A 71,904-nucleotide genomic window follows, 5' to 3' on the forward strand; every position below is an offset into this window, starting at 1 on the left:
GACCCATCATCGTGAATTGAAAGAGCTTTGCTTGCTCAATATCAAGCTGAATTTCTAATTGACATAGATGTTGCATACATATTTTCGTGGTATTTAAAAATCCAGCCAGAATTATAATCACTTCTATATGGTTTGTTAAAAAAGCACGCTGGATTTAAAATAATTCAGTGAGTTAAAAGTATTTTAATCAGTTGAGTCCCCCGAGGCAAGATGGCCGTCATTTACTTACGCCGCCAACCCCGGCTTTCCATACTTAGCCGACTGACTATATTTAATATGAACGGGGAAACTACCAACGTCGTATGACAAGTCAAGTGTTACGAGTGGAGGTAAAGGTTCTATTTGCTGTCACATGCTTACTAAAATGCCCAATTATTCGTTTTTTCTCGAAGTTAACCACTTGCTACGTATTACCTTCTTTCCTAAGCATAGCATTGGACCATTCATTTTCTGAACTGGCAATTTATAGTGTACAAGCAGAAGGGCAAGGCTTCGCCAGTCCTACCTGCTTGGGCGGGGTTGTTATTGCGTGGGTTTTGGTCATCTATTTGGGTAAGGATAGTGACGGGTGGCCCGGTGGGGCGAGTGGTTAGCGCGTCGGCCTCACAGCTCTAGGGTCCGGGGTTCAAATCCAGGTCACGTCCATCTGTGTGGAGTTTGCATGTTCTCCCTGGGCCTGCGTGGGTTTCCTCCCACATTCCAGAAACATGCATGGTAGGCTGATTGACACTCTAAATTCTCCCTAAGTGTGTGTGTGAGTGTGCATGGTTGTCCGTCTCCTTGTGCCCTGCGATTGGCTGGCCACCAATTCAGGGTGTCCCCCTCCTCTGGCCCGGAGTCAGCTGGGATTTGCTCCAACACCCCCCGCAACCCTAATGAGGATAAAGCAGTTCAGAAGATGAGATGAAATGAGAGGCACTGTGGCTATTCCACACCCGGGCAGATCGCAATAAAGGATGAAAGTGGAAAAGTCACAACAACAAAAAAGTGTTTCGGGAGCACCTGGAAACTCGCTGCCGGAAATTCTTCCAAAAATTACGTTTGTAAATGACGTGGGAAGGCGTCCAGCACGGCCAGCACCATCGTGTCTCGCCGAGTCTTCCCGTCGCGACAGACAAAAAGTGTTTCAGGGAGCACCTGGAAACTTGCTGCCGGAAATTCTTCAAAAAACAATGTTTGTAAATGACGTGGGAAGGCGTCCAGCACGGCCAGCACCATCGTGTCTCGCTGAGTCTTCCCGTCACGACAGAAAAAGTGTTCCGGGGAGCACCTGGAAACTCGCTGGCGGAAATTCTTCCGAAAATGACATTTGTAAATGACGTGGAAAGGCGTCCTGCCTTCTGTCCAATCTGCCACGCGGTGCGTTTAGGCACATCATGTAAAAACAACGATTTATGTATTAACTCTGCTTTCGGATTTAACAAATAAAAGATGGAGTTTACACACATAGAGAAGTTGAAGAAACTCAATCACTCGTCTATTAGGATCCGACAGCTGTTTCTGGCCACCATAGAAAATTTCAACTCTACGATGCACGGTTTGGACAAACGTAGCGGGAGAATCTTAACATAACCACACACACACACACCCACACACCCATGAATCACGCTTTATAAGGATTATTATAGACTACCAGTGTACTCAGACAATCAAGCTGTCAGCATATAACAGCGACATCTACAGAATCTTGAAGTTAGTGCAAGGTTTATTTTCGCTTAATAAGGGGAATTGCAATCATTAATAAAGGGGACAATTGGCTGTGGTTGAGAGGTAATGTTTGGCTAATTATATAGTTTCATATTTTTCAAGTAGAGCTGTCAGTGAGCTCTGATGAGGGTGTTGGTGACTGGAGGCTCTGGCTTGGTGGGATTGGCCATACAGCAAGTGGTCAAAGAAGAAATTACTGGCTACGAAGGCGAGGACTGGATCTTTCTCTCCTCCAAAGACGCTAACCTCACGTAGGCATGGATTCAATCAACTCCTATTTGTATTGTTCCCAGAAAGAAACACAACAGCTAGGTTCCTAAAAAATATAATCAATCGTAACACATTTTTTCTTTCAATCTTTTAGGAGCTTGAAAGAGACACAGGATGTGTTTCGGAAACACCAGCCTACTCATGTTATTCACCTGGCTGCCATGGTGGGGGGGCTATTCAAGAATTTGAAGTGTAACCTGGACTTTTGGGTATATACGTATAATAAAAACCGTAATTTCATAGTAAATAGTTTCTGTTTCTCTCACCAATTTGCCCTGCCACCCTGAATAAAAATGTATTGTCTGTGTATTCTTTACAGAGAAACAATATCCACATCAATGACAATGTACTGCAAGCTGCACATGAAGTCGGTGTTGTTAAGGTTGTTTCCTGTCTATCCACCTGCATATTTCCTGACAAAACAACCTATCCCATAAATGAGACTATGGTAAGTTGTGCTTTGTTGTTGTTAAAACTAGATCGGTTACATACAATGGAATGTTTGCATACACTATGCAAAAACACTTAATTTTTTGTCTCACTGTTTGAAATTGAATTGAATTGAATGATTTTATTGTCATTATAATGAGATTTCATAACTTTCACATAGTGCACAAATAACAGCAGACGGACAAATAAATCAATAAATAAGTAGTCCACGTGAGGTCAGCAAAGAGAAGCGCGCTTGTTCCGTCTGAAGTTCAGGATGAGTTCCATGGTTGGTTTTGGAGACAGCTTCAAATCGCATCACTCGCTGAGTCTATGAACGCAACAACAAACAAGCAGACACGATCAATATATAGTATGGAACAAATAATCATTGAATAATTAATAAATAAGAAATGTGCAGTCCAAGTGAGGGCTAGTCAGGGCTAAAGAGGGCTAGAGTGAGCTAGTGAGATAGACAGACGCTCCCCTACTTACGAACGAGTTAGGTTCCGAGCGATTGTTCATAAGTTGAATTAGTTTGTAAGTTGCTCAGTGCTATATTTTGTATTATAATTTATGTTTAAGGCCTATATAAGTATATTGAAGCCTATATAAGTATATTGAAGGTTTATTTAAGTGCATTTGTATGTTTAAGGCTTGTATAAGTAACACGCATTGGTTTGTACTGAAAAAAACATTAATAAAATGGAGAGAATACATACAGTACTGTATACATACATTAGAGAGAGAGAGAGATTTACTAGAAACTGGCCGAAAGAAGGTATCTAATGACGATTGCATTTTTTTTTCATCATAAATGATGCGGTAGCACTGTATGGCATCATTCAATTGATTTGCAAACTTTCTGCAACGTTCAATATTTGGGTCCTGCTGCTCGATCTTTATGTTTATGAATGGTACTGACGGTCGAATGATTCAAGTTGTATTCCCGTGCAACGCGCATCAAGCTTCGTTATTATTGCCACTCATTTCAAATGAAATGGCTTGCCTCTTCCTTGCACCTCCCTCAATAGGCCTTTTGCTTTTCACCAACCATATTGAATAATGGATGCACGAGATATTTAATGATAAAAATGAAAAAGGTTCTTTGCGCACTGGAGATATGTTCACGCACTTCCGCACTGCAACGAAGTGGGCAGAAGAGGGTAGTTGCTGGGTGAGCTGAGCTGTCACAGCTCCAGGCGTCAGTATTAGCGGCGAAAAGAAGCACTACTCGGAAAAAGGCGCGCAATACAAAATCGAACTTACGAACATTTTTCGACATAAACGCAATTTGCAGACATGTTCGTATGTACCGTTGTTCGTAACTCGAATGTTCGTAAGTAGGGGAGCGTCTGTATACACACACACAGTGGTACCTCGAGATACGATCTCAATTCATTCCGGGACAGAGCTCGTATGTCGATTTACTTGTAACTCAAATGAACGTTTCCCATAGGAATGAATTAAAAACAAATTAATTCGATCCAACCATCTGAATAAAACACCAAAAACGGGATATTGGATTGGATAAACATTTTTATTTATCTAGTATCAAATAACTAGTGGTTTAATACTACTAAAATGTGTTTAATATTATTAAAATTAGACGGATTTCGCATAGGAGAGAGAGAGACGGACAGAGGGGGGTGCTTTTTCCACGGCAACACGCTCGTAACATAACAAACAAATTTAAATGAACTTGGATTACAATGCAGACACACTCAAAAATAAGTTTAATCTAACCTTACACTAAACTTAATTCTAATTTTGTTTTAAATTTTGATACTTTTCTTCTCTCGGGTTGGCTCTATTTGCCCCGCTTCCACCCTGACTTTCAGATGCAACCTATCGATTGTTTGCTTTTGTATTCCCTTCAAAATATTCCCAAAACGATGCACACAAATGTCTTCACAAAAGGATAACGCACGACCACTTGCCAAAGAGAAGTAGTATAAGGGTTTATTTATTATTAGCGATCGCTCCGCCATTCGCACAAACTAACGGGGGGAAAAACACTGAAAAAAATGCAACGCTCCGCCCAGTGCTCGTAGATTCATTACACAAGGGAGTTGCGACCAGAGACATTACACGAGGGAGTTGCGACCAGAGACATTTTGCGGGGAGAGAGACAGTGCCCATGATGTTCTTATGAGCAGCCTCTCGCGTCCGCTGTATGCTCGTATATCAGAATTTGTCTCGTATCTCAAGATAAATATTTGCCAGAAATTTTACTCGTATCTCAAACTGCTCGTATGTCGGGGCACTCGTGTGTCGAGGTACCACTGTATATATATTATATCAGCTGGGATAGGCTTCAGCACCCACGATGACCCTAATGAGCATAAAGCGGCTCAGAAAATGAATGGATGGATGAATGAATGATCAAACATTTCTTTTACTTGACTCATGCAGTGTTAATTTAACCTGAATGATTTTGCCTTCACAGATCCATAATGGCCCACCTCATGAATCCAACTTTGGGTACGCTTACGCAAAGAGAATGTTAGATGTTCAGAACAGGTAAAGCCAATCAGCCATATTCATCTATGACATTTCTTGTCATCGGTTTTGGGGGTCGCTGCTCAAAAAAGTGATATATTACACATTACAGTGGTACCTTGATATACGAGCTTAATGCGTTCCGGGACTGAGCTCGTGTGTCAATTTACTCTCAAATGAACGTTTCCCATTAGAAATGAACTAAAAATAAATAAATTCGTTCCAACCCTCTAAAAATAGGATGTTGAAATGCAAAAACATTTTCATTTGTTTTAATTCGCCATCTATTAACAGAATAACAAATAACTAGTGGTTATGTTGTTTAATAGTACTGAAATTAGACGGATTTCGCAAAGGGGAGACAGGGACAGAGAGAGGGGGGGGAAGACTTTTTGCACGGCAACGCGCTCGTCTCATCTCATCTCACTTTCTGAACTGCTTGATCCTCATTAGGGTTGCGGGGGGTGATGGAGCCAATCCCAACTGTCTCCGGGCCAGAGGCAGGGGACACCCTGAATTGGTGGCCAGCCGATCACAGGGCACAAGGAGATGGACAACCATGGACACTCTCACCCATACCTATGGGAAATTTAGAGTGTCCAATCAGCCTACCATGCATGTTATGGAATGTGGGAGGAAACCGGAGTACCCGGAGGAAACCCATGCAGGCCCGGAGAACATACGCGCTCGTAACATAACATAAACTCATTTAAATGAACTTGTATTACAATACACACACTCAAAAATAAATTTAATCTAACCTTACACTAAACTTAATTCAAATTTTGTTTTAAATTTTTATACCTTTTTTACTCCCGGGTTGGCTCTATTTGCCCCGTCTCCACCCTGACTTTCAACTGCAGTTTTTAAAAGGAACCTATCGAGGGTTGTTTGCTTTTGTCTTCCCTTCAAAATATTCCAAAAATGATGCACACAAATGTCCTCACAATAGGATAACGAACGACCACTTGCCAACGGGAAGTAGTATACTCCTCTCGTATTGGCGAGCAAGCTCCGCCCCGCGTACACCATTCTGCACTGACTAACAGTGCTCGTAGAGACATTTACAAGAGGTAGTTGCGGGAAAAAGACAGCAGCCTCTCGCATTGGCTGTATGCTTGTATATCAAAATTTGTCTCGTATCTCAAGGTAAATATTTGCTCGAAATTTTACTCGTATCTCATATTGCTCGTATGTTGGGGCACTCATATGTCAAAGTATTACTGTCTTCTCAAAAATTTTATTGTTTTACCTTAAATTATTTTTCCCCTGCAGAAAGTACAGCAATTGGTTATACAGTAATCTCTTGAGATAAGAGCTTAATGCGTTCTGGGAGCAAGCTCATATGTCAATTTACTTGCATTTCAAATCTAATTTGCCCATAGAAATGAACTAAATACAAATTACCGTAATTACTCGAATATAACGCGCACTCGAAAATAACACGCAGGTAATTTTGGGCCAAAAAAATCTGGAAAAACGCAGTACTCGAATATAGTGCGCACCTAAAATTTCCCGCTGACGAAAATCAGAAATCTTACCTTTTTTTCTTCGTTTCACGATTGTTTTGTTCAAAATCGGATAGAGAAATCTTCAGGTACGAGCGTGTCGAGTGTCGTGCAGTTGGGAGTTATGCGTTTGAATTTTAGGGCAATAGATGATACACAGAGTGGACAAACATATCATGTAGACATGTTATGTTGCAATACCTTTTAGACTTCCTTGAACATTGACTACATTTCAATTGACAATACCATGTTTTAATTCAAATATCTATTGTCATTCTCAAACAAGAAAAGGAACATACAAATTGAATAAATAAATGATTTGAAGATGTGCACAATGGAAAAGACTATCACATGTAACAAGGGAATGTACTGCCCCCCGCTGGACATATTTTTAAATACAAGTACGTACTACACTACAATGTAGTATTCTACTTTCCAGCTTATTAATGCAGGATTGTGATGTTTGTGAGGCTTGACGATCTTTAATATGCGTGTATTTTGAATTCAAAGTTGGAAATTGCACAATGTCCGTGCGTCAAAGTGAGTTTGACAATGCTTTTTTCGATCGAAAATTTGTAATTTATTTTAGTTATTGATTATAACACGCACCCCCAACTATTGGAATTAATTATATAGCAAAAATATGCGTGTTATATTCGAGTAATTACGGTAATTTGTTCCCTCCCTCTGAAAAAATGCCTAAAACAGGATATTGCAATGGAAAAACATCTTTTTATTGGTTCTACTTCACCACTTACTCACAAAGTAACAAGTACCTGTCTAGTGGTTATGATCTTCAATACAAAAATGTGACATTACTCAGTCCAGACAGATGGTAATGGAGAGGGAGAGAGGAAGAAGGGGATGCAGGAGGGGGAGAGAGTGGGACTTGACGGACGCGTTTGCAACATAACAAACTTACAATTTAACTTAAATTACTAAACACACAAACACTTAAAATACATTTTAATCTTAAATTACACCTAATTTAAACCTTGTGCAACAACTGAAGCAAAGCTGTTAATGTATTCCACCGTGGATTTTGAGTAGGAACTAGCTGCTCCCCCATGCCTCACAACCTAGTGTATCTCAAATTTCTCGTATTTTGGGGCACCTGTATGTCAAAGTATTACTGTATTTGTAAAAATTTTTCTAACTTTAAAATAGCCTGAGATTCCCAAGCAATCTTACTGTTAATCAGGTATCTTTGTTCAGATGAGTGTTGTTCAGGCAGTTCGTTACACCAAAAGTAATATCGCACACCCAGTACTGCATTGCAGTTACAATGTTCATTTAGTTCAGTAGCCATATAGCTCGTGTAACGTAGTAAGTGCCAGTTTACACATCATGGAGCCTTCACGCAGCGTTTAGCAGTTGCCTGCTGGCCCTTTTGTACCCCTCAACAACCAACCCTGGGCCGTGTGGCTGCCTGTGAGTCACTGCCTGGCATGCCCGCATCCCAGGCGAGCCCTAGTCAGCCTTAGCAAACATTCCCACAGCCTTGCCACGCAGATAGACTGGTTGCTATTTGCCAGCACAAGACTTTAACTCAACACGTAGGATCCACCACCAACACATTTATGGTAGTAGCATTAAAAGTTTTACTTACGTTTTGTTTTAACCACTATCTGACTCCAAGAAAGCTATGATAATCTATTATTTAACTGATTCGTTTAAACGAATCAGTTAAAACATAGTTAACAATTAGACGAAATGAACCTAATACAGTCGTACCTCGTGATACGACAGCTTGTCATACAACATGCTCGTGGTACGACGAAAATTTCGATCGAATAATTCGCTCGCGATACAATTAAAATTTTCGAGATACGACCAAGCAAGGTGGCCATGACATGAGAGGCTCTTTATCATTATAGCGCACTGTCTTTTTTGCCGCATCTCTTTCGTGTATAACAATATCTACGAGCACCGAACGATTTTCGACCAGGAAACGCACAACGCGCATGCGCGGGAAAAAGGAGGGCTTTCTGGGTAATGGAGTATACTCGTGCACACAACGCCGATAGGCAATGGCACTCTTTCTCAGAATAAAACTTCATTACCCACAATCAATACGTGGGTAAGCTCAGCTGTTGCATTTCCTGTTGTTATTATTATCTAATACGAGGAGTATTATATTACTTCTCGTTCGCTGCTCATAAGAACATCAGCGGCACTGGCTCGCAATTCCCTCTTTGTAATATTTCTGGTCGCAACCAACTCTCATAGGCGCCGTTAAAAGCGGTTGCGACCAGAGATATTACAAAGGGGGAGTTGTGAGCCACTGATGTTCTTATGAGCAGCGGAGCGATCGCTATTATTACAAGACTACTTCTCGTTGGCAAGTGGTCATGCGTTATCCTATTGTGAGGACATTTGTGTGCATTCGGAATATTTTGAAGGGAATACGTAGTACAACAGCAAACAGCCCAATCGATAGCGAACGTGAGGGTGGAGGCGTGGCAAACAACTAACCCGGCCAGAACGAAGGTTAAAAAAATATTAAAACAAAATTAGAATTAAGTTTTGTGTAAAGTTACATTAAACGTATGTTTGAGTGTCTGTATATATTAATCCAAATTAATTTAAATTTGTTTGTTCCGTTTAAGAGTGCGTTGTTGTGGAATTAAAAAACATCCATTAGACGGTACTGCGCTAAAGGTAAGTCTACAAAACAGTCAGATAGGTCAGCCAAACTTTATTAATAGATTACAATTCAGCTTTCTGACAACTCCATTCACTCCCAACATGAATAAACAACAGTTTTATTATTTTCTCCGAGGTAAAGTATTAGTATTTTCGTGACACAGGAATAGCATAATAACTCACGTTGACCAGCTGGGCGAATGCGACATCCAACACGTCCACACTCCATCTCATCACAGTTGTCATTTATTGAGTCAGCAATTCCTGCCTGTCACCCACTCCTCCCACGCAGTTCGCAGTCTAGCTTTTGAATGCTCTGTTGGCGCCAAGTTCTTCTGTCAATCCACCCAGATGGACGGCAAGCACATAATTAGTGTGCTATATCAAGCTCAACAGAAATTAAACCCCGTTTTATATATCCCAGCATGCACCGCGCACTACTACTTCTACCTGGGAAATGGAGTTGGCGGCTGCTTGCCGTAGTTGCGAGACCTGTTGCGGCTCAATATTGATCCATATAAAATATATACAGAGCTGCCAACTACTCCGGAATTTCAGGAGTTTACCAGGAAATTCAACACAAAGTCCACGACTCCGGACAACCTCCCTAAACTTCGGAAATCCCCAAAAAATGTCAATTTTTTTTTTAAGCAAACAGTACCAAATTTCCAATTTAAATGGCTCGAAATTCACACCGTCGCTATGGCTTATGCCATCTCGATTCAACTGCACTGTAAAGCGGAGGAATTCGCTAACAAGAGTGCATTCTGAATCATCCGAGTTCCAAGTTCTGACGAATGACTCGTCTTGTGCGACTTCAGCGCATATCGATTTTGTGTGACTCGCATTCACTTCGGATAAACTCCTGAAATGGGGTCGACGGAGGTTGGCAGCTCTGTATATATGTATATACCGTATTTACTCGCATATAAGTCGCTTTTGTCGGACAAAAGAATGATGACTGAATCGAGGGTATGGCTTATGCGCATAAAACACGACATGCACGAAACTGCAAGTTGACGACGCATGACACGATGACGTCATGACGTAATGGCACAGTGACGTCATGACGTAATGGCACAGTGACGTCATGACGTAAGACAATGTGGCCGATACGGTCATTCATTTCAAAATAGAGAAAAGATAAACAGATAAAACGCTAAACAACATTAATTTTGATGTCTATGAATGAAATTCAAGAAAAATGCACGTATCTTGCATAAAACGTGATAAAACTCATGTTCCCGTCACTGCTCGCTCGGGGCACAGCCATCTTATCTAGGTTGGGGCGCGGCCATCTTACCTAGCGTGCTGCCGTCTAAACCTAGTTAAACGTGCTTGAATGGCCAGACGCGAGTAGCGTTGATTTTGAAATAAAACAAAATTCCTCTTTGATTTTTTTCGTTTTTCTTGTTCGAAAGTGACTACTACTGGAGTAATATGAACCGTCGACAGAATTGAGATATTTTGACATTAGAAGCAAAATGGCTGCCACAAAATCTTAAACTTCTGGTGAGAAAATTGTAATTTCTGTAATTAGAAAGCATCAGGTTCTCATCAAGATAGACCTATTTCTTTTTTCAAATTGAATAATTTGATATTTTGCATTTACAAAGACACGCATATTAACGTCCGTATGATATTGACCCTAATACAGTAATCCCTCGAATATTGTGGCTTCAACTTTCGCGTTTTTTTTGTCGTTGTTTTTCAAATAGGGGTGACCCTACTTCACGGTTTTTCGTTTATCGTGGCCATGTCTGGTCTACATTAACCGCGATAATCGAGGGATCACTGCAATATGCTTTTGATTCATACAGTATCTCAGAAACACCACGTGTGATTTTCCCTTCAAGGTAACATATTTGTACTCCCTATTAAAACCATGAATATGGAGGTGTAAATTGGGAATCAGGGGGGCGACTTATTCGTGAGAAATTGTAAAATTCAACAATTTTAAGGCAATTTTAAGGGTGCGGCTTATACGCGCTGGCGGTTTATATGCGAGTAAATATGGTAGTTTGCAGTCTAGCTTTGAATGCTCTGTTGACGCCAACATCTAGCGGCTCGCCGTCATTCCGGGTGGATTGACAAAAGAACTATATATCCCAGCATGCACTGCGCACTACTTCCTCTACGGGGGAAATGGAGTCGGGGCCTGCTTACCGTAGTTGCGGCTCAATATTGATCCAAATATAAGACGCATCGGATTATAAGGCGCATGGTCGGCCTTTGAAAAAATTGAAGGCGCCTGAAAAATTGAGGTGCGCCTTATAGTGCGAAAAATACGGCACTTTCTGTCAGTGTCATATAGAAGTGGGTGCGACTGGCTGTCTGGGCGCGACGTCATCTTGGAGTGTTATGTTCCGAGAGTTCTATGGTCCTGCTGTTCTTTCAAGTTTGAGCATACTGTGATCCTTCACTTCGCAGCTTCAGCTTTTTTTCTAAGGGATATTTTAACAAGTTGATAAAAATGTCTGAATCTACGCTGAAACTCGCAACTGGAAGACATGAAAAATAGCGGTGAAAAATGGCAGAAGTCAGAGGAGTGCTTCATCTCAGAAGGTATCTACGATAAAGGGAGAAAGGCCGCGCCGGGACCGAGCTTGTATGTTTATTTACTAATATCTCAAATCAACTTTTCCCATAGAAATGAACTAAATACAAATTAATTCGTTCCCACCCTCTGGAAAAACACAAAAAAACGGGATATTACAATGGAAAAAAACATTTTATTGGTTCAAATTCACCATCTACTAACAGAGTAACAAATAACTATCTAGTAGTTATGATATTCAATACTGGTGGTGGGAACAGATTAATTTCTATTTAGTTATTTTCTATGGGAAAAATTGATTTGAGATACGAGTAAATTGACATATGAGCTCGGTCCCGGAACGCATTAAGCTTGTATCTCAAGGTATTACTGTACATCAGATCTGGGCAATTAATTCCACAAAGGGTCGCATTGGCTGCAGGTTTTTGTTCCAACCCATGAGAGGTAAACCTTTCCACCAATTGGTGGATTGCAGTCAGGTGCTTCTTGTTTCAGCAGAAATCTAATTATTAAAATGTCTGTGCTGGTTCGGTTGGAACAAAAACCTGCACCCACAGCGGCCCTCGAGCACCGGATTGCCCAGGTCTGCTGTACATCGTTCTGTGATCCGAGCCGGCTCGTGGTGTAGAGGTTCACTCGGCTGATTTCGGTGCGGGCAGGTGCAGGCTCGTTCCCGCTGGTGGTGTTAGGATTGTGAGTGCGTTTGGTCGTTTGTCTCTGTGTGCCATACGGCTGACTGGCGACCAGTCTAGAGTGTAGTCTGCTTTTCACCCGAAATCAGATGAATTAGGCTCCAGCAAGCCCCGCATCCCTGATCAAGGATGTGCGGTATGGTAGTACTGTGATCCTTGACCACTTTGTGTCTTCAGTATATCATGATTATTTATATTAAGTATTAAAAAAAAGTTCATAAAAATGCTGAAACTCCCAAGCGGAAGACAAAGGATAAAAAAATAGCGGAAGTCAGGGCTCTGCTTTTTCTTCGGTGGCATTGACATTGACCAAGAAACATTGACGTTGCTATGATGGAGGGCGTAGCAGGCCATGGCGGCATAAATTAATCTACCGTGCGTTTTACCAAGAAGCAAGCATTTGGAACATGGCCACAATCAATGTTCCCTCTAATTTTTTGTTTGTCTGGGCAGAAAGACATTCTCCCTGAGCACACTGAGTACTGGTGTGAGCAACATCATCATTGCTCGCTATGGGCACACACCAGTATCACACCTGCCATAAGCAGGTGCATGTCTACTACACAAATGATTTAGTAATAATAAAATGTAATGATTAATATCTATGAATGGGCGGCCCGGCGGATGAGTGGTTCGCGCTTCGGCCTCACAGCTAAAAAAAAAAAAAAATTGGGATTTTATTTTGTGCACTCCATATGATTTGCTGTACGCAGAGAAGACGAGAGTAGTGCGCAAGTGCGCGCGCGCGCAGCTTAGAGGGAACATTGGCCACAATATCCTTTTCCAAGGACACTCAGCGAGTGGTAACCAAAATTATTTTAAAAAAAAACTGCATTATAAGGGATTTATGCTGGAGATATGTCCGTCAAGCATGACAAGACAGCTGCAGGAGAGGTTTTCGGCGCACAAGGAACATGATCCAATGCATCTCGAATCTGACGAAGAGGACTTGGCCTCAAGTTCCCAATAACCTTTTTTTTTTATATATATATATTTTTTTAATCGGAGAGGAACTATTTTCACTGCGAGTACGGTACTTAAAGTATTCACTTTTTTTAATTTATAGATTATATTTAGATGTTAATACATTACCGTCTTTTCATATGCATATAACTGTAATATTTAATAAATACACTTGATAATTGTACTAGTGTACTTGGCTGTATGTAGTATGGTATGTAGTAATAGGGTTGATCCGACTTCGCAGTTTTTCGATCATCGTGGCCATCTCTGGTCTACATTATCCGTGATATTCCAGGGATTACTGTACTTATACTATGGTACTTAATTCAACCACTGGCACAGAATTTAAGTTTATGCTTTGGAAAAAACAGGGCTAAGGGCAATAGTTTCGCGTAGCGTCTAGCTATGACGACACTATTAGCTAATGCTACTGTAGAAAAGTGATTGTGACTGTTCACTATGCCAGGGTGAGTAGGCAGTTCTGTATGAAATCTACGAGGACGCATCTTTAACACATTAGAGCAGTGACATTTTAGCTGTGACAGTCAATTAATTTTGAAAAAAACAGCTATTTAATCCTAAATAGTTTTCAAACTATAGTTTGAAGTTGTTTAGATGTGTGTTTATGTGCACATGCACGTGTGCTTTGTCTGTTGCCTAACAATACACTCCTCACAATTTTTTTTACGCCTGCACGAATAGAAAATGTTTTGTATGCTTGCTCATTTGAATACATTAAATCATTTTCTCTTATTTTTCAGTTTTTCATCTTTCATACAAAATTGTAATGCTTTGAACATTTTTAAAGGGTTTAGTTGGTAGTTTTTTTTAGGACCGTGGAACAAAATAAAGAATTTACATATAAAATACTGCTATATTTACGAAAAATACAAATTACGAGACACGTTCTGAAATCAATGAATTTACTAAGTAGACGTACCACTGTATTTATTGTCCTGCATTGTTGGTGCACAGGGCATATTTCCAGCAGCATGGACATTGCTACACGGCTGTGATCCCCACTAATGTGTTTGGACCACATGACAACTTCAGCATTGAAGATGGACATGTACTTCCAGGCCTAATTCACAAAACATACATTGCTCAAAGTAAGTTACATCCTTAAAAGTAGGCATTACACATTTCATAGGTTAAAAATTTAGTTAAGCTTTTATTGATTGCTTTGTATACCCGGTAAGACAAAAGCCTTCAGAAAACTTATTGTTTTAAAATCAGATTCAAACTGTGATCGTTCACCACTTCGCAGCTTCAGTGCATCGCATTTTTTTAGATTAAGTAGAAAAAAAAATCAAAAATGTCAAAATTCACACTGACACTCGCAAGCGGAAGACGGTATGAAAAAATGGCGGAAATCTTAGCTCCCCTTCTTCTTCGAAGCTGAATGAGATTGCACGGAGCGCTGAAGAAGCGATATTTCACCGTAGAAGAATGACGCGCTGAATATGATAAAAGACAGAGAAGAACTATATATTATCATTTCCTGGTTTCTTCGGATTACATTTCAAATCACGCACATTACCTGTGGAGAAATACTACACAGAGGCTATTCCAGCTTTGTTTGGATTTCAAATCATCCTTTAAAATGCCTCCTAAGCGCCAATGAGCCCAAGAAAGAACGGGACATGATGACAGTGCCCGAAAGCGTTTTACCAAGAAAGAATTGAACATTCGGAAAACGGCCACAATATCCTTTTCCAAGGACACTAAGCGAGTGGTAACCACTATGAATAAAAAAATGAACCAGCATTGAGTGATTTACACCGTCGATACGGCCTTGAAGCTGGCATTAGAAAACATCTGCAGGAGATCTTCAATATGGCTGGCAGTGTGCAACAACGGCTCCATTAGGTTGCTGACAACACGCTCGGAGCTATTGAATTTTGCAATTGTCTTGACAGTGTCATGTCCTTGTACAAAAGCAGATTTGTACAAAAAAGAAACGGCGGCCGCCATGTCCCTCGTGCGCCGAAAACCTCGCAAAAGCTGATCCTGCTGCCCCTACGGCCCCTCCTGAAGATTCTATCGATGATGCAATGCCTCTCAAATCTGACAAACAGCTTTTGGACTGAAACTGCCAATAACCTTTTTTTTAATGAAGCGGAGAGAAAATATTTTCACTACAAGTACAGTACTCAAAGTATTGACATTTTTTATTTATAGATTATATTTAGATATAAATACATTAGTCTAACTATGCCTATAACTAATATTTAATAAATACACTTGATAATTGTACTTGTATCCTGTGATCCTTATTCACTTTGTGGCTTCAACTTTCACGGAGTGACATTTTTAAAAAGTTCATAATGTCTAAATATACGCTGAAACTTACTACACGAAAAATGGTGGTGAAAAATGGCGGAGGTCAGGGCCGCGCTTCATCACTTAGCGCCGAAGAAGGTGTCTACAGTAATTCCTCGATTATCGCGGCTTCACTACATTGCGTTTTTTATCTGGGGGAAACAAATTTTGTAAGTTCATAAAAATGTGAAAATCCACGCTGAAATTTGCAAGCGGAAGCCATTCCCCTGTCCTCCGCTTCTTTCTAGAATTAGCACTGAAGTTATAAAAAAGTTTTTATTTTATTTTTTTTAAATAGGGGTGATCCTACTTCGCGGTTTTTCGTTTATCGCGGACATGTCTGGTCTACATTGACCGCGATAATTGAGGGATTACAGTACAAAAGAGGGAGAATGAGCACGCCAAAAATATATAGAGTGCCTAGATTGCGTTTTGCCATTTCCTCTTTTGTTGCAAGGGAATTTAGCATTTTTTTGTCACCGTTGAAAATGCCTCCTAAATATTCACGTTCTTTGATGAATGATTTTACATTGTGGCGTTTTTTTGGTACATAATTCGTGTTGTGGTGATCCGTATGCTGCAAATAAATGAAATCAAATTCTCATGAGGCTGCCTCGTGGTGTAGAGGTTCACTCGCCTGACTTGGGTGCGGGCAAGCACGGGCTCCATTCCCGCTGGTGGCGGTATGATTGGGAGTGTGGATGGCCATTTGTCTCTCTGTGTTTCCAACGACTGACTGGCGACCAGTCTAGGGTGTAATCTGCCTTTCGCCTGAAGACAGCTGGGTTCGATTCTAGCAATCCCCGCAACCATTTCGAGGATGGGCGATATGGAAGATGAATGATGATGAAATTATCGTGAGGTAAAGAGGACCGATGTGTAGCGGCTGGTCTCTCGGCCCAGGTTGCCGTGCTGCACATTGCAGCAACCATTCTCGTTGAAGCGCCGCCGCTTTTTTTGGCCACTGGCGAGCATGTGCTGTTGTTCACCACCCAAAGCTCGCATCTTCGAGGTGCAAAACTGGAAATTCCCCTGTGGACAAAAATACCCGGACGCCAAGAATAAAAAAAATGAACCAGCATTATGATGGATTTACACAGTAGATACGGCCATGAAGCTGGCATGATGATAAGACGTCAACACACTGCATGGAGACACTCGGAAGGAGACTGATGACAGCAATGTTTGTTCAAGAAAAATGCCTCTCGAATCTGACAGAGAGGACTTGAACTAAAGCTCCAATAACCTGTTATTTATTATTTAAATCAAGTGGAGAAAACTTTTTACTGAGTACAGTACTCAGGAGTTGCATTTTTTTTAGATTATTTTTAGATATTAATGCATTATAGTCTTTTCATATGCTCCTGTTCCAGAGAGGAGGAAAGTCCCGCTTTATTGCAAAGCTAGGCATCTTATATAGCCTGAGCACAGTACAGTGGAAACATGAATAACATCTGGCCTCTTTCGTTATCGTTTTGGCCAAAACACATCGTCGTCCGATATATTTCTTGTTCGGTCAGCCCGACCTCTGCTCATAAAAACAGTTGCTCTCTGCAACTAACGGGTGCCACAATATTCCACAATAATGCTTGTAACTGTGATATTTAATAAAGACATAATTGTACTGGCGTACTTGTATTTTCGTATGGGCGCAAACACGTAGTAATAATAGGTGCGATCCTACCTCGCGGTTTTTCGATTGTCGCGGCCATGTCTGATCTACATTATCCGCAATATTCGAGGGATTACTGTACATGCAATCATTTTCCATGCCCCTTGAACCGCAAATGAAAACACACGGCAGTGTGAAATATTTGGGATATGAAAACCTTTAAAGAGAAACCTCTTTCCCAAGATTAAAAAAAAACAGTCCAAGTTACGAAACATAAAACAAAATAAATACACCTCCAATCTTTTTTTAATGCAGTGGTAGGGTTGCTTTCCTATCTCCCAACACCTCGCTGGTCTCTCATTCTTTGACAGGAATCTGCATCTCCATGATGCCGAACCGAGGTTAGCGCGCTGGAGGTGTGCGAGAGCTAACTTGTGCAGGGTTTGCGGCTACCAGGTCTGACAGGGAGCAGCCCGACACAAAAACGGGCGCCCTCCAGGCAATGTTCCCTCTAATTTTTCATATGTCTGGGCATACACACAACCTCTCGTATCACACTGAGGACCAGTGTGAACAACATCATAAATGCTCACTATGGCCATACACCAGTATCATCACACCTGCCATAAGCAGGTGCATGTCTACTATCCATAAATGATCTAGTCATAATAAAATTTAGTGATAAATATCCATTAATATAACATCTTAATAAATGACACTAGAATAAGCACAAATCTGATTTAATTTTACCTTCTTTTTCACATCTGTCATCTCATTCTCATTCAAATGACTAGTCCTCATAAAATTTAGTGATAAATATCCATTAATATAACATCTTAATAATTGACACTAGAATAAGCACAAATCTGATTTAATTTTACCTTATTTTTCACGTCTGTCCTCACATCTCATTCTCATTCAAATGACTTTTCTGCTGAATGTGTCACTTGAGATAGTCAAGTCATAGTCATTTATATGCAATATTTTTCGGAAAACTCTTACAACTTTAGATTCGCTCCATGTTTTGCAGAGGAGACCTTTCTCACCCGATTTCACCGCTTCTTTTATTTGCACATACTCCTACAGCCATTCAATCTTAAAAGAATCACTTTTTTTAAACTTTAGCTTGTTGAGTGGCTCTGCCACAGCCTGGTTGTTTTGCCATGATAAAGGCTTGGCAGCAGCTCCACCGAACCCTTACCTAAATGCTAACCTACAGAAGACAGGCACCTACGCATAACGCATAACTAACGCAGCCAATCGATGTTGTCAATATTTATTAACTCATGCCGCGGCAGTAAACACTCGTGACGTAAACCGCATCATTTCATTGGCTGGAAACAGAGTTAGTCATAGTTTCATCCACAATTAGCATTTGTTATTAGTGACAGGCTGCCACTGTGAGTTACGTTTGCAAAACAGCACAAAATATTGTAATGTTTATTTTATTTTTTTTACAATTCAGGTTGGATTTTATTTTGTGCACTTCATATGTTTGCTGTGGACGGAGAACACGAGTATTGCGCAATTGCGCACACACTCAGGGCAAGACACTTAATAGATTTTGTTTGTAAAACTTGTTTTAAGGCAGCTATGCACACGGTTGAAACAAAATATGGTAAAACATCTCATAGACTGGCTCCGACAGGATAAGACGGAATCTGCATCATGCACATTCCGGCGCAAATAATTTAGTTTAACAAATTAAAAATCACAGAATTACATTTTTTTGTCCAACCATAGTGGAGAAAACATGTAAATAAGAGCTTCATCTTCACAGAAAATCTTTTTTTTTTAATTGCAGTCCTATTTGAATCCAATCAAATGCAAGGTCACTAAAAACATTTTATTCCATGCATGGGTTTACTGAATCAACACTTTTTGTGCCAACCCTTCAATACACGCCTTATACATATTTTGCTTCAAAGAGAAGGAAAATGTACTATACCACAAAAGGGGAATGTATACCACAATAATAAAAAAATACCATTTAATTTGATTCATTTAATTTTGATGGTCATTACACCCTTATTAAATTGTTCTTAAATGCAGTGCTTGGTGGAAGTAGTTTAGTTGTATTAGACAAATTAATTAAAATAAACTAATCCAGGTAAAAAGCTTATTTTGGAATCTGCACTTCTCAGAAGAAAGGAAGCCTTTGGTCGTCTGGGGATCTGGCGCCCCCAAAAGGCAATTTATTTACTCTTTGGATTTGGCTCGTCTCTTCCTCTGGGTTTTGAGGGAATATCCAGAGGTTGAACCCATCATTCTTTCAGGTAAGTCTGTATGCACGTGCTGTACCGTTGAAGAAGTGAACTCAGAATAGTTGAACTAAAATGGTTTCATCTGTCAACTTAAGTCGGTGAGGAAGATGAAGTATCAATCAAAGAAGCAGCAGAGGCAGTTGTGGAAGCACTGGACTTTGAAGGCAAAGTGGTTGTATCCTTGAATACATGCTAATGTATTACAATTTCATGTCATAATAGCATTTTTTTAAAACTTGCAAACATTCTTCTTTACATCATTCTTCCAAAGTCATTCTTATTCGCATAACTGATAGTGGTGTGAATTTTATATTAACTTTTTTTTGACTCATCTGGATTCAGTTTACGGTTTCATTCGAGGATGATTAATAATGAATTGTAAACAGTTAGCGGATTTTATCCGATTCTGTTCAACACAAATCTGCAATTTATTCCCAAATTCCTTATTTTTTCACAAAAATTAGACTTGACATGCACGAAATGCCATATTGCAAGACAATGCGGCCAATACAGTCAGAAAAAATAAACAAAATATATTTTGATGTCTGAATGAAATTCAAGAAAAACAAACCGTATCTTGCATAAAACGTGAAAAACCTTGTGCCTGCCATTGCTTGCTCAGGGCGCCGTCATCTTACCGTAGTTTAACGTGCTCGGATTGGGCAGACACGAGTAGTCTTGATACATGTGTCTGGAGTGTTTACCATGTCAGCACATCCCAATAATTGTTAAGGCTGATCAGTCGATCATTAATTTATCAGACCTTATACCTGCGTAATATTATCACATGCTATTATTGCACCCAGAGAGTTGAACACTAGACGGCTACAGACATATTTCCTGGTTGTACTGCTCACGTGATTTCCTTTTTAATGCAGGCAACACCCTTTTGAAACATAGAAAGAAAACGATTGTACATTTGTGATTATGAAATAAAACAAAATTCTGCTTTGATATTTTTTCTTTTTCTTGTTCAAAAGTGACAACTATTGCAGTCATATGGACCATTGAAAGAATCGAGATATTTCGACAAAGGAAAACTGACGGTCAATTTCAAAAGAAAGGCTGACAAATTTTACCTATTTAAGCAATGTTTGGGTGTTCCCATCAGTTTTCCTTACTTTTTCCTAAAAGGCATACTCCTGCTTCTGTATATATTCCTTTTTTGGATTGGATTGGATTGCATACTTTACATACGTTTGCACCGTCACTTTTCACCAATTATGCCAAAAAAGAGGAGTTCTCATTTCGTATCGAGTTGAGAAAGGCGTAAACAATTGAAGCGCACCAGGATGGTAGCATTCCAAAGTGGTGACGAGGCTTCGACCTCGGAGGTCATCTATAACCCTTATGAAGCGTGATTTATGGATGTGTGCCATCCATATGTCATGCTTTATAAGGATTATAGAATAGATAAAGCATTATCTATGGATGGGTTGATGTTTTATAACTCCCGTCACGACAGAAAAAAAAAAGTTCCGGGGAGCACCTAGACACTCGTTGGTGGACAAATCAGCCACGCGGTGCGTTTAGGGCACATCATGTAAAAACAATGATTCATACATCAACTCTGCTTTCGGCTTCAAGTCTGTGGGTGTAATAATAGCATGAGATACACATTACGCGGGTATCAAGGCTGACATTTTAACGATCGACCGCAAGTCCTTCGATCAGCCTTAACAACTATTGGGATGTGGTGACATGGTAAACGCTAAGAACACATCTGTCAAGGCTAATCGCATCTGGCCAGTCAGAGCATGTTTAACTACAGTAACATGACGACGCCCTGAGCAAGCAGAGACGGGCATAAGCGAGTTTTTCTCACATTTTATGCAAGATTCACTTTTTTTCTTGAATTTCATTCATAGATGTCAGAATGCATTTTGTTTAGCATTCTGCTTTTCTGTATTTTGAAATAAATTACCATAATCGGCCGCATTGTCTTGCGTTATGGCGTTTCGACTTTGTCACCTTGCAGTTTCGTGCATGTCAAGTCTAATTTATCCGCATATAAGCCAAGCCTTGGATTCAGTCATCATTTTTTTGAGCGAAAAATATGGTTTATATGCGAGAAAATATGCCAATCAACACAGTTCTGACAATATTTTATATCTTGCGTCTTTGGTTACCATTACCGTACCATATATGGGATATATGCATCCTTCTTTATTACACTAACTTACATTCTTCAGAACCTTCTCCAACTTCCATATTCTAATTTCATTGACCATCACACCAAAGTATGATACCAATAAATCAGATGGTCAATTCAAGAAGACAGCCTGTAATGCAAAACTGTGCAGCTACCGACCAGATTTCCACTTCACACCTTTCAAACAAGGTAGAATCATGTATGATAGACTGCTATATATAGTCTTTTTTTAACCCAATCTTTTATGCTCTTACAGCTCTCAAGGAGACCTGTGATTGGTTTGTTACAAACTACGACGCAGCTCGCAAGTGAAAAAGGGGATCAAGTGGACACATTTTCCAGGGATGCAGACCGGGGGGTTGGGGAATCTGCCCAACTACAGACAACACTAGAATGTACCAAATTAACCTGCATTGTGCAAACAGTTTTAGCAATTCACAATTACATTTATACATTGCAGCCAAACAAAATGAACATTTATTTTTAAGTACCATGGTGTGATTTTATTAAAAGCTCATTTAGGCTGTAACATAACAAAAACTATCTTGCTAGTTTTAAAAACCAACGCATCTTGCTTGGCAACCACTTTCAAGGTTGTAAGTACGAAATGGGGCTGCTTTCGTGGAATCTGCAATACTCTTTCCCAAACCGCACACTCTTCTTGCATGCCTTTCCAGTTTTGGTAATTGCGTTGCAGAACTGACGCCTTGATAGAGAGCTGAAATAAAGAGTAATTGTGTTTGCAAACGTTGAATAATCTAGCCAATGTATGTGTGGAAAAACAGCCTGACCTGTTGCAACTTGATTGGGGAGTTCTTGCAGTTCTTGAATCCACCACTAAGTCATTTGATTCATTTAAAGTTTCAAAAACACCTCTAGGGTTTTGAGAAATGTCACCACTCACAGCCTTAAAAAAGGGAAATACACAGGTTATTACTATTATATCAACATATTTCCATAATGTCCTTACTTGTGAAAGAACAGGCTGAGCTAGAGTGCAGTGATGAAGTATACCCCCTGATGCAGATTTTTTATCATCTGGAGATACCATAGACATACCAAGATAACCTGTAGGGGGAGCAGAAACATGACTAAATGCAAATTGAAGTAGACTGTGTCGAAGCCTATCCAAACCTGATAGAGCATCTTCATTCATCAGTTTTGTTTCAAAGCAGCTGATATCTTCCCTGAGGTCACACCAAAACACAATGACAATAAAATGTGAACAAATATTTTTTCCTGCAGTCTGATAAAATTGTATTCTATAAAAAATTACTTCTGAGGTGTTGAGGATTGTGGATATGAGTTGCATGACTTCTGCTGCCCCACTAATTCACATGGCGAAAATGGAAATGCAGTTAACTGCTTGCCTCTGCTTGGAAATTTAAACCACATCTGACCAAAAAAACAGTGTCCTGAAGAATTGGGGTTGGGGGATTAAAACACGCACACAAAAACTTTAATTTGCACACACAGCTTTGAGCTTGTACCTAAAGAGAGCACAACTATTAACAAGCTGAGACTTGCGAGATCCAGCGCTGGCTGCTGGTTGATCTCTGCCAATGCATTCAGGGAAACTGTGAGCAGCAGCATGATGCGAGAGAATACTGCACAACGCAGGAATGACTGAAGGATTGCAAGCAGCACAAAATAGCTTGTGTGTACAATACAGGTCCACATAGCAGTGATGCTTAAATCTGAAACCACAAAAAAAATAAACGAATAAAACCATCATGTAAGTAGCTGAGTATGACTGCACAAGTCACCTGCCCAACCAAGATAACCCTGAATCAGATCAAATCTCTCCTGTATTCGTCCCTCAATTTCATCAAGGTAATGTAGCATTAATCCCAGACTGCTGTTCATGCGGTCCAGTTTGCTCATGAGATCAGTGTAGTAGTTCAATGTCTGGCCATGGTACTGAAGAAACTCTGTTATGCCATCATCTGAAGAAGTCACATGTTGATACATGGAAAAGCAAAATCAGGCAACACGAATATCTGCAATTGTTAGTTCACTTTCATACCTATTTTTTTATGGATACCATTAGCTTCCTGCCTGACATTGGCAAGGTCTTGAATGATTGCCTTGTGGCTGTCTTCCACCTCTGAGCCTTGATTTTGCATATTCTCACTAACAATTGCTTGAAAAGAACAGCGTCAAAATGATACATTATAAAGTGCAAATATACAGTGTATGTTAAGCAATAACATATTTAAATATCACAGAAATGACTGTCCAGATCAAGGCACATAAGGCCATAGTGGAGCTCATGTCTAAAATAAGACTCACCCATTTTATCTGTAATTCCCTGGATGAGCTGGGCAACTAATTCCTGTCCAGAGGCGATGAGGGCTTTCTCCTGATGCAGACGCTCCAAGTTGATTATCAAAGAGTCTTCCATTTGACCTTGGGCCTCATGTATCTTGACCTGCTGAGTGTGCAGGGTACTGTGGCCCTTCAGGAGCTTTTCCAGGGACGCTGCAGTCAGTTCTCTCAGCTCGAATTGCCCATCCTGTTACAATATAAATCAGGGTCATTGTATTTTTTTTGTTTTAACTAAACATGCATGATCTTAGATAGCTAAATTTCAGCCAGAATTAAATCCATTTTGTCCAATGCTTTTAAATGGTTTACAACAACGGTCCCCAAGAGACGACATCTGAAAACAGAAGCGGGGACAGCAACATGACAGCAAAAGAATCAAAGTCCCAAGCACAATTGCATTTATTATTATTATAATGACTTTTTTTCATTTCATGTAGGAGGGAGAGATTAAAAATGCTGCACTAGTTTTGACAAAAACATTTTATGAGAGCCACTTTTCAATATATGGACTGGGGCGACCGACATATATATTGAATAGTTTTCAATTCAGACCTGGAGGAAGACCAGCTGAGTGAGTAGGAAGTAGCAACACGTCAAAATCTGTAAATGCGGCATACTAAGTGCACTGCCAGTTTTACGTGGGAGATGATTGGTTTTTCTTGGCTTTACATAAAACCCCTTTGTGTACTTGACAAGTTTAAATATACTTTTGTGGTCTATCAATATCATCTGCCACATTGCAATTGAAGTTATCGTTTGGAGACTGATTTCCAAGGTGATCTGGAATGCACCTTGTGTGAAATAAAAGACCAAATTAAAAGAAGTCTCATCAGAAAAAGTTTGGGTGCACCTCATCTAAAAGAAAAAAATTGGAATCCTAACAAAAACAACTCGGCTGTCCTTTTGTTATTTTGAGTTTCAGCACTTGTCCGATGAAAAGCACTGATTGTGCGAAATTCCTGCCGAACTGAGTGGGTTGTATTTACAGTGTAAAGTCTTTGTGATCCAGGAACCCTGGGGTGCAGTGCTCATAATCTCCATATTTGAGCGTTGACAGTCCCTCGTTTGCAAGAGATTTAAAACGGAATCGGGCTTTTTTCCACGACAACGCACTCGTAAACGGAACAAACAAATTTAAATTAACTTGGATTAAAATATACAGACACTCAAACATACGTTTAATGTAACTTTACACAAAACTGAATTCTAATTTTGGTTTAATTTTTTTTTTTTTTACCTTCGTTCTGGCCGGGTTAGTTTTTTGCCACGCCTCCACCCTCAGGTTCGCTATTGATGGGCTGTTTGCTGTTGTACTACGTATTCCCTTCAAAATATTCCGAAAATGATGCACACAAATGTCCTCACAATAGGATAACGCACGACCACTTGCCAACGAGTAGTAGTCTTGTAGTATTAGCGATCGCTCCGCTGCTCATAAGAACATCCGGGGCACTAGCTCGCAACTCCCTCGTTGTAATATCTCTGGTCGCAACCGCTTTGAACGGAGCCTATGAGAGAGAGTTGCGACCAGAAATATTACAAAGAGGGAGTTGCGAGCCAGTGCCCCTGATGTTCTTATGAGCAGCGAACGAGAAGTAATATAATACTCCTCGTATTAGATAATAATAACAGGAAATCTGACTAAACTCGGAAAGTTAGCCAAGCCCACGCGATTAGCTGATTTAGCCTTATCTGCACGTCCATTAGCTGAGCCTACACGCCCCAGGCTTACAACTCTTCAAGATGAACCTTGGTTGGTGAGTCTCAGAGAGATTTATGCAGGACGACATGTCCGTTAGCCGGACTTTCAACTCCTCACTCTGAACGAGCGGTGGCAAAGTCCCAGAACAATTTCTGTTAAGAAACATTGTATTTAAGAAACAAAGATCTGGTCAGAAGTTTCATACTGATCCAAATTTTATGATTCAGGTGTGTTGGTGGAGGGAGACATGGAAAACAGAGTGGATAGGGGATAGAGGACCAGAGTTGGCCACCCCGGCACGAGACTAACTCCTTCCGAAACATGCATAGATCTGAACCGTTCCAATAAGTGTGAGAGGATCCATAAGACCTTCAATATGATGACATGTCTATCAGACCAAAACCTCATCCTGTTCTCAAGAAAGCTTCCTAAAAATAGATACTTATGCGCTCAGAAAACCTTAGAGCAGATGAGTACCAAAAAAGGGAGATCCCAGATTTGTACACAGGCCCTAAACAATTTCAATTGGCATGATTATCTCTACCATAATTATGCTAATGACAGCTGCAATATTTTGCACGAAACGTCCGGGGACGAAGTGTCCGTCGACAAAATGTCCGGGTACCAGAAAAAGCACTGGCATGACCCAAAGTGGGAATGTCCATAGTGAGTGTTGCCAGCAGACGTAAAAATCGCCGAGAGGGGGGATGTGGAGCCTTTTGTCACACTGTAAGAAGGTTATCTCAGTTGAAACATTTGAGACAAGTAAGAAAAAAATTCTGGACGAGATAACCACTCCAATATTAATTAGAAAGATTATTGCTCTGCGAACCATGGATTTCTTTTATTGGATTTATTGTCTCCATATAAAAAAAGGTGAAAGTGTTTCAATTGAGACTCAACCTTCTTACGAAGAGTGAAAACGAACGACCAGACAAGTAAAACAGGGAAAAAATACAATCGGATATAACACCTACTGAACAACATTTCCAAACGTGAATGAGACGAGATCCCAAGGAGAATGAACACCCAAACAATGATTTGCCTCCCACATAAGACTACATCAATCACAATTCGTTGGGAAAAGGGTTAAAAAACAAAATAAATAAATAACCTTGTGTCCTGCTAGTAAAAAAAGAAAAAAAGGAAAAAAAAGAAACGGTGTCTATCCTGTTATGAATGCAGTGAATGACAAGCCAATTTTTTCTACTGATAATGCATTACAGGGTATGGTCTGAACCTGGGGCGATAAATGAGACGTGGTGTACCCACGTTCAAAGACAGACTGCACCACTGATTCCACGTTCTGACCTATGGTGGTGGTCGGGTGGAAATAAATTATATAACTCCAGTCAAAAAGAAACAGGACTATGTGCTTTGGTTTCACTACTCTTACCAGTATCTGTTTTTCCATCTACAGTCAAGGAGATACAATTGGCGGCTCAGAATTTCTGTGAATTCTAAATTTGAGTTGAGAGAATTAAATTGTGTCTCTTAGATAAAAGGGTAACTTGAGTGATCAATTAGATTTAATTGGGTATTTAAAAAAGGTCAGTAATGGACTTTTTGTGGACATTGCAACAGTATGAATTTCAAAATTTGACACAACTCCAAATTGATTAAGAAAAATTGATACGCCAAGCCTGATGGGACATTGGACTTTATATTTCAAAATTAGTCAATTGTAACTATCTTTCTGATGTGTGATTTAAAAAGAAAGTTTCTGAATTTGTGAAAAGGGAAAACCATATTGTGAGTGCAAAAATTACAAATCTCAAATGGGAATGGACAAAAATTTGGATTTTTTTAATCTGTTTGAGTTCATTTACAGATGCAAATGTATCCAACATTGAGTAGAAAATCCATTTTATCTTCCAGGTGATTGTGTTGGGATAGACAACCAATACAACCAAAAGTCTCCACTTGAAGAGTAAAACATTGGGAAAATTTTAAGAGGAATTGTTCACTTCATGCTGCTAAATTTATTGAATTTATTTTAACATATTTTGGACATGTTGAGGAATGGTAAATTGGATTCCATTATCCACTCCATGTTACATCCTGTTTAGAATTGATCAGCCATTTTGGCTGACGTTAGGGCAGCTATTTGAGTTTCAGTGCTATCTGTGCAAATGATCTTTACATTGTCATGTAACTTGAATAAATGGCACTTGCCAAAGGGGCAGTCCAAAGTTACTTGCCACGGGGAATGGCGGAGAAGTCTCTCCAAAAAGACCATGCTTCTCCTGTGTGTTTCACTACAGTTCGACAATATTAGTATAAATAAACCTGACTTCTACTCTAACATGACAAAATGCTTTGATATGCAAATTACTGTTCAAAGTAGAGCTGGGCGATAAAACGATAACGATAATTAATGTGAAACAATTTTGATCAACAATAATAAAAACTTTGGATGAATATTCGATAATTTTAAACTGCAATTACACCACCCAACCACCACAGAGAGCAGGGGCGCTCTTGCAAGATGAACGCTGGTTCCAGACCAACGCTCAGGAGAAGAAGAGAAAACATGTTTTTAGCATGTTAGCAATAGAGACCAACACGAGGCATGAACGTAAAGGACAAAAATACGGCCAAAATGAGCGATTACGAGATGCAGGACAACACAGATCTGAGCCACTAAAAGATCCAAGTGAATTCTCCCTGGCATTTTCTTCATATTTTTTCTTTATATGCCTCGTAAATACCTGTGCAAAGACCAGCCTTACTGGAAATGTCCTTAACCCACTGTAAGTAATGTTTTTCTTACTTGATATCAAGGTGTTTGCCCATTCTATGTAAATGAAAATGTTGTCAAATTTCTGCATGTGTTATTTAATTTTAATAGTGTAAGGAAGATGGCTTATTTTTATTGCACAACAGAACAAAAATACTAAACTCATCATATTTTATATTCTCTTGTCTTATAAAGTATGGGTGTGTGTATGCATGTCATCATTTACCTTCAACCTACACAAGGAACTAAAGATGGAAATTAGCCCTCGGTTACAAACTTACATAATTACAAATATATGACATTAATATGAATATGTTCATTAATATATGTACTCCCTGATTAAATAAGTCAAACTCGTACTTTCATGATTGAATAAGGATAAAAGTTATTTATCAACTTATTTAAATTGGAGTTTCAAATTTGAGAGAAAAAAGATGTGATAGTTATCGTGATAATTATCGATCGACTGATAGTTGTTGTTTTTTTGTTTTTTTTTTTAAATCGTGATGAAAAATTTTGTCATATCGCCCAGCTCTACATACAGTAATCCCTCGAATATCGCGGATAATGTAGACAAGACATGGCCGCGATGAACGAAAAACTGCGAAGTAAGATCACCCCTTTATAACTACCACAATACATGTTTTCGCGCCTATACAGAAATACACAGGTACACAACAACAATTATCAAAAAGTGTATATTTATTAAATATTACAGCTGTAAGCATGTCAAAAGACTGTAATGTATTAATATCTAAATATAACGTATATATAAAAATGTAAATACAGTGGTACCTCGACATACGTGCCCCGACATACAACCAATTTGATACAAGTAAAATTTCGAGCAAATATTTATCTTGAGATACGAGACAAATTTTGATATACGAACATGCAGCAGACGCAAGAGGCTGCTCATAAGAACATCATGGGCACTGTCTCTCTCCCCGCAACTCCCTCGTGTAATGTCTCTACGCGCACTGGGTGGAGCGTTGCATTTTTTCCCCCCATTAGTCAGTGAAGAATGGCGGAGCGATCGCTAATACGAGAGGAGTAAACCCCTTCTAGTTGGCAAGTAGCCGTGCATTATCCTATTGAGAGGACATTTGTGTACATCATTTTCGGAATATTTTGAAAAGACAAAAGCAAACAACCTTCGATAAATTCCTTTTAGCTGCAGCTGAAAGTCAGGGTGGAGGCAGGGAAAATAGAGCCAACGCAAGAAGAAAGGCATAAAAATGTAAAACTAAATTAGAATTAATATTAGTGTAAGGTTAGATTAAACTTCTGTGTCTGTATCATACTCAAAGTTCATTTAAATTTGTTTATGTTATGAGCGCGTTGCCATTGCAAAAAGTCTTTCCCTCCCCTCCTCTCTCTGTCCCTCTCTCTCTTTCCCCTCCGCGAAATCCGTCAAATTTTAGTACTATTAAACATCATAACCACTAGTTATTTGTCACTTTGTTAATAGATGGCGAATTAGAACAAATAAAATGTTTTTCCAATCCAATATCCTGTTTTGGGTGTTTTTTTAGAGGATTGGAACGAATTAATTTGTTTTTAGTTCATTTCTATGGGAAACGTTCATTTGAGATAAGAGTAAATCGACATACGAGCTCAGCCCCGGAACGCATTAAGCTCGTATCTCGAGGTACCACTGTACACATTAATGACCTATTGATGAAATCGGAGCAACTTCCTGCAAGGTTCCAGTAGTTGAACGTTTTTAGTGAAACATGACTGCCACTACTTTGAGTCGCATGTAAAAACATTTTTTTTTAAGGAATAAAAAATGTGCGACTGATTAAGTGCTATAAAAGGACTGGGACACACACAACCAATGTCTTTCTTTGCACTGTTTTTTTTTTCTCAAAATGCATAATTTTTAAAATGTGTGTGGGATTATAAATCAACATGGGCATGCCATGACCAATGAATATGCTGATTTTCTTTTGCTTTCTTCCATTTCGAAGGGGTATTTTTATTAAACTGCTTACCCGTTATCACAAAATCAGGACAAATGACAGAGATATTTTTGGTGACCCTTTGCTTGAAATTGATAAATGCAAAATATTGTTCATATATAAATTTTAACTGCATAAAACAATCTAAAAATAACAATTTATTGACTTCCCCAGATAACAAAGATACTCCTTTATCGAAAAAGTTGCCATGCTCAGCTTGTCAAAAGGCAAAGTTTGAGAAGGGAAGAAATTTAAAAAAAAAAAAAAACTTTTTTTTTTTTTTAAATCACTTATGACTTTCCCTTGTATATTGTAGAGGTGTCCGGCGGCATACAGTAATCCCTCAAATATTGCGGATTGTTTAGAACAGACATGGCCACGATCTTCGAAAAACCACTTCTTAGGATCACCCCAATTATTTCTACCATACTATGCGTTTTGGCGCCTATACAAAAATACAAGTATACAAGTACAATAATTATGAAGTATATTTATCAAATACTACAGTAATAAGCATATGAAAAGACGAATGTATTAAATATAAATAGTCAATATATTAAGAATTTTAAATACTGTACTCACAGCGAAAATAGTTCCTCTCCGCTTGATATAAATAAATAAAAACAGGTTAATGGGAGTTTTAGTCCAAGTCCTCCTGCACAGTCTAGAACAGGTGTCTCAAACCGATTCCGCAAAGGGCCGCAGTGGGTCCTGGTTTTTGTTTCAACCGATCCAGTGTCGACATTTTAACCAATCAGGGTCTTCTAAAATAAGTAGCACCTGGCTGCAATCAACCGATTACACTTGGAAAAGATGTCCGCTTGTTGGGTTGGAATGAAAACCTGCACCCACTGCGGCCCTTTGAGGACCGGTTTGAGACCCCTGGTCTAGAACTTGAAGGGCAGCTCCCTTTCAGCAAGGAACAACTTCACATTCAAGACGAAACCGCTTATGTATCAGTCCTTTCGTGATCCAGGCTTTCCAGTAGACACACAGCAAGGCTCTGTTCTTGTTTTTTAAAGCGTGAGGACAGTCAAACTAGTAGATTAAAGATGGCTTTACAATGAAGCCAGCAGCATTCCCAGAGATGATCTGCACATTCAGTTCATCTTTGAAAAAGAATGTCCAGGAAGGCATCCTCTTCCAGAAAAGGCCAGTCTCATCCATGTTAAAACTTGCTCTGGAAGATAAACAACCACTCTTGAATTTATGTGAGGGAACTCTTTGAGGTTCATCTTCATTGTCTATCTCAGGAGATAAGCTATCATAAAAGGTCTTGGCTTTGGTTCTAATCATGTTGGTAATCAGAGCAATTATCTTCTCCCTACACAGAGATCCAGGCCAATAGGGCATTCTCCATCTTAGCAATGATATTATTCCTCATGTTTACCAAATGTTTGCTTCTTCCTTCTGATGTAACACACGGTAGATTCATCTATGATGAATTAGATGACGCAAGATGCATTTTCAACACCTATACAAAAGCCATACAATTCTGTAAGCGGCTCGGCCTAGTGTCTGTGCGCAATGCAAAAGGTAAGGCACAACATCCTTCTTCCAATGTGAAATTTCACTTCTGCGGTGAGTCACACCCATTTCACCACCGAAAAAGAAGCGGTCACTTGACTTCTGCCATTTTCCATCTCCAGTCTTCTGCTTGAGTTTCAGCCTGGATTCTGACAATTATGAACTTTTTTTTAATATAAATACTTAAGGTAAACACACGATGTACTGAAGCCACGAAATGGTAAAGGATCAAAGTATCACTTTTGCAAACAGAGCATACCAACTCTTCGAATAAGTGAGGAAATTTTAGTAAAATGTTAAATCACTGCATAAAGAGCGTAGGTCAGGGATTATACCCCTTTGTTAACGTAACAGTTGGTATATACAAAAATTGAAATGGTTAAATAGGTTTCCATTTGTGTGGCTCTTAGGGAATTGTTTATTCCTCCTTCCTTTTTCAGTAGTATAAATAAAATTGTGCAATTTAAATGCATTGTGGTATTAGCTCTTGGTAAATTGGAAAACCGACTCATATAGTGGCAAGGATGGTCTAGAAAGCAGTGACAACACTCAGTTAAGGCATCCTGATGGCAACAATGCACGTTTTAAACACCTAAAACAAAAACTTTCACAATGAGACCAAAGGAGTTACTGCCTAAAACCCTGAAATTCACAAAAAAAGACTGGAATGGGAGTAGTTCTACTAGTAAGGGTAAGGTGGAATGGGGTTTACTTTTTGACTTGGGCCCAGAATTGGGATGAATGGGGAATTTTTCTCTGGGAGGACTAAAGGACTAAAAATCCACTCTCAAGTCAGGGTCTACTCTACTGTACACGGCTGAAACATTTAGACAAAGTTGATAAAAGCCATGGTACAATTACACATTTGGCACTTCGGCAGCGAGGCACAGACCCCTAAAAAAAGAAGATACCTTTAGGTCTTCCATTACAGACAATTGACTGGAAGCTGCAGAAATAAGCGTGTTCACTGTATGCTCTGCCCTGCGACGGAAGAGCTGCTGGCGAGTTGAATAGCACACAGCGCGGGCCCTGTGGCTTAATATATGATAGGCATTCCATGTGTCAGAGTCCATGTTTTCTGTACATTCTTTTATACTCTGAAATAAAAACAAATTATTTCAGGGCTTTATACTTGAATATATGATTTATTCATAGTACTGTGTAACCTGAAATTTTACCATCTGTTCTGTACATTGATAAGCCCTGCGACCCTCAATTTGTGCCTGGCAGTTGAACAATGCTACACCAAGCTTTGCCAGCCCCTCCTCTGACAGACTTTCACAGCTTGCCTTCAACTGAGCGACCACCTAAAGAGAACAGTGTTAAAATACAAATGCTAATGTGAACATCCACTGTTATACGAATGACCACAACACTGGGAACATTGAGAACTATTGTTTCTAGATATAACCTGTTTAAAAAAATAAATACATAAATAAATAAGGTCTTTGTTGGAGTGTTGCCCCCCACTAAAGGTCCATTTACCCTATGGTGACAGCTGTCTAAAGGACTTAGATCCATTCGCTTGGCCTCATCAAGGAACTTCTCATCAGTTGCTGATATCTCAAATTGGACATCCTTCACCAGAATTACTGGGGCCAAATCTCTGGTTGGAGCAGGTAACCATGTTGTTGGAGGAAGCTCACTCTGCCTCAGCCATTCAAAGAGCCCACAGACTTCTCGAAACAAGCTTGCAAGGATGCAGAGAAGCAGGAGATAATAGCAAGAGTGAACCATATCTAGAAGAGAAAAAAAAATTGTAACTTCAACAGTTAATTTACAACACTTCTCATTTATATCATGCGATACATTATCTATATTGTTATTGAAAAAAAACATTCAATTTCTGATTGCATTAGAAGTAGAAATACCGTATTTTCCACACAATAAGGCGCAACTAAAACCCTTTTTTTTTTTCAAAAACTGACTGTGAGCCTTAGAATCCAGATATGGATCAATATTGATACGCAACAGGTCTCATAACTACGGTAAGCAGCTGGTGACTCCATTTTCCCCCGTGCGCGGTGCATGCTGGGATATGTAGTTATTGTCAATCCACCCGGAATAACAGCGAGCACTCTAATTCAGTGCTCGCTGTCCTTCCGTGTGGATTGACAAAAGAACTTCAGCCGCTAGATTGCAGTCAACAGATCATTCAAAGCTAAACTGCAAATTCGGCTCTGTTTTGTATTGTATGTTCATAAATGTTGAAATCAAAATAAAAAATAAGCAGTATGGAGGACAAAAATGAATGAAAAGCAGCATAAGGTACCCCTAAACAAATGGACCTAATAATTTAAATTTGGACCTTTATTACTGCACAAAATGTTCTGCTTGGTATATTAAAAGGTGAACTATCACATGCCAGGATACTTCACTGAATTTGATAGATGGGACTTTGCTGAGCCACAACTCAGTGCGTTTCATTATTTTATTATTATTATTTTTTTTTTAAGTGTTTTAATCCCATTTTGTTGTTTTGAAAAATATTGCAGTACAGTGGACCACACGAGTCACGCCATCAACAAGAATTTCTCTTGCGAGGCCAAAAGGTTTCAAAATTCAAACGTGGCTGTTGGTATGTATGACTGTGCCACACTCATTCAATGCTATTGGGCGGCAAAGATAGTGCAAGCCCAGTCATTAAGTCACATTAATGACGAGTACGTGTACAAGTGTCCTCCAGTCTAGACTGTGTGGAACGTAGTTCGTGCGAGACTTCCAAGTATCTCAATAACTGCCACTTGCTCGTTCTTTGAATTAATAAGCTCAGGGAGGGGAAATAGTTAAAAAAACAAGCAAGCAGCAGTTCGGGATACTTAGAAGTCTTGGGCAAAATGTGTTACACAAATTCTAGACTGGAGAACACTTTTACGCTTCCTCGTGTACGACTTCTCAGTTGCACGGCATGTGGGCTCAATATTTTCAACAGGACCCTGGTCGTCTGCTGACGTAACCAGCCTGAATGCTTTTAAAATGCATCATCTTGTATGTATGGACGATGCTCTTCAACTCTTCTTGTGCAAACAATGCAACATCTAGCACAGGGGTGGCGAAGTCAGGTCCTCGAAAGCCCCTATCCAGTCTGTTTTCCATATCTCCCTGCTCTACCATACCTGAATCAAATGATCAACTCATCAGCAAGATGTCCAGAAGCTTCTTACCAATCCCGATTATTTTATCAAGGTGTGTTGGTGGAGGGAGACATGGAAAACAGACTGGGTAGGGGCTCTTGAGGACCGGACTTGGCCACCCCTGATCTAGCAGATATGAATGAGCTTTTCTCATGAAGATACGCAAATGTGCAAGTTGTCTGCGTAAGGTCGACAAACTATAATAATCCAATTAATGTGATTTAATGACTGGGCTTTCTCCCACTATCTTTGTCCCATATCTAAATAAAACTTGAAGACTGAATGGAAGCAAGTGTTTATGTGAGGAGGGGTCCTCCCATCTAGAATCACACAATTCTTCTATCTCGATAACTGCCACTTGCTTTTTTTTAATGCTCTTTAAATGATTAATCTTTTTCCCGGTGGCGGCCAGCCTCAGGAAAAAAATAATTTAAAAAAGAAAAATAAATTATTTTGAAAAACGAAGAAATAAAATGAATTAAAAAAACAACCCCAGAAAATAAATTAATTTGAAAAACTGAGTTTTCAAAAATATTTTTTAAATTAACTCAAAAATAAATAATTTGAAAAACTGAGTTTTCAAAAATATTTTTTTAAATAAACTCAAAAATAAATAATTTGAAAAACACCAATTTTTTTAAGGGGAATGCAATAAGCTTCCATATTACAGATAGCATGTTTCAGTTATTTTTACCCCTTTAGTTTTAAAGTACATTGGTGGTTTTTGCTTTTCCATTTGGTTGTAAAATTTAAAAATGCACTTAATTCAGTTTTTTTTTAGTTTTAAAAAAGAACTAAAGGGTGATGCTTATTTGGCTGGCCGGCTCTACCAATGTGTGTCCTTTTTTTCCAATGAATTAGCCACCCTGTGATCAACAATCTTTCGTTTAAAGTTCATTTACGGGAGATAAGCTCTTTCCCGATTTTACTTTAATAGAGGCTTTTCAAACATCGCTGATATCCTTTATTGACCAAAACATTTTTTTTCTGGATTGGGCTTAATTACTGTATACGTTTAAAAAGAGACCAAGTTTCCAGGATTTTGAAATAGTTTCATGCATGCTCAAAATGAGAATGTGCCCTCGCTGCGGCGTTTAATCTGTGTGGCCTCAAAGAGGCCCAAACATGTTCGCAGCACGCAGACAACACAAGTTTGGAAAATAAGAATAATTAGTGGGAAAACTACTTACTTGGTTTCAAATGTTACGGGAAACGTCGGATAAAACACTGAGTGCAGTGGCACTCTCGGGAAGGTGACAGATACGAAAGTTATTTGTTTGGACCACCAAAGCACTGCTCTTTATAATAAGCATTGAACCAATGGCATGGCCGGTACCATAGATATCACACATCACATACATATGAAACTAGATGCATAATGCTTACTCTGAGCCAATCTGAACCGCCGTTATCCCTGGTCGTCCATTTTGCATTCGATGTATACATTACATTAGAATGCCTCATCTCGTCTCATTTTCTGAACCGCTTTATCCTCATTAGGGTCGCGGGACATTAGAAAGTAATGTATCTAATGATAAGATAGTGAATGGAGCGTGTACTTTCAAGTAGCTATAAATACTCGGTTTGGTTTATCAGAAATGTCCAGGGAGGCAGTGGATTCACCAAATACTTTTAATATATTAATATACAGTGGTGGACCGTCAGGGCCTCCAAGGCCTTCTCTGCTGGCCTAAAAAAAGATCTGAATCACAGACTGATGTTAATTATGTTTTGTCCATGAATACTTATTAAATAATTCCAAATTGTCTGTCAGCTTCCTTTCATTGCTTTCCCCTGGTTGTGCTGGTTCCAGATATGTGTTTTCACGTTTAAGCATCTAACCAATCACATTTCAAACATTATTTGTTGCCAGGGTCAGAAATCTACATGGAGGCCTTTACAAACAGTTCTGCAGGCCCTGCAGCATAAAATAAGCGTCGATAAAACTGTTGCTTTAACAAATCAGATTTCGAGTTGGCAACACCAAGGCCTTCTCACAGGTGTAGGGATACGTCATCGCCTTCACAAACTATGATTGGCAACTGATAGAGTGGACGAGCTAGAGCTACCAAACAGTATCTGGAGCGAGCTGCACAAGCAAATATATTGTTGTGTTGATTTAATAGCGGTTTTGTCGACCCGCAATGGCTGAAGGAGGAGAAGAAATTGATTTCTTTGCAGATTTACTGTCAAAGCCATTTTCAAGACGGACTTTTCAAGAAAAGCTGGACATTATTAAGAAAGGGCAGACAACTCGGAAGCTAGCAAGCCTGCCACAACCGGGAACGGACATTTTCAGCACCAAATCGAATGAAAACGTATGCGAGAAATACGACAGGACAGGCTCGACTTTCAGCATTAGCTTTGATGTAGAAAAGAAGGAGGAAAGAATGGAGGATGTATTTTGTGTACAAATAAAAAGGAATTTTGGTGAGTAAAATATGGCTATATTCCTAAATAACAGTGGTGTGCCGTCAGGGCCTTCAAGGCCTTCTCTGGTGGCCTAAGAAATATCTGAATCACAGACTGATGTTAATTAGTAATTAGAGCTAGCAAACTGTATATGTAGCGAGCTGCACAAGCAAAGATATTGTTGTGTTGATTTAATAGCGGTTTTGTCAACCCGCAATGGCTGAAAGAGGAGGAGAAATGGATTTGTTTGCAGATTTACTGTCAAAGCCATTTACAAGACGGACTTTTCAAGAAACAAAAGCTGGACATCATTAAGAAGGGTTGGACAACTCCAAAGGAAGCAAGTCGGAACGAACATTTTCAGCACTAAATCGAATAAAAACGTATGCCAGAAATACGACAGGACAGGCTCGACTTTCAGCATTAGCTTCGATGGCGATAGAAAAGAAGGAAGAAAGAAAGGAAGATGGATATTTTGTACAGTTAAAAAGGATTTTTGGTGAGTAAAATATGGCTATATTCCTAAATAATATTTTAATTGTATGAAATTCCCGGGGAAAGTCGTCCTCCGGGCCCGGTTCTGATATCTGAAAAGCTCCAGTGTTTGACAGCAAGAAGTATTATAAAAAAGAAGTCACTTTCAAAGTACTCACTTGAACATAAATAGAAAGGGTGGCCGTTGCACAAGAAAATGGGCACCGGGGCTGGGGATCCCGACGTCAGTTGTCGTGGCCGATGGAGGTTCCTGCTACCGGATTAGATTCTTAGCTGGGAATGGGATCAGTTCAAGAGCTTTGCTTCCAAGTCACTGAGTGGCTTTGGTCTTCTTTCTTTTGCTCTTTTTGTCTTTCTTCTTCAAGCCGTCGATGTGTGCTCGCAGGAGGTTGGAGTAAGCCATTTGAAACTTGATGACTTCTTTGGTGGTGATCACTGTGCTTATTTTTCAAGGGATAATCAATAAATTCTGCTAGGAAGTCAGTGGCGGGCCGTCAGGGCCTTCTCTGCTGGCCTTAGAAATATCTGAATCATATATTATATTTTGTCCATCAATATTTTGACTACTTACTTACCAAATTGTCTGTTAGCTTCCTTTCCCCCTGGTTGCACTGCTTCCAGATGTATGTTTTCATATTGAAGCATTGGCTAGTGATTAGCCATAGCTACCAAACTGTATTTGGAGCGAACTGCCCACGCAAATATATTGTTGTGTTGATTTAAAGCAATTTTCAAGATGGACTATAATAGAAATACGACAGGACAGGCTCGACTTTCAGCATTAGCTTCGATGGCGATATAAAAGAAGGAAGAAAGAAAGGAGGATCGATATTGTGTACAGTTAAAAATGACTTTTGGTGAGTAAAATATGGCTATATTCCTAAACTGTTAGACGTATAGTTTTAGCACCTAACCATAATTCCTTAAGTCAGTCTAATCCCGTCTAACAATTTGTGCGTGTTCAGCATCGAAGGAAGAGAACAGGGTATGCGCGTTACTCCACAGATGATTTATTCCAGATATTGATCCTTACAGAGCTCCGGGTCCCTTTCCCAAATATAAAACCAGCTGAGCGTCGCCCTGCTTCAGTGGAGGATGAAAGAGACTAAAGTCCAAACCCGCGTTTGCCCAATTATAGTATAACACAGATGAATATTCATTCGCTGAGTTTAATGATATGTGGACTGTCCCACGACGTTCTGCGGGGGTGTCCTCTCCTAGAATCTGCTTGTCCTTGAATCCACATCTGGCATGGTCGCCCTCTCCGTAGGAATTCCTTTGTGTCTGGTATCATCTGGACCATCGCCCTCTCCGCGGGGATCCCTTTGTCCCTGATTTCATCTGGACCACTCATCACCTGGGACCACTTATCACCTGGACCACACCTTAAAGCAGAAACTCAAACAAAATACCTTTTGTTCATTGTGATTGAGTTGAGAACAATAGTTTTAATCCTACTGTGTTACTATATCAAAATGAAACAGCTACCATAAAATGAAGGAGTAAAATATGTCATATTCTTCATTCCCTCTCTTGGTCTCCCAAAAGAGACCATACCGACAAACAACACACAAGTTAGTAAGAAGCAAAACTAAGAAGCACTACATTAGTATAAGAAAAGAAACAAAGAAGCATCACATTAGTGTATCCATGAACACATGCTCGGCGGTGGTTGCAGAGGGATCAGTTTAGAGCAATTGAGTATACTGACCTTTCGGATCTGGTCACACTGCCCTATCGATCAAACGAACAACCAGAGTACGAGCCATGGGGATGAGGCAACATCCACAAAGACTAAGTAAAGTCGTGAAAACAACAACAGATATGAAGACATTTCCCATCAAACCTTTCCAGGTACCGAACTGATCCATCCATCGGTCCCAGATTGAGTCGCCCACACCTGAATGGTCCGCCATCTTATTAGTCAGGGTTCGGAGGCCTTCCAATGCCAAATTAGAAGACCTTCGAATCCTGCTGAGACCCATCCAGGTGGGTGATGCTCTCTTATTGCGATGCAAAATATCCTTCAGGTTTGAAGGTAATTGTACTCCAGCTGTGAGATTCACTGGGGAAACAGAAACCGGAAGCAACAAAGACACCAAAGAGCACACACCAGAAGCATTTGTGGGTAATCTATCATACAATTTATCGCTTCCACACCATAACCAGAAGTTCCGCTCAGGATAAGGAGTGTGGTACCGGAAAAGACATATTTAATACACACCAATCAGACTGAATGCTTCCCAATGATTTTCCAGTCCCCTTTAATTTGAGACAGGTAAAATTTTGTCGTGCTACTGCTTTATCAAAAATTGGTTTCTCTTTATCCTCTTGGGCAAGTGGGAATATCGAATCGTACTTAGAACAATTGAATTTCGGGTTATTGTTTTTTTAGAAGGTCCACAATACATTCATTTTCGACTGGGGCCGAAACAATACGGAGTACGGGTCGAGCACCCATACACGAGGCAATCATCTTGGGTTTTGCTGGCAGCTTGCTCTGCCATTAACAGCCAATTGTTAGATCCTGCCATAATACCTGTAATCATTCTAAACCAATTTAGGGGACACGATTGACGGAGTCACCTTGCCAGTTTTCGCCTGAGTAGACTAGGTTTACACATCCCCACTGGCCACCATGGATCGGTATCCGAGGATCACACACAGGGTTAGGAAGCTAGTGGTGTCTCATCTGTTGGAGATTGCGGTGTCATTGGAGCCACATCCGTCTGATTGGAGATCGCCAAACAGGAGTATGAAATACACGTGGAGCGCTCCTTCAAAAAATAACGAGAGAAAAATTAAAACAATAATAAGCCAAAACATCCTGTACACCACTTCCCTCTCTTGGACTGGGATAAGCCCAGTCCAGAACAGGAACTATGTCCAGGAACTATGTGTCATGTTTAGATGTATGTGACCTGTCCCCGGGAGAATCAAAGGCCGCCTTTGGAGGATCCTGTGGTGAAGTGTGTGGTTATGGGTTACATGGATCAACGGCTCCAATTTGGGAATAATTAAACCACTTCTGTCCCTTATGTTCAAGTTGAACCGCCTTTGATGTACGAGCAGACACTTTGAAAGTACACCTGTCCACCTGGGCTCCGACCACTTCCTGGATAGAACCTTGAGAAAAATGTGGGTTGAGACTGTGGGTGATCACGTGCAGCTGCAGCCGCCTCCTTTGTCTGTGAAGAAATACTAGATACCAGAGAATGCAATTGAGACCAATATGCTGCATGTGAGAGATCGGGTAATGGAACCTCTTCATATGGGGTGATGGAGGAACTAGGACCGGGCATCAGCCGGCCCGTAAGTAATTCAAATGGGGCAAAATTTGTGGTTTTGTTTATGGTTTGACGAATCGAGAGTAGAGCCAATGGGAGGGTTGAACCCACGACCTTTTGGTGCCGTACATTATTTTGCCAATTTCTCTTTCCTGTAATTACACCAATTAACTAATCATACTAAAAATAGGAAAAATGCAAAAAGCAAACCAGGCTGCCTTCTCCTCAGGAAAACAGCTTTCCCGTTCTCTGCAATAGCCACACTCACATCCTGGGTTGTTCTCCATGTTTCCTGTTGAAAAGCACAATCTCCCTCTGCCAACCCAAATTTAATGCGTTTCTTTAAAGTTTTTTCTTTTAAGCAGATCGCCAGATTAGCCTTATCATCCAGCTCCAATCGTGTAGTGAATAATGGCGTTTGGTACATTCCACTAAATTGGATTTCCATATTTTGTTGTCCTGTTGACCTCGTTATGTAGGCGCAATGATTTCATAACGAAATATGGAAACTTTTGTCAATTCAGTCAATTATTCTGTTAACAAAATTTGGATGCCATTATCACTATAATACTTTGGAATTTCATATCATGCACTGTCTTTAATTTTTTCCAGTGCTCCTAAATTTCGCATAGCAGATTTGTTTCTCCACTTCAAATTTCACATTTGGAGTACTGCTGCTTTTTCTAAATCCTTTTCCACCTTGATATCTAACCAATTAATTATATCTCGGTGTTCGGCCAATCAAAAACACAAAAAGACAAACAAACAAACAACCATTCACGCTCACACTCATTTTCAGATATCAGTGGTCTGCAATTTTTCACTAGTGGAGCGCGCCATCCCCACTCTGGGGCTCATTGGCAGCTAACCACATTTTGCTGTAATCTGTGATATTCTAATTGTCATTAATATGACTTACGCTAAAGCATATCTCATCTGCTGATGGGCAAAACAAGATACATGTCCTGTGCACTTGAACATGTACTGTTTATTCCATCACAGAGAAATCATGCCTATCCTAAATTAATTATTTTATCTAGACTTGTCGGGTACAATTTACCTAATAATTTGGATCCATGCCATCTCTGCATTGTTTTCTCCATGTTTGACATCATTAATAATTTGGATAATACTTAAGTCTAAATCGCAAATCACTCTCATATTGCTAAAACCAATAGCTAAAGCTCTGGCTGAATTCCTATCCGCTCTAAGAAGGCGGTTTTATTTAAAATAAGAGCCATTTTCTGTGCTCACTGTTACCTCAATTAAAATTTAGGGAAAATAACCTTTCACTATGCATTTCCTAATATAAATTTCAGTGTTTAATAGAGGACCCATAATTTGTCACTAATATATCCCAATTGGGCGACCCCCCTCTTTTTGTTTGTCGGGTGAGGGGTGTGCGCATCTGTGAAGGGGTGCTGGCGATGACCATCGGACCAAGTCGGCGAGCCTCATGACCAGGAGACAGAGCCAAAGCCTTTCAACTGCCAGGGTGCTCCAAGAACCTTCTTTAGTCTTAATAGACTAAATCATCCTCCATGTCACAAAACAACGTACAATGAAAATCATCCATGGGTGGATGGTAGGGCCGGAGCCAGTCAATGAATGATTTCCACCGGTGATCTACAGACAACAGTCCCCCAGTGGCCGGAGTTTCAGGCTCAAGACGTGACCTATAGATTGTCCACCACTGTCCACATGTTCATATTGGTTGTGAACACGGAATCTTTGCACCATTTGGTAAAGTCACTGTGAGGCCATTCAGTCCAAATAAGATGGTAGCTCCAATAGACATCAACAAGTCTCTTCCCATCAAATTCATAGGAGCCTCTCGGGCACCTCTATTCGGAGTGTGAATTTCAGTGTTTAATAGAGGACCCATAATTTGTCACTAATATATCCCAATTGGGCGACCCCCCTCTTTTTGTTTGTCGGGTGAGGGGTGTGCGCATCTGTGAACATGTTCATATTGGTTGTGAACACGGAATCTTTGCACCATTTGGTAAAGTCACTGTGAGGCCATTCAGTCCAAATAAGATGGTAGCTCCAATAGACATCAACAAGTCTCTTCCCATCAAATTCATAGGAGCCTCTCGGGCACCTCTATTCGGAGTGTGAATTTCAGTGTTTAATAGAGGACCCATAATTTGTCACTAATATATCCCAATTGGGCGACCCCCCTCTTTTTGTTTGTCGGGTGAGGGGTGTGCGCATCTGTGAAGGGGTGCTGGCGATGACCATCGGACCAAGTCGGCGAGCCTCATGACCAGGAGACAGAGCCAAAGCCTTTCAACTGCCAGGGTGCTCCAAGAACCTTCTTTAGTCTTAATAGACTAAATCATCCTCCATGTCACAAAACAACGTACAATGAAAATCATCCATGGGTGGATGGTAGGGCCGGAGCCAGTCAATGAATGATTTCCACCGGTGATCTACAGACAACAGTCCCCCAGTGGCCGGAGTTTCAGGCTCAAGACGTGACCTATAGATTGTCCACCACTGTCCACATGTTCATATTGGTTGTGAACACGGAATCTTTGCACCATTTGGTAAAGTCACTGTGAGGCCATTCAGTCCAAATAAGATGGTAGCTCCAATAGACATCAACAAGTCTCTTCCCATCAAATTCATAGGAGCCTCTCGGGCACCTCTATTCGGAGTGTGAAGGATCCCCTGGTCCGTAAGAATCATCTTCGCCGTGGTAATATTGTCCAGGTGACTGGGCCGGCTGCTGCGGCCGCCATGGTCTGCCAGTGCCTCGTCCTCCCCCACGCGTAGGCCGCTGTTGCTGTAGTGGGCCATACTGCTGTGCTTGGGGTTGCCATGGGAACAGTTGTTGCGGTTGCCATTGTTGACTGGGGCAATCACATCTCCAGTGTCCAATACAAAAAAAGTTGCCTTGTTGGCCCTGTCCCGAGTACCTTCTTCCCCGGCCACCAGAGAAACCACGCCAGCGACCACCGTATCGACCATGTAACTGACCATCTCGGGCCCCACCACATTCCTGGCAATTTGGAAAGTTGGAGTTTCAACACAGTAGAGATCAAAGGTTCTGGAACACCCTCGACAATAGCCGCTATATGGCCCGTCTCATGTCAAGCGCACAACTCTGTCCACCTCATCAACGCCAGGAGCCTCCTCCGCCATGAACTTCCTCCCCTCACCAGAGGGGGGGGGTTATTTAGTGCAATATCTCTAAGAACCATATATCACGCCTCCTCCTAATCACCTCCCTCCGCTTTTTATTTTTATTTTTTTATTTTTTTTTTAGTTCTGCCTTAGCTGTGACGTCATGCTCCTTTTTTCAACGCTACGGACAAACGCTTTTGACCTGTACAATGTAAATTTCCTTTCAACGTACAAAATTATTTCTCCAACTCACATTTAATTTAGCTTGTCTTTGAAAACCTGTGCCTCTACATTTCCATACAAACTCATCAATTCATTCCATTCCATTCTCATTCAGCATCTTTCTCCCCATTCCTCTCAAAACGCACACACACGCACACGCACGCACGCACGCACACACACACACACACACACACACACACACACACACTCCATTCTATCCCAAGCCCTCTCAACATTCCTTCTAACACACACATTTTCAACCTCTCCTCGCATTTTTACCAACGCAGTCATCACAAATCACCGGTTAAATTTAGAATTTGAGTATATTCAATTCTAGGAATCAAGAAATTTAGAATTTTATTAGGATCGATCTAAGAATAAAACCTCTGTGGACCCAGTCGTTTCCCTGCCGAAGACTTATTTTAATACGACCGTTTAGGAATCCCCGATTCCTTTATTTCAATCACAGTAATGTTCCCTGAACAAATACTTTAAATATCACGCCCCCGGCGCGCTTCGAAGTCCTGGACTTCGGCGGGGTGTCCCTGATGACCCCTAAAAAATGTTCCCTGAACAAATACCTTAAGAATCCCAGATTCTTTACCTACTACAGGTATCCTGAAATCCCTGATTTCAATATAATCACGACAATGTTCCTCGAACAAATACTCGGACTATATAAGTGAAATTTCTACTGCGACTTCTCAGTAATTTAAACAATCCAATAGCAGAATTTTGACATTATAGAAACAGGAATTCTGCTCACCTTTAGTTGATTTCAGGCCTGCTTTAAGAAGTCGCCGAAGAAGTCTCCGGACAGTCCCGGACTGCCCACCTGTGTAGTCTCAAGTTCGCCGATTTGACCAATAATCCCGTCCCAGACGTTATAAACCATTTAACACGTCCCAGACGTGAGTCGTATTTCTGTCGGACCCCTATTTGTCTACGCAGCCTCTCTCCCCCCCGACTCGCGGAGGGGGGGAGCCAAAACTGTTAGACGTATAGTTTTAGCACCTAACCATAATTCCTTAAGTCAGTCTAATCCCGTCTAACAATTTGTGCGTGTTCAGCATCGAAGGAAGAGAACAGGGTATGCGCGTTACTCCACAGATGATTTATTCCAGATATTGATCCTTACAGAGCTCCGGGTCCCTTTCCCAAATATAAAACCAGCTGAGCGTCGCCCTGCTTCAGTGGAGGATGAAAGAGACTAAAGTCCAAACCCGCGTTTGCCCAATTATAGTATAACACAGATGAATATTCATTCGCTGAGTTTAATGATATGTGGACTGTCCCACGACGTTCTGCGGGGGTGTCCTCTCCTAGAATCTGCTTGTCCTTGAATCCACATCTGGCATGGTCGCCCTCTCCGTAGGAATTCCTTTGTGTCTGGTATCATCTGGACCATCGCCCTCTCCGCGGGGATCCCTCTGTCCCTGATTTCATCTGGACCACTCATCACCTGGGACCACTTATCACCTGGACCACACCTTAAAGCAGAAACTCAAACAAAAGACCTTTTGTTCATTGTGATTGAGTTGAGAACAATAGTTTTAATCCTACTGTGTTACTATATCAAAATGAAACAGCTACCATAAAATGAAGGAGTAAAATATGTCATATTCTTCAATTCCTAAATAATATTTCAATTGTGGGCCAAGTTCTGATATCTGAAAAGCTCCAGTGTTTTTTATTTAAGCTCCAGTGTTTGTATTTAATCACTAAATGCTGCTAGGAAGTGGATTTTACCCCATTTTAGTGCAATTTTTGCCGTTTCGCCATTGACGTCCATCGCTGTCTTTTCCCGGGGAAATCACCCCCCTGGCTTGTAATGTCTCAAAAGCTCCAGTATTTGTATTCAATCAATAAATGATGCTAGGAAGTGGATTTTACCAAATTTTAGTGCATTTTTTGTCATATCACGTATGGACGTATCGACGTTCATCGCTGTCTTTTTACCGGGGAAATGATACTCCGGGCCCGGTTCTGATGTCTAAAAAGCTCCAATATTTGTATTTAATCAATAAATGCTGTTTTCGGCTGGATTTTACCCCATTTTCGGAAAATGTTTGCCGGTACGCCATTGACGTTCATCGCTGTCTTTTCCCGGGAAAATCACCCCCGGCCCGGTTGTAATGTCTGAAAAGCTAAAAGCTCCAGTATTTGTATTTATATATATATATATATATATATATATATATATATATATATATATATATATATATATATATATATATATATATATATATATATATATATATATGTATATGTATATATATATATATATATATATATATATATATATATATATATATGTGTATGTGTATGTGTATATGTATATATGTATATATGTATGTGTATATATATATATGCATATGTATATATGTGTGTATATATATATATATATATATATATATATATATATATATATATGTATATGTATATATGTATATGTATATATGTATGTGTATATATATATATATATATATATATATATATATATATATGTATGTGTATACATATATATAGTATATATATATGTATATATATATAGTATATATGTATATACATATACATATAACATACATATACATATAAGCAACTTTAATTCCAATTTTCTCAAAATTGTATCCGTGGAATTGCATAATTTTGAGTATATGAGTAGTGAGAGAGGTCTACTAATGTCACGTTTTGTTGGCGTTTTGGTAGGTGTATCCATGTTCTCCATGGGTGTGCTGTCTGGGTGATGTGTACGTCTCACCTCGTATCCCTCCTGGCTTCCCGTTCCTCCCATAACCACCTGTTCTTGTTTATAAATAGCTCGTGTGACGTGTATTTAAAGGGAGTGTTTGTGACGTCATCGTGGGAATATTACCGTTTACCTTGTCTTGAGTACCTTGTTTACCTTGTGTTCCCCCAGTATACTCATAAATCATGTTTTGCCTCTTTGTCAGTGTGCGTCTTCCCTTGTTTATTTAGTCACTTTTTGCATTGAACCTTTGTCATTAAAAACATAAGTTGTGAAGCAGCACTTTCGCCACCTTTTTCTCTGCCTCGCATCCAGGTTTTTTTTTGCCACGCACACGAGGAAATCATGCAGACTACTAGGATTGACCCACGTTGCCTGGGAACTATGAAAAAACTCGATTTACAGTACTGTGATAACCTTGCACTTTATATAACTGTTAATATAACCATAACAGCAATAGACGGCGGAGGCCGGGTTCACACATGTGTAGCTCTTTATTGCAACACTCAGAACGGACACAGACCGGACACACAACACCACTCCATCCGGGTCACGCTGTACTACACAACGGTCACCAGGTGGCGTGGTTAAACACACTTGTATAACCTGAGGCAATTATCATTTCTAGTATCAATATATTACACTCCTCCCCCTTTAACTATGAAGTTCCTATTAAGACTTAACACTCAACTTCAAAAATTATCTTTGCCTCATTAACTTTTTATAACTTTACTTCTCAATTTGTAACTAAATTATTACTGCTAACACAACCATTAGACTCAATATATGTCCTGTATCCACAATAGCAGAATGCCAATTACAAGTCCGTACTAGATTTAGGTCTTTTGCCGAGTAAACGTAGCTTATGGAGAAGCACCATCAATTTCGTCACACGCAGTTTCTGCGTGTGATGACAAGTAGGCTTTTTGTGTTGTGATAACTACAACAGGGGCCTATGTCCGATTATTATTATTATTAATATTCCAGTCTTTAACATTCCAATCTCAGGAACTATTTTTCACATTTTTGTATGAACAGGAACTCTTTTATTTTAGGAATGACGTTCCTCACAACTGACCGATCACAAATTCAGTCGCTTCGGAGGTGCTCTATCTCTCACTGGGTACCTGCGCCCAAACACCTCTGGGGAACTGACTGCTCGGTTGTCAGGTGTAACTGTCTTGTCACAGTCCACTGAGCCTGGCGAAGCTGTTACATGTGTCTCTTCACGTGAGTATGGGCTACCACCTACTGCTCCAGGTGTGACTTTCCCCCCACATCTGCGTGAACCACCACAGGGTAGTTGTTTGTGATGTCCAGCTGCTCATCCGGAAACTCCAATGTCTCTGGTCTGGACGGTTGGTTATACAGCAGATGATCAATGTGGATCGAGCGTCGGCTCACACCATTCCACACCAGTTAGGTGACAGATGTCTCAGCTTGGAGGCGGTTTTATCATGATAGTGTTTCTGCTTCCGTTGTTTTGCTTCCACTGTTGGATCTAATCGATAAACATTCAATAACTTCGAATTCGAGGAAGTACACAGAGTCGGCCATGATGAGTTTTATTTAGCTTCAGCTGAAGGAGGGAGTCAGAGCAGCCAGCGCCAGGAGCGCGTCTGACCTCCAGCCTGACCAGTTTGAACTCCCTTCATCCCCCCAACAGGTCGACCAGTTTTATTGACAAAGGTCATGTGACATAGGTACAAACTTTAGGCGGGAAAATGTGAACAAAGAAATGGGTGTGTCATGGTAGATGACGCGCCCCTAACTCATAGGTGTCACGGACGGAAATTTCCGCTAGGTCATGCAAAATTCTATTCTAATGACTACACTAAATAAACCTATTGACTAACAAAAAGCATAAGAATACATTCCGTACTCCACATCCACCACTCGAGCGAGATCTGGTTTCAGTAAGCTGAGCCTGGTCCTGATTTGACGTTTTAAAAACATTTCAACTGGTGTACATCGTGTAACACTGTGCGGTGTACTCCTGTATGCCATCAGGAAGTTAGCTAGCCTGTGCTGCATAGTTATTGTGACCTTTTGTTTCTTCTCCTCGAGTACTTGTTTCAGCAGTGATGCTTTCACTGTCTGAACTGCTCGCTCTGCAGCTCCATTGGAAGCGGGATGGTAAGCTGGTATCAAAGTTTGTTTTATTCCGTTGCTCAGCAGGAATGTCTTGTACTCCTGCGAAGTGAATTGAGGTCCGTTGTCAGAAACGATCTCCTCAGGAAGCCCGTAGGAAGAAAAAATGTTCCGCAACACCTCAATCATTTTGGCTGTTGTGGTTGTTGCCATGGCGATGACCTCAAGCCATTTTGTATGACTGTCCACTAGTACTAAAAAGTGGTGTTGGTCTTTCTCTGCAAAGTCAATATGTATTCGCTGCCAAACTCTAGTCGGCCATTTCCAGAAGTGTAGAGGTGCGGCTGCAGGTAGTTTCCTCACACTCTGACAGGCTTCACATTGTTGTACTGTATGTTCTATTTCACTGTCCAACTGCGGCCACCACAAGTAGCTCCTGGCCAAGGCCTTCATCCTGCAACCTCCAGGGTGTCCTTGGTGAAGATTATGCAGTAGTCGCTCTCGGTGTGCTGGTGGAATGATAACTCGAATTCCCCACAATATGCAACCTTGTTCCACAGACAGTTCATTTTTCCTGAAAAAGTATGGATTCAGTCTCTCGTCCTTGTTTTGACTTGGCCATCCAGACCGAGTCATCTCCAGTACTTTGCATAGGACTGGGTCCTTGAGAGTGCTCTGTGCGATCTCTGTAGCTTGCACGGGAAGCTCATCCACTACTGAGAAATAGAAGATGCTGTTTTCCTCCGCGGTGTTATCCTTTTCTTTCCCCGGCAGTCTAGATAACGCATCTGCGTTGGCATTTTCTGCTGACGTTCTGTACTCTATACTGTAGTCATAAGCCATCAGTCTCAGCGCTGCATTCGCAGAGCAGCTAAAGTGGGAATTTCAGACTTGGGTCCCAAAATAGCAAGAAGGGGCTTGTGGTCAGTTCTTAAACTGAACTTGCGGCCATATAAATATTTATGAAATTTGGTCACGCCAAAAATTATGGCCAAAGCCTCTTTCTCTATCTGACTGTATTTGCTTTCTGCCTCTGTCAATGTACGCGATGCAAATGCGATCGGTTTCTCATCTCCATTTTCCATTATGTGAGAAATGACAGCCCCGATTCCATAAGGGGATGCGTCTGAAGCTAATCTCAGGGGTTTCTTGGTGTCATAGTGCACTACTACTGAGCTTTTTACTAACTGTTCTTTTGCATCTTTGAATGCTGCTGCACATTTAGTAGTCCATTTCCAATCAACTTCCTTCTTCAGTAGTTGATGTAGCGGCTGCAGCACCGTCGACAGGTCTTTCATAAACCGACCATAATAGTTTAATAGTCCTAGAAAAGACCGTAGCTCTGTGACGTTTGTAGGCTGGGGTGCATTAACGATGGCTGCAACTTTTGTCTCGGTGGGGTGCAGTCCCTCCTTATCTATCAAATGCCCCAGGTATTCTACTTTCTCCTGCATGAAGTCACATTTTGCTCTTTTCACTCTTACCCCGTACCTCTCCAGGCGGCTCAGTACCTCCTCCAGATTCCTCAGGTGTTCAGCTCTTGTTTTTCCTGTGACCAAAATGTCGTCTAAAAAACAGGTCACGTGCTCCAAGCCTTGGAGGATCTGGTCCATCACATTCTGAAACATAGGAGCACTGGACACTCCGTATGAAAGTCTATGATACACATACAGTCCTTTGATGATTTATTGTCAAATACTTTTCTGAGTCTTTTTCTAATTCCAGCTGTTGGTAAACATGTGACAAGTATAACTTGCTGAAAAGAGTGCCTCTAGCTAGGGTGGCAAAAAGGTCTTCAACGTTTGGTAGTGGATAGGTCTCTTCCACACTTTGATTTACTGTGACCTTATAGTCTCCGCAGATACGAATTGACTTGTCTGCTTTGGGTACCACTAGTATGGGCGCGGCCCACTGACTATGTTCTATCTTTGAGATAATGCCAGCTTTTTCTAGGCGATTTAACTCAGTCTCAACTGCATTCTTTAATGCATACGGCACTGGTCTGGCCTTCCTGAAGATCGGTTTGGTATTTGGCTTTACTGTAATGTTGGCCTTAAAATCCTGAATTGTGCCTAACTCTTCAGCAAACACTGCTTTGTGTCTCTGCAACACTGTATCCACATCTGCGTTGTTACCGCCCCTTGCTGGTATAACTGAGAAGATGCTTGCCCAGTCCAGTTTGAAGTTTTTGAGCCAGTTACGGCCAAGTAGGGCTGGTCTGTCACCTTTTACGATCACTAGTGGTAGATCACCACTCTGGTTTCCATATTTTACCTTGGCCGTCACTTGTACCATCAAAGGAATGTTCTCTCCGGAAAAAGTTGACAGCTCCACTTTACTTACTTTCAATGGCAGATGAGAGAGATGCTTCTTATACACTATTTCCGAAACAAGTGTTACAGCAGCTCCTGTGTCGAGTTGCATCTCTAGAGGAGTTCCTTCTAATATGACCTGTACTGTCATTTCCTTCTTCCAATTTCCGACAGCATTTGTGGGATACACGGCATTCAAGTGATATAACTCACACAGTTCATCATCAACATTTCCTGTTGTCTCATTTTTATTTTCATTTACATACTGTGTGTCCTTGCCAATTTTTAGTTTTACACATCCTTGCTATGTGTCCTACTTTTGAACACTTGTGACATGTCTCTACTTTATACCTGCATTCATGAGCGGCGTGGTTGCTAAGTCCACATCTGTAACAGGGTTGATGATTTTCTCTTCTCTGTGGTCTGAAATTTCCACTTGTGGTTTTACTTTTCCAATCGCTGGTGGCTGGTTGGTATTTCCACGCACTTTTGCTTGTCTTCTTCTGTGTTTACTGTGGCAGGTTCTTTCATTTTGCTGGCGAACTCCAACGTATTCTTTGATGCCATTTCCATGGATAACGACAGTTCGCATGTTTTTTTTAAATGTTAGATCTTGCTGCGTGAGTAATCTTCTCTGAATAGCTTCCACTCTCAATCCACAAACAAATCTGTCTCTCATTGCTTCGTCGAAATGGAGACCAATTTCGCAGTGGCTGGATAGCTGCTTTAACACCACAATATAATCTGACACAGACTCGTTTCCTTTCTGATTCCTTTTTTGAAATTTGAATCGCTCTGCGATCACCAGCGGTTTGGGTTGTAATGAGATGATAATCTTTCGCTTAGCACATCATACGAGAGGCTACTTGGCTTATCTGGTAAGCAGAGGTTTTTTAACAGTCCGTAAGCTTCTGCACCGATTATAGACAGAAACACGTTGGCTTTTTTACCTTCCTCCACTTCGTTTATGATCATCCATTGCTCAAATATTTCCAAGTAAGACGCAAAATCTTCTTGAACTTCCTTGTATTCGCCGAGATTTCCAAGTTCTGAAACTTTTAATCCCTACCGTCTTGAAAGGGATCCCATCCTCGTCGCCACTGTGATAACCTTGCACTTTATATAACTGTTAATATAACCATAACAGCAATAGACGGCGGAGCCAGGGTTCACACATGTGTAGCTCTTTATTGCAACACTAAGAACGGACACTCAGACCGGACACACAACACCACTCCATCCGGGTCACGCTGTACTACACAACGGTCACCAGGTGGCGTGGTTAAACACACTTGTATAAACTGAGGCAATTGTCATTTCTAGTATCAATATATTACAAGTACCACAAAAATGAGAAGTGCAACCATGACAAAGCACACATCTAGCAACTTTAATTTAAATTTCCTCCAAATGTAATCTGTGAAATTGCATAATTTTAAGTATGTTAGAGAGATTTACTACTAGGATTGAGACACCTTGCATGGGAACTATGAAAAAATCTATTTACAGTACCACAAAAAGGCAGTGGCGGGCCATCAGGGCCTTCAAGGCCTTCTCTGCTGGCCTAAGAAATATCTGAATCATATTATATTTTGTCCATCAATACGTACTTATTATTCCAAATGGTCTGTTAGCTTCCTTTCATTGCTTTTCCCCCTGGTTGCACTGCTTCCAGATGTGTGTTTTCATATTGAAGCATTTAACCAATCACATTTCAGCCATTATTTGTTGCCAGATCAGATCTGCCTCAAAGCCTGCACAATCAGTTCTTGCAGGCTCTGCTGCATTAAACTAGACTGTTGCTTTTACCCAATCAGATTTTGAGTTGGCAACCCCACAATGATTTTTCATAGGCGTTAGCATTTTGCTGGCTGGGACATGTCATTGCTTTCACAAACTATGATTGGCTAGTAGGCAGGCCAAAGCAGTACCGAGGCAGCCGAGATCGCAAACTCCACCCACTATGGCCGACAGAAGCAAAAACAAATAGATTCTGTTTGCTCACAAAGCTATTTTCCAGACGGACTTTTTCAGGAAAAAAATGGACATCATTAAGAAAGGGCGGTCAACTCCGAAGCTAGCAAGCCTGTTACAGCCGGGAAAATGGTGTGTGGGGCACTTTCAGCGCGCTAACTTAGCTCCACAAGCAAATAGTATATTGTTGTGTTGATTTAATGCTATTTTCAAAACGGACTATGCCGGAAATATGACAGGACAGGCTCGACTTTCATCATTAGCTTCGATGGCGATAGGAAAGAAGGAAGAAAGAAAGGAGGATGGATATTGTGTAAAAAGGATTTTTGGTGAGTAAAATTACAAATATGGCTATATTCCTAAATAATATTTCAATTGTGGGCCAAGTTCTGATATCTGAAAAGCTCCAGTGTTTGTATTTAAGCTCCAGTGTTTGTATTTAATCACAAAATGCTGCTAGGAAGTGGATTTTACCCCAGTTTAAATTTTGGCGTTTCACCATTGACGTCCATCGCTGTCTTTTCCCGGGAAAAATCACCCCCCTGGCCTGGTTGTAATGTCTCAAAAGCTCCAGTATTTGTATTCAATCAATAAATGATGCTAGGAAGTGGATTTTACCTAATTTTAGTGATTTTTTTGTCATTTCACGTATGGATGTCTCGACGTTCATCTTTTTACCGGGGAAATGATACTCCGGGCCCGGTTCTGATGTCTAAAAAGCTTCAGTATTTGTATTTAATCAATAAATGCTGTTTTTGGCTGGATTTTACCCCATTTTCGGGCAATGTTTGCCTGTACGCCATTGACGTTCATCGCTGTCTTTTCCCGGGAAAATCACCCCCTGGCCTGGTTTTAATGTCTGAAAAGCTCCAGTATTTGTATTTAATCATGAAATGCTGCTAGGAAGTGGATTTTACCCCATTTTTGTGCATTAATTTATTGATTATTTTTATGTGTCGCAGATGTAGCTGCAGTAGAGGTTTTATAGCCATAAAATAGTTTTTGAGGGTTTGATTGATACGTTGAAGGCGCTACCAGAAAATGCACCGCCCGCCACTGCAAAAAGGGGATCTGCAGCCTTGAACAAAGTACGCATGGAGCAACTTTAATTCCATTTTTTTCAAAATGTAATCTGTTGAATTGCATAATTTTTAGTATTTGAGTAGTGAGAGAGTTCTACTACTGGGATTGACAAACATTGCCTGGGAACTATAAAAAGAAACCTCTATTTACAGTACCACAAAAAGGGGACCGGCAATCTTGAACAAAGTACGCATGGAGCCACTTTATTACCAAGTTTCTCTAAATTTAAACTCTGAAATTGCATAATTTTGAGTTTGTGAGTAGTCATGGAGGTGTACTGCTAGGATTGGCACACCTTGGCTTGAAGTAAATATAAATCTTTATTTAGAGTTAGTTTCACAAAAAAACATTCAGGGGGATACACATAATATTGTACTTGCAGAGTGAAGTGTGTGGTTTTTAATCGAGCTACTTTATTTCATTTTTAAATTAAGTATACGCTGCTGGTTTTTTTTACTGTTGTGTATTTTTGAGGGGTTGAAAACGCTACGAAAACAGGGAAGTCACCACTGCTCCGCCACTCTTCAGTTTTGAATTGAATTACCGTAATCTTTGGACTAAGCGAGCGTGCTATTTAGAGCGTCCGCTCATTTGACCACGAAAACCCGAATGCCCGCTGGCTTGAACGCAGTGTGTGACTGATCTGAGCAGTGAAGTAAAATCAAGCCAAACTTTCTGACGGCATCGCATGAGTCTCCTTGTTTGGTTGGTGAAACAGCAATAACTGGTAAGCCTACCTGATTAGTATTTAAAATTTAAAAGTACGATACTCATCAACAAAATAATAAAATAGCAAATAACTTAGCGATGGAATCCACATATTCGCTGTAAAATGTAACATACAATGTTTACAGTGACATAAAAAAAGAATAGGGAGAGTGGGGGGTCGGGACGTTTAAATGTGAAATAAAGATATACACTGCCCAACCAAGTGATCCATTTATCTAGTGGGTTCGTTTGAACCCTTTTAAACAAGCGTACAACATGGTGGCCATTGATTTTTCATCACTTATGATCGTCCCAAAAACCCAAAATGGACCATATATATTTTTCATTTGCCTGTTTATGGCTATATCAACATGGAAAACGAGCACACCGCTTAACATACTCTTGCCGCGTGTCGAAAACGTGAGATACTTTAGTCCCGTGCTTCATCCCATAGAGCAGTGTCTCACACAAAGAGCTCCCCGGAGCAACATCACCTCGGCAGAGTGGCCAGATGGGGAAGACACTCTCGACCGAAATCACAGCATAAAAGTAAATGACAACCAAGAGGTTTCCCTTACACATTAAAATCTATAGTTGATATGATAACCAGAAAACATTGCTTCATTATTCATACGGGGACGACGTAGGTGGGAGACACCTTGAATTGGTGGCCAGCCAATCAAAGGGCGAAAGGCGATGAACAACCATTTACACTCACATTCATAACTAGGGGCAATTTAGAGTGCTCAACCAGCCTATATGCATGTTTTTGGGATGTGGGAGGAAGCTAGTATACCTGGAGAAAACCCATGCCAGCCTGGCAAGAACATGCAAACTCCACACAGGAAGGTCGTAACGGACCAGGGATTGAACCCTCAATCTCAGAACTGTGAGGCCCATGCGCTAACCACTCGGCCGCCAGGCCACAACCAGAAAATAAAAAAGTAACTGAACTGTGGGAGACATTTTCAAAGGAATCTTTGATGGTTTGCCGATACCATGGGAGATGTACCATATTTACTCGCATATAAGCCACAGCCTTAAAATCGCCTTAAAATTGTTGAATTTTACAATTTGTTGCATATAAGCCGGTTCCCTGATTCACAATTTTCACCTCCATATTCATGGTTTTAATAGGGAGTACAAATGTGTTAGTTTGAAGGGAAAATCTTAAGAAAAATCATCACACGTGGTATTTCTGAGATACTGTATGAATCCAAAGGATCGTTTGCTGGATTGCACATTTGGTTCAATATCATAAGGAATAACATTTTCGATGGTTCATATTACTGCAATAGTTGTCACTTTCGAACAAGAAATAAAACCAAAAAAAATCAAAGCGGAATTTTGTTTTATTTCATAATCACAAATGTAGAACCATGCAGCTAAACCTTCAAAATCTTTTTTCTGTGTTCCGAAAGGGTGTTGCCTGCATGTAGACAAATTCAAAAAAATAATTCAGAAGTACATCCAGGAAGTGTGTCCGTAGCGGTGTACTTTTCACCAAGTCAGTGGCATAATAGCAGGAGATACACATTATGCAGGTATCAAGGCTGATATTTTAACGATAGACCGCAAGTCCTTTGATCAGCCTTAACAACTATATGGATGTGCTGACATGGTAAACACTATGTGCACATTTATCAAGGCTTCTCTCGTCTGGCCAGTCAGAGCACGTTTAACTAGGTATGACGGTGGCGTCCTAGGTAAGATGGCGACGCTCTGAGTGAGCAGTGACAGGCACAAGTGAGTTTTTTCATGTTTTATGCAAGATCAAAATAAATGTTGTTTAGCGTTTTATATGTTTTCTCTATTCTGAAATAAATGACAGTACAGACGCTCCCCTACTTACGAACATTCGAGTTACGAACAACGGTACATACGAACATGTCTGCGCATTTGGCATTGGTCGAAAAATGTTCGGAAAGAGATGCTGTAAGTTAGATTTTGTATTGCGCGCCTTTTTCCGAGTAGTGCTTCTTTCCACCGCTAATACCGACGCCTGGCGCTGTGAGAGCTCACCCAGCATCCACCTTCCTCTGCCCAGTTCGTTGCAGTCCGTAAGTGCGTGAACGTATCTCCAGTGCGCAAAGAACTTTTTTCATTTTTATCATTAAATATCTCGTGCATCCATTATTCACTATGGTTGGTGAAAAACGAAAGGCTTCTAGTGAGGGTGGTAGTGCAAGGAAGAGGCAAGCCATTTCATTTGAAACGAAAGTGGCAATAATGAAGCTTGATGCGGATGAGAAAATGGTGAGCGTTGCACGGGCATACAACTTGAATTGTTCGACCGTCGGTACCTGTTAGAATAATGATTAAAACCTTTAAATCATTATTAGTAATATTTAATCAAAACTGGAAGACATATTTCAACATAACTGATTACAACTTGCAAGGAGTTACACTTGTGACCCCGTCCCGTCCACAAGGCATTCTGCTTGGGCAGTATCTGAATCATGGTATTTAATCGCGACAAACGGAAAACATCATTATGTAATCAAAACAATTGCCTTAGACAGTAGAATAACACCCTAGAAGGTTAGAAAAACAACTGTGTAAGAATTGCAGAAGTAAGCATAAAAGTTGAACAAGCCAAAACAATGGTGTAAGGAATTGCATAATATTTTCATTATAAGGTAAACAAAGCATTCTGAATTGCAGAAGTAAGCATAAAAGTTTGAACCGAGCCCAAACAACGGTGTAAGGAATTGCATAATATTTTCATTATAAGGTAAACAAAGCATTCTAAGGTAAACCAAGCAGCATTATAAGGTAAACAAAGCAGCCGTATTTTCAAACAATAATGCGATTATCGCCATCTGCTGCCAGAGTCCCGTTCAAACACAGGTTGTGTCTTCCCGAAAAGTGCACAGTCCTGAAAATAATGTGTCCTCAAGCTGTGGGGCCTTGAGCATAGCTGGGGGGGGGAGTGTCCGTGGTCCCAACATGAATTAATTTATAGCCTTATTACTTATTAAAAATGCTTACAAAACATATAGAAACATTCCATAATAAATCCAACAGTACCATTTACCGGGGGGTTTTCGCTCATAGATAAAGCCATCGCACTCTTCGAGCAGCAAGACCCAAATATTGAACGTTGCACAAAGGTTGCAAATCAATTGAATGATGCCATACAGTGCTACCGCATCATTTATGATGAAAAAAAGAAGAAAACTTCTCTCCCTCTCCTCCCTCTCCCTCTCCCTCTCCCTCTCCCTCTCCCTCTCCCTCTCCCTCTCCCTCTCCCTCTCCCTCTCCCTCTCCCTCTCCCTCTCCCTCTCCCTCTCCCTCTCCCTCTCCCTCTCCCTCTCCCTCTCCCTCTCCCTCTCCCTCTCCCTCTCCCTCTCCCTCTCCCTCTCCCTCTCCCTCTCCCTCTCCCTCTCCCTCTCCCTCTCCCTCTCCCTCTCCCTCTCCCTCTCCCTCTCCCTCTCCCTCTCCCTCTCCCTCTCCCTCTCCCTCTCCCTCTCCCTCTCCCTCTCCCTCTCCCTCTCCCTCTCCCTCTCCCTCTCCCTCTCCCTCTCCCTCTCCCTCTCCCTCTCCCTCTCCCTCTCCCTCTCCCTCTCCCTCTCCCTCTCCCTCTCCCTCTCCCTCTCCCTCTCCCTCTCCCTCTCCCTCTCCCTCTCCCTCTCCCTCTCCCTCTCCCTCTCCCTCTCCCTCTCCCTCTCCCTCTCCCTCTCCCTCTCCCTCTCCCTCTCCCTCTCCCTCTCCCTCTCCCTCTCCCTCTCCCTCTCCCTCTCCCTCTCCCTCTCCCTCTCCCTCTCCCTCTCCCTCTCCCTCTCCCTCTCCCTCTCCCTCTCCCTCTCCCTCTCCCTCTCCCTCTCCCTCTCCCTCTCCCTCTCCCTCTCCCTCTCCCTCTCCCTCTCCCTCTCCCTCTCCCTCTCCCTCTCCCTCTCCCTCTCCCTCTCCCTCTCCCTCTCCCTCTCCCTCTCCCTCTCCCTCTCCCTCTCCCTCTCCCTCTCCCTCTCCCTCTCCCTCTCCCTCTCCCTCTCCCTCTCCCTCTCCCTCTCCCTCTCCCTCTCCCTCTCCCTCTCCCTCTCCCTCTCCCTCTCCCTCTCCCTCTCCCTCTCCCTCTCCCTCTCCCTCTCCCTCTCCCTCTCCCTCTCCCTCTCCCTCTCCCTCTCCCTCTCCCTCTCCCTCTCCCTCTCCCTCTCCCTCTCCCTCTCCCTCTCCCTCTCCCTCTCCCCAACTACATTAACAATAATATGTCTGTTAACGCAGATGCCTCACTAGCGGAGGAATTGAACGGTTTCTTTGCCCGCTTTGAGACTGACAAATATGACCCAGTCTCAACACCCCCACCACCACCCTGCAGCAATACACTGACGTTCCGGGAACAGGAAGTGAGACTGGTAATGCGGTCTGTGAACACCAGGAAGGCTGTTGGCCCAGACGGAGTACCTGGGAAGGTGCTCAAAGCCTGTGCTGACCAGCTGGCTGGAGTCTTCACAAAAATTTTCAATTGTTCCCTGCAACAATCCATAATTCCATCCTGTCTGAAATCTGCCACCTTTATCCCTGTCCCCAAAAAGCCAACCATTGACAGCATGAATGATTATAGGCCTGTTGCACTCACGCCTGTGATCATGAAGTGCTTTGAAAGGTTGGTAGCCCGCCATATCAGGAATACAATCCCTCCCTCAGTTGACCCTCACCAGTTTGCTTATAGAGCAAACAGGTCCACTGAGGATACTATTGCCATTGCTCTACATACAGCACTGAGCCACCTGGAACACCATGGGAACTACGTGAGGATGCTCTTCATTGACTATAGCTCAGCCTTCAACACCATAAAACCGGACATTCTGTCTGACAAACTCTCCCACGTTGTTCTATCCCACCCACCCACCAGTCTAACGCCATCATCAAATTTGCTGATGACACCATTGTGGTCGGACTCATCTCAGGAGGGGATGAGTCGGCCTACAGAGATGAGGTCAACAAACTGTCTTCGTGGTGCTCGGTGAACAATCTCACACTGAACACCACGAAAACTAAAGAAATAATCCTGGACTTTCGCAAACACGGCACAGATCTGGCCCCAATCCTCATAAATGGAGTATGTGTAGACAGGGTCCAGTCCTTTTAAATTCCTGGGGGTCCACGTCACGGATAAGCTCTCATGGTCTACAAACATCACGGCAGTAGTGAAGAAGGCTCAGAAACGAGTCCATTTGCTCAGGGTACTTAGGAGGAACAACTTGGACACCAAGCTTCTGATAACCTATAGAACCACTGTAGAGAGCATCCTGGCGTACTGCATCACAGTGTGATACACTGGAAGCACGGCGGCAGACAAAAAGGCCATGCAGAACGTGATTAACACTGCCCAGAGGATTGTCGGCTGCTCTCTGCCCTCACTGGAAGACATTGCCAGCCCTCGTTACCTCAGCAGAGCCAGGAACATCATAGGGGATCCATACCACCCTGGTCACAATCTGTTCCAGCTGCTGCCCTCTGGCAGACGCTATAGGTCCCACAAAGTACGGACAAATAGGCTTAAGGACAGTTTTTTCCCCACATCCATCAGAACTCTAAATTTGCGGTAACACAACACACATTCCCTTCTGAGGTAATATGAAAAGATGTTTGGGTGGTGATCTGCCTCCTACTAGCTGACTGAAGGTAAGTGAAAGACAGTGAGAGGTAAGTGACCTGTATCCATAACAGCAGAATGCCAAATTACAAGTCGGTAACTATCACTTATTTAGGTCTTTTGCCGAGTAAACGCACCTTATGGAGAAGCACTACCAATTTCGTCATACGCAGTTTCTGGGTGTGATGACAAGTAGGCTTTTGTTGTTGTTGATGACGACAGGGCCTATGTCCTATTATTATTATTAGCACTGGATGAAAGCACGGATGTGCAAGACACAGCGCAACTGCTCATTTTTATTTTATGTTCCAGGGCTTTTTTTTCTATGAAGAATCCAGAGAGAGTTATTTAGTTATTATTTATTTCTTGAATATTGTTATTTATTTCCTGTTTTTTCTGTGAAGAACTCAGAGAGGGTTATTTAGTTATTTATTTCATTAATAGTATTATTATTTGTTTCCTGACTTTTTTTCTGTAAAGAACCTGGAAAGGGTTATTTGGTTATGTGTGGCTTTCTGGAAAACAATAACAAATGTAAGCTCCCCTACGATCGTCACACTTTTTCTGTTACAAACTGACACCGGCCCCCCATCAGAGAAGGGAAAAGTTATGTGGCCCTCACAGGAAAAAGTTTGAGGACCCCTGACCTAGAGAAAACCCACATAGGCCCGAGGAGAACATGCAAACTCCACACAGGTGGACCAACCAGGGTTTGAACAGAGTTCCCCGTTTGTGAAGCCGACGTGCCAACCACTCATACGCTGGGACACCCACTTATAATGATATTTCTTGAAAATAGTATAATTCATTGTGGCTGTCCTTAGTTGGGATAATTATGGAACCAGCAGAAAAAAACTATGATGTGATTAATAAATTGTTTTTTGTTTTAATTTTTTGTTAATGCTTCTTCTCTCTTCTATTCATTGCAGATTAAAAAGGATTTTGAGATGAACTTACAGTTTCGGATTGGCTTCATTGGCGCAGGAAACATGGCTTTTGGCATTGCAAAGGGCATCTTGTCTGGTCAGTGCTCAAAAGACTGACTCTCTGAATGGAGAAATGTAATTTCTTTAACAGAGAAATAGCTGGTCCGCTGTGCAGGGTTGACAGGTTCCAAATAGATAAAATTCTCTTCACAGCTGCACACGCTTCACTACCAGTACCCTGAGGATTGTAGTGTCTCACTGGATTTTTACCTGCTGAGAGGCACTAAACCTGTTGACATTCGTATTGGCACAGATGTCACAGTAGAGTTACACCTAATTACACAATTACACCTATGGAGAATTCAAAGTGTCCAGTCAGCCTAAGATGCATGTTGTTTAGATTTGGGAGGAAACCAGCATACCTGGAGAGAACCCACACTGGCACAAGAAGAACATGAAAACTCCACACTGGAAGTCTATAGCCCTGGATTGAACACTTGATCCGAGAACTCATGCTCACCACTCAACCACTGCACCGCATGCCAAGAATAGATTTACCAAATTCCTGAACAAATTAAAGAAGAGCAATTTCAATTCGGCAATGAATAATGTACAGTTGTGGTCAAAGGTTACATACACTTGTGAAGAACATAATGTCATGGCTCTTGAGTTTCCAGTTATTTCTACAAGTATGATTTTTCTCTGATAGAGTGATTGGAACAGATACTTCGTTGTCGCAAAAAAACATTCATGAAGTTTGATTCTTTTATGACTTTATTATGGGTGAACAGAAAAAAGTGATCAAATCTGCTGGGTCAAAAATATACATACAGCAGCGCTAATATTTGGTAACATGTCCCTTGGCCATTTTCACTTCAATTAGGTGCTTTTGGGAGCCATCCATAAGCTTCTGGTTGAATCTTTGACCCCTCCTCTTGACAGAATTGGTGCAGTTCAGTTAAATTTGATGGCTTTGAGACATGGACTTGTTTCTTCAGCATTGTCCACAAGTTCTCAATGGGGTTTAAGTCAGAACTTTGGGAAGGCCATTCGAAAACCTTAATTCTAGCCTGATTTAGCTAATCCATTACCACTTTTGATGTGTTTGGAGTCATTGTCCTGTTGGAACACCCAACTGCCCCCAAGACCCAATCTTTGGGCTGATGACTTTAGGTTATCTTGAAGAATTTGAAGGTAATCCTCCTTCATTATCCCATTTACTCTCTGTAAAGCACCAGTTCCATTGTCAGCAAAAACAGCCCCACAGCATAATACCACCACCACCGTGCTTGACGGTAGGCATGGTGTACTTGGGGTTAAAGGCTTCACTTTTTCTCCTCCAAACATATTGCTGGGCATTGTGGCCAAACAGCTCGATTTTTGTTTCGTCTGACCACAGAACTTTCCTCCAGCGGGTCTTATCTTTGTCCATGTGATCAGCAGCAAACTTCAGTCGAGCCCTAAGGTGCCGCTTTTGGAGCAAAGGCTTTCTTCTTGCACGGCAGCCTCTCAGTCCATGGAGATGCAAAACACGCTTGACTGTGGACACTGACACCTGTGTTCCAGCAGCTTCTAATTCTTGGCAGATCTGCTTTTTGGTGATTCTCGGTTGAATCTTCACCCTCCTGACCAATTTTCTCTCGGCAGCAGGTGATAGCTTGCGTTTTCTTCCTGATCGTGGCAGTGACAAAACAGTGCCATGCACTTTATACTTACAAACAATTGTTTGCACTGTTGCTCTTGGGACCTGCAGGTGCTTTGAAATGACTCCAAGTGACTTTCCTGACTTGTTCAAGTCAAGGATTCGCTTTTTCAGATCCATGCTGAGCTCCTTTGACTTTCCCATTGTAGCGTTTGTGGGCGTTTGCATCCAATGAGCTCTATTTAAATGGCCTCAGAGAAGTCACCAGCTGTAGTCTCTCATAATAAACTCACAAGAAGTTAAGAGGCCATGCTATGAAGCTCATTTCACTGACACAACTTTTAAGTCACCAAAATTGCTAATTCGTGTTGCTGTGTGTATATTTTTGACCCAGCAGATTTGATCACTTTTTCTGTTAACCCATAATAAAGTCATAAAATAACCAAACTTCATGAATGTTTTTGTGACAAAGTATCTGTTCCAATCAGTCTATCAGAGAAAAATCAGAGTTGTAGAAATAACTGGAAACTCAAGAGAGCCATGACATTATGTTCCTCACAAGTGTATGTAAACTTTTGACCACAACTGTAATTATTCTGCACTGAGACAAAAAAATAGGGTGCCGAGAATAAATGGATATACTACTACTACTGCAGACTATACCTGGCTTGTTAAGGCTTTTGAATCAGGCTGGCAGTGGACCTTCACAGTATCTGTCGAGCAGGAATGATGCATAGATGTGGGTCATTGCATTGATAGTGCAAGGATCAATGCAATTAAATTGAAACACAAAAAAGAGACGAGAATCATCATTTTGATATTCATTCATTCATTTTGTGAACCGCTTTATCCTCCCTAGAGTCGTGGGGGTGCTGGAACCTATCCCAGCTGACTTCAGGCCAGAGGCAGGGACACCCTGAAACAGTGGCCAGCCAATCGCAGGGCACGAGGAGACGGACAGCCATTCACTCTCACACTCATACCTAGGGGCAATTTAGAGTGTCCATTCATCTTAACATGCATGTTTTTTTGGAATGTGGGAGGGAACCAGAGTACCATGAGAAAACCCACGCAGGCCCGGGGAGAACATACAAACTCCACACAGGTGGACCAACCTGGATATGAACACAGGATCCCAGAGCTGTGCGGCCAACGCGCTAACCACTCAAGCCGCTGGGCCGCCATTTTGATATTCCGTTTTGTTAAAAAAAAGTGTCTGATTAATGAGCTGAGCAGAAAGTCGAAGCATTTTTCCTAAGCTTATCTTTGGTCAAAATCTGTGGCTCGTAAATAGAAGATCAAGATCAAAGCTACAAGCGGGTGTAAATAGCTTTCTTCGCAGAATTTCAGGACTCTCTCTGAGAGATAGAATTAAGAAGCATGGTCATCCAGGATTTGCTCAGCATAAAGTTGTTGGTCCTCTGTACTGCGAGGAGCCCGAAGAGGTGACTTGGGTTTCTAAATGGAATGTCCACTGTCTACTGTTAGGATCTGGTTTTGTTATGCTTTTTTCCCTGTGTGACCTGGCCATGTTATTGTCCATTGTGTTCACCTGTCGTTTCTCCGCCCCTGGTGTATCCCCTGCTTGCTCCCTCTTGTGTTACCCAGGTGTTCCTAATTGTCTCATCAATCCATGACTGTCTATTTAAACCCTGTGTTTGGTCAGGTCTGGTTTTGTTATTTGATTCCAAGTCTTTTTATTTTTTTAATACTCCTACCTTAGTTATTTAAGTCTTTGTTAGAGCACTCCATGCCCTGTCCCTGTTTCTTTCACCGCGTTTGAGTCCTTCTACGTTTCACGCTCGACACTGCACTCGTGACAACTTGATTCCCTGGTCAGGTTTTCTGGAAATGCCATACCTGGAGGGTATCATAGAAAGACATAACACATGCTTGAGATACTGTCACCTATTAGGCCTCGAAATGTTTCGGTATTCCCGTAAAAGAACCAAATTTGTTGGCTGGTGATAGGGAAGTATGGCCTTTTTATAGTGTATCACTACCTATGAAATGAATTGGTTCCAGAACTTTCTTCATAATTTGGATTTTCCTTAAATAGGTAGGTGGGCTGCGGCCATATTGCCTTGCAATATAATTTATGGATGGATAACAGGCCTGCTTCTTCATTTCATTCGCACCAGTAATTTAAAAAAAAGAACAAATTTGCTTTAACCATGCTCGAAACCCCCTGCCCCCCAAAAAACAGTTGTTGATGTGAGAGAGCCAATAGGAGGCCAGCGCAGTGTACGGAGATTGTCAAGCATTACACAAAGCTACCGCCACAATTTCACGATTAAATAATGGATAAAGAAAACATATTACGGCCCGGCGGATGTGTGGTTAGCGCGTCGGCCTCACAGTGGGGGCCCTGGGTACAAATCCAGGTCGGTCCACCTGTGTGGAGTGTGCATGTTCTCCCCTGGCCTGCTTGGTTTTCTCCAGGTACTCCGGTTTCCTCCCACATTCCAAAGACATGCTTGGTAGGCTGATTGGACATTCTAAATTGCCCCTAGGTATGAGTGTGAGCGTGAATGGTTGTTTGTCTCCTCCTTGTGGCCTCCGATTGGCTGGCCACCAATTCAGTGTCCCCCGCCTCTGGCCTGAAGTCAGCACCCCCCGCGACCCTACTGAGGATAAAGCGGTTCAGAAAAGGAAGGGAGGATGGGATGGGGAACCGTATTAACCTCGTGGGGGATTTTGTAACTTGGATCATGTTTTCGTATAGTGGAACAGTAATTTACATATCAAAGCATTTCGTAACCTGAAAATTTCGTATGTAGAAGCATCCATAAGTAGTTGTTATTTGATTCTAAGTCTGAATCAGACTACCACCGAATCAGATTGTTGTCCCTTCGACCTGATCTTGGAAGGTTAAAAAAGGAATTAGGGAGAAGTGATGGATATTAATTACTGTATGTTCTTTTGTCATTTTTAAAGATAGTGTTCCTTCTACAAATGTCAAAGTGAGTGCACCATCTCTGAGGAACCTAGGACGCTTTCAGGTAACATTTTACATGCACGCCCATTAATCATTTCACAATGGTTTACTAAATTAAATATTCCTTAAATTATTTAATTCGCTCGCTCGCCCCGCCCCCGGATTCGATCGTATTGGAGTGTGTGTACAGGTTTTTCAAACTACGGCCGCGGGCCATATATGGCCCGTTAGGCTTTTTAATCCGGCCCGCCGACGTTGTCACCGCCAACGCTGTCCCCGCCGACGCTGTCCCCGCCGACGTTGTCCCCGCCGACGTTGTCCCCGCCGACGTGGTCCAAATTATAGTAAAAATCAATGACCTCATTCATTTCCCTTTGCCCTGCAATACCGCTCTCAATTTAAAGACTGCTTTCTTTCTGCTTTGAAAGTAAATTTGAAAATAAATTTTCACCTTCAATTGTGTCTTTTTTCTTATATTTCATTTCACCTTCAATTGTGTCTTTTTTTCTTATATTTCAATCCCCAGGTTTGATAAATTACGTTGCGTGTCCAAATGCTGTCAAATTTTAGTATCCATTCTGGCCCGCAAGTCAAAAAGTTTGCCCACCCCCTGTATAGACAAACTTGCCTCTTTTATACTATTATTGTCCCAAATTAAACACATTATCAATAAGCTGCTGCTGACGGCGGTAGACGTCCGATTCATGTTGACTGAGGTGCAGATGCTATTTCTGTTATTAGAGCTCCATCAAGTGGATATATAACGCAGCAGTCAACATGAATCAGACGTCTACCGCCGTCAATGGCAGCCGGACGTTTCAACATTGAGAACATATTATTATTCAACGAAAGAAAGCAGTCTTTAAATTGAGAGTGATGAGTGGTGAATGCGTTTGCGAATGTGTTTGACTGCGAATGGTATCCCGAGGAGAGGCTTGCGGTGATCTTCAGGGCTGAACAGAAGGCAGACCGGACGTGCGAAGTGAACTGTGGACCCCGGTCGGAGACGATGTCGGCCGGAATTCCATGCAGGCGGAAAACATGCTGCGTGAGGAGGGCGGCTGTCTCCTGGGCTGAGGGTAGTTTTCGGAGGGCGATGAAGTGGGCTGCCTTGGAAAACCGGTCAACTATGGTGAGTATGGTGGTGTTACCCTGGGATTTGGGAAGGCCCGTAACGAAGTCGACCGCAATATGAGACCAGGGACGGCTAGGAATTTGGAGTGGGAGGAGTAGACCGGAGCTTGGCTTGGTGGAGGATTTGTTGCGTGCGCACACATGGCAGGCAGATACGAAAGATTGTGTATCTGCCCTTAATGTCGGCCACCAAAAGCGTTGGCGCAATACCGCCTGTGTGCGGGCAACCCCCGGGTGGCAGGTCAGAGTGGGCCCATTCTAGTACTTTGGACTGCATTGGGGTCGGAACATACAGGTCCTTATGCTTACCTCTTCTTGGGTCCGGCTCCAGCTCTTGGGCCCTCAATACCTCGGCCTCCAGCCCCGTCCTCATACTAGCCACCATGCAGGAGGGGGGTAGGATAGTTGGGGGCTCCTCCTCCGAGTCTGGGGACTGAAAAACGCGGGATAACGCATCCGACTTCCCGTTCCTGGAACCCGGGATATAGTTCAGCGGGAAATTAAACCTACTGAAAAACATGGTCCACCTGGCTTGGCGAGGGTTCAGCCTCCGGGCTGATCTGAGGTATTCCAGATTCTTGTGGTCCGTCAGAACCGTGAACGGCTGGCTAGTCCCTTCTAGGTGGTGTCGCCATTCCTCCAGGGCCATCTTCACCGCGAGCAGTTCCCTGTCCCCAATGCCGTAGTTGCGTTCAGCTGGGGACAGCCTACGGGAAAATAAGGCGCAGGGGTGCAACTTCCCATCTGCCTGCTTGCGCTGGGAGAGGACAGCGCCGACCCCCACCTCCAAGGCGTCAACCTCCACCTGGAACTGCAATTCAGGGTCTGGGTGGGAGAGGACGGGAGCAACAGTGAAACGGGACTTCAGGTCACCGAACGCCGCCTCCGCTGCGTCTGACCAACAGAACGGGAGTCGGGAGTTTCGTGGATGTAAGTGCTGTGAGGGGGGCGGCGACGTGGCTATAGTTCCTGATGAAACGTCTATAGAAGTTTGCAAACCCAAAAAAACGTTGCAACTCCCTTCTCCCCTTGGGCCTGGGCCACTGAGTTACGGCCTCCACCTTCTTGGCATCCATCCGCATCTCCCCGGCGGCCACCACGTAACCCAGAAAGGTGGTTTCCGAGATGTGAAATTCACACTTCTCAGCCTTGGCGAATAGGTGGTTCTCCAGGACACGTTGCAACACCTGGCGCACGTGCTCAAGGCTGCGTGAAAAAAATCAAGATGTCGTCCAGATAAACGAATGCAAATTGGTTGAGCATGTCTCAGAGGACGTCATTGATCAGGGACTGGAACACTGCCGCGGCATAGCAGAGTCCGAAAGGCATTACCAAGTATTCAATATGGCCCTGGGGGGTGGAGATGGCCGTTTTCCATTCGCCCCCCTCCCGAATCCGGACCAGATGGTAAGCATTTCGGAGGTCTAACTTGGTAAAAATGCAAGAGCCGTGTAGCGGGGTAAAAGCAGAGTTGATGAGTGGCAAAGGGTACCTGTTCTTGACCGTGATCTCATTCAGGCCTCGGTAGTCAACACAGGGGCGCAGCGAGCCGTCCTTCTTGTTGACCAAAAAAACCCCGCCCCGACAGGGGAGGAGGAAGGGCGAATCTGTCCAGTTGCCCGTGCCTCGGAGATGTAGTTCTCCAGTGCCTCACGCTCCAGCCTGAAGATGTTATAGATCCGGCGCCTAGGAAGAGAAGCACCGGGCAATATGTTAATGGAGCAGTCATACGGGCGATGTGGGGGGGAGTGCCGAGGCCTGGTCCTCGCTAAACACCCGTGAAAGCTCCCGATAGCACTCGGGCACTGCTGATAGGTCAGGGGGGTCTTGCCTCGGAGGTGACACTGGGGGTAAGTGGGCTGCCTGGAGGCACTTGGTGTGGCAGGCCGGGCACCAGGCTACCACCTTGGGTCCGCCCCAGTCGATCACCCGATTGTGCTGTCTTAACCATGGAAGGCCCAGAACAATAGTCGCCTCCGGGCAGTCCAAGATATAGAAGCACGCCATCTCCTGGTGGTTCCCGGATAGGCGGAGTAGAACAGGGTCCGTCCGTCGCTCCACTCTGCCTAGGGTACGCCCGTCCAGTGCCATTATCTTTAGGCGTCTCTCTATAGCCCGAGTCCCGATGCCAAGCGTAGAGGCCATGGATCGATGAAACTTTCGTCCGCTCCGCAGTCGATCAAAGCGCCCGGCCGCCCACCGGGTGGTCGAAGACCTCTCGCATCTCTGCGGTAAATTCGTCGTAGGAGGTGCATATGTGGGAGCCCCGCTCCCATTCGGCGCTCGCCCAGGCCAAGGCCTTATCACGAAGACAGCTGATCAGGTAAGCGATCTTGGCTCGGTCAGAGGCGTAGGTGAGACATTGCTGTTCAAATACCAACCAACACTGAACCAAGAAAGGCTGGCATGCGCCGAGATTGTCACTGTAGGGGGCGTGTGGTGGGACCATAAGTTCGCGGTGCGGCAATACCGGTGTTACCTTGGAAGCGGCTGGGGTTGGCTGTGCACTCGGTGAGTGAGGCAAGGGCGTGAGTTGTGCCTGTATGGACCTGAGGGTCTGAGTTATGTTCGATACCTCAGCCAAGAGAAAATGTATAGCTTGGGTGTGCTGGTCCACGACTTGCGCAGGTTGGTCGGTGGGGGCTTGGTCTGAGCCAGCGGGGTCCATTCTGGCTGGATCGTCCTGTTACGTACGGGGATGGAGGACCCCAAAGCAGGCGAGGGTGCGAGTCTAGTTCTTGCAAATCTTTATTTCGATCGTCCGCAAGGCGGGTGAGCACAAGAGGGGACGGCGGAGGCGGGTCGTTAGCCGTAGCGGGAAGGTCGGTTGCCGTGGAGTCCGTGTGGAGGGTACAGGGTCGAAGGCGAAGTCATTGTCCGTGGTCCGTGATCCGTGGTCCGTGATCGGTGGTCGTGGGGGCAGAGCGTGGTCGGAATCCTGGGAGCAAACAAGAGGTCGAATATCAATAAGGCAGGCAAGGAAAAACGCGAGAGGGTACCTAACAGTAAACTGTTTAGACGATCCAGCAGCATGGTCATGTTCCTGGTGGCTTTAAATACTCCTTGTAAGCTAATGACTCACACCAGGCAGCACTCGAGTCATTAGGGGCTGGACCTGTGATAGGGTGACAGGCGCAACCAGCCACCAGTTTAGTCTGGGGCCTGACAATTAGGGTCGCGGGGGGTGCTGGAGCCTATCCCAGCTTACTCCGGGCCAGAGGTGGGGGACACCCTAAATCGGTGGCCAGCCGATCGCAGACATCAAATTATTCAATTTGAAAAAAGAAACAAGGTTATCTTGACAAGAACCTGATGGTTTTTTAATGATAGAAATTACAATTGTCTTGCCAAAAGTTTAACATGTGGTGGCCATATTGCTTCTAATGTCGAAATGTCTCGATTCTTTCGATGGTTCATATTATTGCAGTAATTGTCACTTTCAAACAAAAAATAAAAATATAAAAAGTGGAATTTTGTTTTATTTCATAATCACAAATGTACAAGCATGCAGCTAAACCTTCCAAAAAATGTCTGTGTTACGAAAGGGTGTTGCCTGCACGTAGAGAAATTCAAAATACGAATTCACAAGTACATCCAGGAAGCGTGTCCGTAGCGGTCTACTTTTCGCCAAGTCTGTGGGTGCAATAATAGCATGAGATACACATTACACCGGTGTCAAGGCTGATATTTTAACGATCGACCCCAAGACCTTTAATCAGCCTTAACAACTATTGGGATATGATGGCATAGTAAACACTACGAACACCTCTATCAAGGCGATTGTACTAAAAGCAAGCATCCTATTGTAAATAAATTATGGGAACCTTTGGAGCAATTATTAGAAAATGGAAGACAACCAAAATACAGTACATGGGAACTATTTCAGCGGTGCAGGGCACATTTTCATATGCTTTATTTATTTTAAGACATTAATAAATCATTTCATATCTTTCATACAAAATTGGGACACTGACCAATTTTAAAGGGTTTAGTTGTTGCTGTGTGAGGACCGTAGAACGAATTAGAGAATTTACATATAAAGTACACCTACTTACGAAATTTTCAAGGTCCGAAAAAAGTTCTGGAACCAATTAATTTCATAAGTAGAGGTACGACTGTACTCGTATCTAAAATTTGTCTTGTATCTCAAGGCAAATATTTGCTCGGAATTTTCCCTGTAT

At 41.8% G+C, this 71,904-nt stretch overlaps 3 protein-coding genes and 1 long non-coding RNA gene across 13 annotated transcripts in view; 2 read left to right on the forward strand and 2 right to left on the reverse strand.

Annotated features, from left to right (window-relative positions):
* The first annotated feature begins 207 nt into the window (after positions 1-207).
* Positions 208-22,371, forward strand: LOC144069397 (GDP-L-fucose synthase-like). Of its 4 annotated transcripts, none has more exons than XM_077594784.1 (10): positions 208-329; positions 1,813-1,958; positions 2,072-2,186; positions 2,297-2,425; positions 4,856-4,929; positions 14,250-14,383; positions 19,353-19,484; positions 19,568-19,647; positions 21,714-21,813; positions 21,881-22,371. In XM_077594784.1, the coding sequence occupies exons 2-10, from the start codon at positions 1,831-1,833 to the stop codon at positions 21,934-21,936; spliced, it is 948 nt and encodes a 315-aa protein (XP_077450910.1). In that variant the 5' UTR covers positions 208-329; positions 1,813-1,830; the 3' UTR covers positions 21,937-22,371. The 4 variants fall into 4 exon arrangements, with proteins under 4 accessions (XP_077450910.1, XP_077450911.1, XP_077450912.1 ...); XM_077594785.1 differs by having other exon boundaries at positions 259-329; positions 1,810-1,958; XM_077594786.1 differs by having other exon boundaries at positions 300-329; positions 1,794-1,958.
* Positions 15,428-20,320, reverse strand: LOC144069398 (uncharacterized). The gene is made up of 2 exons (XR_013298468.1): positions 20,111-20,320; positions 15,428-16,628 (listed from the first exon to the last, which is right to left on the reverse strand). It is a non-coding gene; the product is annotated as an uncharacterized LOC144069398 (long non-coding RNA).
* On the reverse strand, positions 22,079-36,378 carry bmb (brambleberry). 5 transcript variants are annotated; one of them, XM_077594782.1, is made up of 13 exons: positions 36,210-36,378; positions 33,371-33,624; positions 33,064-33,192; positions 32,797-32,982; positions 23,917-24,139; positions 23,651-23,767; positions 23,391-23,570; positions 23,115-23,321; positions 22,899-23,039; positions 22,759-22,821; positions 22,595-22,692; positions 22,416-22,531; positions 22,079-22,342 (listed from the first exon to the last, which is right to left on the reverse strand). In XM_077594782.1, the coding sequence occupies exons 2-13, from the start codon at positions 33,620-33,622 to the stop codon at positions 22,213-22,215; spliced, it is 1,842 nt and encodes a 613-aa protein (XP_077450908.1). In that variant the 5' UTR covers positions 33,623-33,624; positions 36,210-36,378; the 3' UTR covers positions 22,079-22,212. The 5 variants fall into 5 exon arrangements, 3 of the variants coding, with proteins under 3 accessions (XP_077450908.1, XP_077450907.1, XP_077450906.1); XR_013298467.1 differs by having other exon boundaries at positions 22,309-22,342; positions 22,595-22,715; positions 22,759-22,811; positions 22,901-23,039; XR_013298466.1 differs by having other exon boundaries at positions 22,309-22,342; positions 22,595-22,715.
* An 18,263-nt stretch (positions 36,379-54,641) lies between these two features.
* The window catches only part of pycr3 (pyrroline-5-carboxylate reductase 3), a 26,360-nt gene continuing 9,097 nt past the window's right edge, over positions 54,642-71,904 (forward strand). The window contains exons 1-3 of one of the 3 annotated variants that reach the window (XM_077594650.1): positions 54,642-55,503; positions 62,013-62,106; positions 66,589-66,653. In XM_077594650.1, coding sequence (XP_077450776.1) covers positions 62,031-62,106; positions 66,589-66,653 — 141 coding nt within the window. In that variant the 5' untranslated portion in view covers positions 54,642-55,503; positions 62,013-62,030. Of the gene's footprint in view, positions 55,504-62,012; positions 62,107-66,588; positions 66,654-67,384; positions 67,722-71,904 lie in introns of those variants that run through there. The other 2 variants (XM_077594648.1, XM_077594649.1) reach the window with 2 other exon arrangements.

The sequence above is a fragment of the Stigmatopora argus genome, chromosome 24, assembly GCF_051989625.1.
Source record: "Stigmatopora argus isolate UIUO_Sarg chromosome 24, RoL_Sarg_1.0, whole genome shotgun sequence".
Classification (NCBI taxonomy): Eukaryota; Metazoa; Chordata; class Actinopteri; order Syngnathiformes; family Syngnathidae; genus Stigmatopora; species Stigmatopora argus.

What these genes read in the sequence shown, in the direction of transcription:
- LOC144069397 (XM_077594784.1), top strand. Translation starts at nt 1,831, where the DNA reads ATGAGGGTGTTGGTGACTGGAGGCTCTGGCTTGGTGGGATTGGCCATA. An exon ending in ACTTTGAAGGCAAAGTGGTT is followed by an intron (nt 19,648 to 21,713) that starts GTATCCTTGAAT and finishes ATCACACCAAAG; the next exon opens with TATGATACCAATAAATCAGA. An exon ending in CTTCACACCTTTCAAACAAG is followed by an intron (nt 21,814 to 21,880) that starts GTAGAATCATGT and finishes ATGCTCTTACAG; the next exon opens with CTCTCAAGGAGACCTGTGAT.
- bmb (XM_077594780.1), bottom strand. Translation starts at nt 33,622, where the DNA reads ATGGTTCACTCTTGCTATTATCTCCTGCTTCTCTGCATCCTTGCAAGC. An exon ending in ATCAATGTACAGAACAGATG is followed by an intron (nt 32,983 to 33,063) that starts GTAAAATTTCAG and finishes TTTTTATTTCAG; the next exon opens with AGTATAAAAGAATGTACAGA. An exon ending in CTGTAATGGAAGACCTAAAG is followed by an intron (nt 24,140 to 32,796) that starts GTATCTTCTTTT and finishes ATATTGTAACAG; the next exon opens with GATGGGCAATTCGAGCTGAG.